Source organism: Gracilinanus agilis, chromosome 1 (assembly GCF_016433145.1).
Source record: "Gracilinanus agilis isolate LMUSP501 chromosome 1, AgileGrace, whole genome shotgun sequence".
In the NCBI taxonomy this organism is placed as follows: domain Eukaryota; kingdom Metazoa; phylum Chordata; class Mammalia; order Didelphimorphia; family Didelphidae; genus Gracilinanus; species Gracilinanus agilis.
Window position 1 is genome coordinate 735,158,355 of NC_058130.1, and position 69,213 is coordinate 735,227,567.

At 48.4% G+C, this 69,213-nt stretch overlaps 4 protein-coding genes across 4 annotated transcripts in view; 2 read left to right on the forward strand and 2 right to left on the reverse strand.

Annotated features, from left to right (window-relative positions):
* Window positions 1–851: 851 nt before the first annotated feature.
* FSTL3 (follistatin like 3) lies at window positions 852–14,800 on the forward strand. The gene is made up of 5 exons (XM_044658679.1): window positions 852–1,044; window positions 4,164–4,349; window positions 13,334–13,549; window positions 14,114–14,341; window positions 14,533–14,800. The coding sequence occupies exons 1-5, from the start codon at window positions 978–980 to the stop codon at window positions 14,583–14,585; spliced, it is 750 nt and encodes a 249-aa protein (XP_044514614.1). The 5' UTR covers window positions 852–977; the 3' UTR covers window positions 14,586–14,800.
* A 1,528-nt stretch (window positions 14,801–16,328) lies between these two features.
* LOC123232277 (serine protease 57-like) lies at window positions 16,329–21,275 on the reverse strand. The gene is made up of 5 exons (XM_044658681.1): window positions 21,236–21,275; window positions 20,280–20,487; window positions 19,281–19,425; window positions 18,189–18,449; window positions 16,329–16,503 (listed from the first exon to the last, which is right to left on the reverse strand). The coding sequence occupies exons 1-5, from the start codon at window positions 21,273–21,275 to the stop codon at window positions 16,348–16,350; spliced, it is 810 nt and encodes a 269-aa protein (XP_044514616.1). The 3' UTR covers window positions 16,329–16,347.
* A 1,103-nt stretch (window positions 21,276–22,378) lies between these two features.
* LOC123256807 (serine protease 57-like) lies at window positions 22,379–28,260 on the reverse strand. Its single transcript, XM_044685367.1, has 5 exons — window positions 28,194–28,260; window positions 24,922–25,075; window positions 24,307–24,451; window positions 23,582–23,845; window positions 22,379–22,748 (listed from the first exon to the last, which is right to left on the reverse strand). The coding sequence occupies exons 1-5, from the start codon at window positions 28,258–28,260 to the stop codon at window positions 22,596–22,598; spliced, it is 783 nt and encodes a 260-aa protein (XP_044541302.1). The 3' UTR covers window positions 22,379–22,595.
* A 19,989-nt stretch (window positions 28,261–48,249) lies between these two features.
* PALM (paralemmin) overlaps window positions 48,250–69,213 on the forward strand; it is a 24,436-nt gene continuing 3,472 nt past the window's right edge. The window contains exons 1-7 of the mRNA XM_044658682.1: window positions 48,250–48,324; window positions 61,570–61,618; window positions 62,942–63,022; window positions 63,738–63,868; window positions 66,012–66,153; window positions 67,028–67,049; window positions 67,633–67,692. Of these exons, the coding sequence (XP_044514617.1) occupies window positions 48,320–48,324; window positions 61,570–61,618; window positions 62,942–63,022; window positions 63,738–63,868; window positions 66,012–66,153; window positions 67,028–67,049; window positions 67,633–67,692 (490 nt within the window). The 5' untranslated portion in view covers window positions 48,250–48,319. The remainder of the gene's footprint in view (window positions 48,325–61,569; window positions 61,619–62,941; window positions 63,023–63,737; window positions 63,869–66,011; window positions 66,154–67,027; window positions 67,050–67,632; window positions 67,693–69,213) is intronic.

Below are 69,213 nucleotides of genomic sequence, written 5' to 3' on the forward strand. Positions count from 1 at the left end.
GTTCAAATCTGGCCTCAGCCACTTCCCAGCTGGGTGACCCTGGGCAGGTCACTTCCCCCCCATCATCCAGCCCTTACCGCTCTTCTGCCTTGGAACCAATACCTAGTACTGATTCTAAGACGGAAGGGAAGGGCTGAAAAGAAAAGAAAGAGACACACTTGGAGGGACAGAGACAGAAGGAGCAGAGATAGAAAAGAGACGTCGAGACGGAGCAGGCGCTCCGGGACACACACGTAGAGCCAGACCAACGCTGTTCCCCTCCACACAGTATCACAATACCAAGTGCACGCCTTCATTCACGGGACCGCAGGACCCCGATCCCAGCTACACCCGGACACACTCTGGCACCGACGCGCACGCACCCTCTTTCAGGCACACACACACACACACACACACACACACACACACACACACACACAATTTCAGTCACACTTTTACACATACCCGGATACACACGCACTGATACTCTCACACTCACACTCCCCCCCAATACGCAGAAACACACACATAGTGACCTCGATGAACGGAAATATACACACACTAATACACACGAACACACACTCACCTTATGCACAGAAACACACGCCTGATACACACACTCATACACACATATTGAGACACAAGCACACACCAGCACACACCCTAACACACACACACACACACACACACACACACACACACACACACACAGGCCCATCCCAGAACCCCCGGGCACACACTCCGTTCCAATCTCACACACTCACCCTCCCCCTGGCCCGGGCTCAGGCCCCGCCCACCCCTTACTCCTCCGCTGGAGCAGGAGGGAAAAGTCTTTATATAGAGAAAGGCAGAAACTGGGACTTTAACTCAGCTCCGCGGTCCTGGGGAGGCGGCTGCACCCGGAGCCCCCCAAAAGGCCCCGCTCTTTGCGGGTGCCACCCCGCCGTCCACCTGCTTCCCTGCCCCTTCAGGGTCCCGCTGTCTCTCCTCCTTCAGCCATGCCGCTGTGGTTCCTGCTTTTGGGGGTGTTCTCCTGGCCCACAGCCCCAGCCGAATCTGGCCAGGGTAAGTGACCTCCCCCCTGCCCCGAGTCCCCGATCCCTCCCCCTCTCCCCCTCTCGGATCCTGAGCTGGAAGCCCTTGGGTCCCTGGGTCTATTCAGCACAGTGATCATCCCATCTCTCTGGCTTCCTTCCCGAATGGCCAGACCGTTTACTCCCAAACCCCTCAGCTTCTGGACACCAGAACCCTCAAGGCCTCGGCCTCCATACTCCCAAATTTTTGGTCCCTGACTCCCCAGACCCAGATCCCCCAATACCCGGGGTCCCTGGCCTCCTGGCCGCCTTTGCCCAGATCTCTGCTCATTCCACCCCCTTGGTCCTCAGCCCTTCAATAACATGGCTTCCAGAAGCCTTGGAGGCCTCCAGAACTATCCAATCTGGAAACTCCAACATCTTGGCCTTAGAACCCCTAACACTACAACCCTGCCAGATCCTTGACTCACTCGGATCTGAACCCATGACCTTTCCATTATCTGGTCTCTGAACACCTGAATTTCAGGGTACTAGATTCTTTGAACCCCCGGCCTCTAGACCCCCAAACTTTGGGCCATTGATGCTCTGGAACCTTAATTTCTCAACCCTGTGAACTCCCAAATACCCTTGGATCCAGATCCTTGATCATCATATTCCCCCATACCTACATACCTAATCCTTTGTAATTTAATGCCCTGGCCCCCAGGTTTTGGAATTGTATTTTTGTAACTGTCATTTAATGCCTCAGATCCCCAATATCCTAGTCTCAAGAACCATCAGATCTTGGGGACCCCCATCCCCAGATCCCTGGGTCCCCAGATGCCTGAGCCCCTCATAACCAGACTTCTGATGGTCACCATCCCCAGGGACCCTCCAGCCTCAATCCTTATCCTCCCCAAACCTTGACCCCCTAAATTCTAAGCAACTGGATCCCTGATACTTTGCCACCCCAAACTCCTGACACCTTCACCCCCTGGTCATCCTGTCTGCAGGGACCCCAAATCTCTAATCATTGGGCCCTCTTGACCTTGGTCCCCAGATCCTTACTTCCTCTGTTCGTGGCCTCAAACTTATACTCTGTAACCCGAGTTCATTCCTCAGATTTGGAGGGAGGAAGGAAGCAATCTGGCTATCTCAGAGACAGGCTTATGGCGAGGTGGGAGACGAGCAGCTGGGGCAGCCCAGGATCCTCTGCGGGACCCTCTGGCTTCCCCATTAGGGATGTGGACTTGGCCTGGCTCCCTGTAGACAGAGCTCACCCCACAGGCCCAGAAGGTGAGAAAGTGCCTACAATATGGTGGCTAACGGCCGAGGGATGGAGGGAAAAGAGAGGGCACAAGCTTGGCAAGCCTTCTGCCCTGTCGCTAAGCCTGAGAGACTGGGCAGCACTTTAAAAGTCGGGGAACCTCAGCCTGGGAGGCCCAATTCTCCAATCCTTTCCGTGGCCCACATCTCTTTAGCCCCTCGTTTTCTTAGATCTCTCCTTCAATGTCCCGTCTCTCAGCTGGGAGCTGGCCAGCTTCTTCCCCCGTAGAATTAGGGGCTAGACAGCAAGCAGGACCTGCTCCCCCAGGAGATCCCACCCTCTGAAGATAGCTCCTGCAAAGCCTAGAAAAACGGGTGCCCCGTTCCCTTGCATCTGCTGTGACCAGGATGGGTGCTGGAGGACCCTCCGGGATGTGGCATCTATCTCCTCCCAGCCCCTCTCCATGGCTAGCTGAGAGAACAGACTCAGCTACGGTCACCTGGTGACCCTCTAGGACTTCCTGACTCAGGGCTCATTCTGGGCCCTTCCAGGAGGTGGAGGACCCTCCAGGTACCCCAAAAGGCCAGAAGTGAGCTGCTTCTTCCCAAGCTGGAGAGTGGGACGGGTGGGGTGTGTTCTGCTGGAATCTTCAGCCAAGAACGCACCCTATCCCCCAGTGACTGAAAGCTGCCCCCCCCCCAGTCAGGGTTCCCAGTCTGGTGACTGTACTGGGGAGACTGGTGAGCTCATGCTAGGGGAATGTTCCCGGAAGGCTTGGGTGACTAAGAGGATGGGGGGTGGTGGGGGCAGGAGCCTAGGCTGGCTGAGGAGCTGGGTGAGGAGCTGGCCTTCATCCTGTCCCCTAGACCCCGAGGTTCTAGCTCCAGGCTCTCCCCCTCACCTTTCTTAGGGGGCTACGGCACCCATCAAGGCTCCAGGCCTGCCTCCAGCCTCAGGAAGATCCCTCCTGATTCAGGAGTGCTTCCATGATTTCTGAGTCATCCCTCAGCTCCAGGGGTGCAAGCCTCTGCTCCCTCTTCTCCCTGCCTCAACACGAGGTCTGAGGGAAGGGAGAGGCCCCCCAAGGTACCTCCAGACCCCTGTAAAAGGGTCCAGAAGAAGAGATTCCGAGCACACCCGGGGCCCGCTCTCCCCTCTCATGGTGGGCTCTGGGAGGGCAGAGACCCTCTGATGGTATCCCCAGCGCTTGGCACGGTGCCTGGCACATTGTAGGCACTTGATGAATGTCCTGGATATTTCTTATCCCTTCCATGTTCCAAAGACTCTTGCTGACCCCCAAATCCTGGCTGGGCTGGGGTCTAATGCCCAGGCATTGCATTTGGAGTCAAGAGCACTGGGTTCAGATCTCTGCTTTGCCACTGTCTGTGTGACTGTGGGCAAGTCTATTCCCTTTTCTTCTTCTTTTTCTTTTTTTAAACATTTTTTTAACCCTTAACTTCTGTGTATTGGCTCCTTGGTGGAAGAGTGGTAAGGGTGGGCAATGGGGGTCAAGTGACTTGCCCAGGGTCACACAGCTAGGCAGTGTCTGAGGCTAGCTTTGAACCCAGGACCTCCTGTCTCTAGGCCTGACTCTCACTCCACTGAGCTACCCAGCTGCTCTCTATTCCCTTTTCGAATCCTCAGTTTTCCCATCTGTAAACTAAAAAAGATTGGACTAGATAGTCCTGGAAGTCATTTCACAGTTCTAATTTTTTTTTTTTTTAACCCTTACCTTTTGGTAAGGGCTGGGCAATGGGGGTTAAGTGACTTGCCCAGGGTCACCCAGCTAGCCTGAGGCACCCGTGTCCGGTTCTGGAGCTCCATCCCTTGTGCTCCCTAGCTGGCTGCCCCAGCCCCCAGTTCTCGATCTTCTGATCCCGCGTCTCCCTTCTCCCCGGCTCCAGGCGGCATCTGCTGGCTTCGCCAGGGCAGAGAGGCTCAGTGCAGCCTGATCCTGAGGACCGGCGTGAGCTGGGAGGAGTGCTGCTCTGCGGGCAGTGTAGACACCGCCTGGTCCAATTACACGCATCAGGGCAACAAGATCAGCCTGCTGGGCTTCCTGGGCTTGGTGCCGTGCCACCCCTGCAAAGGTAGGCGCCCCGGCTCCCCGGCTCCCCGGAGAGGGGTCTGGAGGCGGGTCCCCCGGCCCCCGGGGGAGGCAGCACTGGGGGGAAGGGGCGGGCTCCTGCTCGCCAGATGTTGGGAGGCTCGGTGGTTGGGGCTGGTGATTAATCCCAGCCCCGGCCGGCTGGGTGGTCTCCGGGAAAATCCTCTCCCTCTCTGGGCCCCCGCGCTTCCCTCCCTCCCGCTCACTTCCTATCTGGGGGTGGCTTTTGGGAATGGGGATGGAGGCGGGCGGGAGGGAGAACGAACGCAGGTGGCTTTGGCTCCAGCTGGAGGCTTGAGGAGGGATCCTCCGGGGTCCTCGGTGGGGCGGGGCGGGGCTGTGGGCGGCAGCGCTCCTCTCGGGGCTCTCTTTTCCCTCTCTGGGAGCGGCTCCAGCTGTGTGTGGCCAGGCTCTGCCAGATGTGTGGGAGCTGGCGGCCAGGTGCTAGCCACATGCGAGGACCCTCTCCGGCCGGGGCAGGAGCCCTCGGGGAACCCGGGAGGGAGAGGGGGCTCAACGGAAGCCGCCAAATCCCCAAGGGCTGCTGGGGAAGGGGCACCGAGGGAGAGGCAGGAGACCTGAGTTCGAGTCCTGCCTGTGGCTCTTTGATCGTCCCTTCCTAGCTTTTCTGTCTCTCAAATGAGGGAATCTCAGCATCAGGGCTTTAGAACTGGCAGCCTGGCCAGTGCCGCTCCTTCAGTCTGCAAAAGCCGAGAATGCAGACTCAGAACTCATCTAGCCTTGGGCTGCTCAAGGTTACACAGTAAGAGCCAGGGTTACCGTGGCCAGAGCCCTGGGAGTCAGAAGACCCGAGTTCGAGTCCCAGCTCCACTAACTGTGGGAATTCTGGTGTCTCAGTTTCTCCATCTGTAAAATAGTGGGCCTAATGGGCACCACAGAAATGTGCGCTGCCGCTGCCGCTACTATTGAGTTCTACCTCCTAGGTTATTGCACCTAACACAGTCATTGTTTACTCATGTCTGACTCTTCACAGCCCCATTTGAGGTTTTCTTGGCAGAGATCCTGGAGTGATTTGCCATTTCTTTCTTCAGTCCATTTTATGGATGAGGAAGCTGAGGCAGACAAGGTGAAGTGACTTGCCCAGGGTCACATAGCTAGTTTGCCATTTCCTTCTCCAACTCATTTTACAGCTGAGGAAACAGAGGCAAAAAAGGTGAAGTGACTTGTCCAGGATCACAAAGCTAGGAAGTGTCTGAGGCCAGATTTAAACCCATCTCTAGTCCTGACTCTCTGTTGTAAGCTTAAAAATTAATACACAATAACTCCAAGTATTATATTTAATATGTTTTATTAATAATAACTTGAAGTAAAGGTAAATAAGAAGCTAAAGTAAAAACGTCTCCAAAGGAGAGAGCAAGAGGGTGGGATTACAGCAAATTTATAAACCTTACGTTAGGATGCTACGTGGGCAAAGGGAAAAGGATTCTGGGAGATGAAGTCCAAGGGTTCAAGATTTTCTAATTACACACCATCCACTAAGCCACCCAGCTGTCCCCAGTCAACAAAATTTAAGGGTCTACTCTGTGCCCAGTGGAGAGAGCACCAGGCCTGGAGTCAGGGAGACTCAAATCTGGCCTCAGATATTAAGTTGTGTGACCCTGGACAAGTCCCTTAGCCCTGTTTGCCTCAGTTTCCTCATCTGTGAACTGCACTGGAAAAGGAAATGGCAAACCAGTCCAGTATCTTTGCTAAGAACCCCCCCCCCCCAAATGGAGTCAGAAGAGTCAGACACAACTGGAATAACTGAATGACAACATCCGTGTGTCGGGCTCTGGCTATGAGCTGGGGGACAAAGAGAGTCCAAAAATGGTCCTTGCCCTCCTGTTTTTTGGCCCCGACCTATATCATTTCATCCATCAGGGTAAACTTCCAGTGTGGAAACTCCATCCCCTGAGGTTGATCTCGACTCGCTCTCCTCCTGCTGACAGATGAATCTCATCTGTCCTCTATCGTTTCAGGGAGTCACTGGTTTAAGGCAGTCAAGGGACTGGTCCACAGTGATGCAGCCTTGTGTTGAAGGATTTGAACACAGTCTTCTTGACTCTTGTCTTCTGACTCCCAGATGCCTCACCTCTGTATCTGACCGAGGCAGCTGGTGACCCACGGATAAGAGCGAGAGTCAGGAGGACCTGAGTTCAAATCCAGCCTCAGATACTCACTCGCTGTGTTACCCTGATCAAGTCACTTAACTTCTATCTGCCTCAGTTCCTTAATTTGCAAAATGAGAATAACAATTGCACCTCTAGGGGCAGCCAGGTGGCTCAGTAGATAGGGAGCCAAGCCTAGAGACGGGAGGTCCTGGGTTCAGATCTGACTTCAGACACTTCCCAGCTGTGTAAACCCTGGACAAGTCACTCAACTCTGATTGACTAGCCTTTGTGGCTCTTCTGACTTAGAACTGATACTAAGAGAGAAGGAAGTGGGCAGCTGGGTGGCTCAGTGGTTTGAGAGCCAGGCCTGGAGGTGGGTCTGGGTTCAAAGCTTCCTACCCGTTGTGACCCTAGTCAAGTCACTTACCCCCCATTGCCCAGTCCTTACTGCTCTTCTGCCTTAGAATCAATACATAGGCAAGATGGAAGGCAAGGGTTTAAAAAAAACCTCAACAACCTTGTGGGTGAATTATCTGTGCTGCTCCCCTTACATTAGGGGGGGAGAGGTGATAATGTCATTAAGCTAATATATTAAGATAATTAATTATTATATTACATCACATAGTATTATAATTACTTATTAAGCCATGGGTGAGGGCATTATGCTAAGTGCTTTATAAATATGATCTCATTTGATCTCCATAACAACCCTGGGAGGTAGGTGCTATTATCACCCCCATTTTTACAGATGAGGAAACGGAGGCAAATGGAGGTGATGTGACTTGCCCTGGGTCACACAACTAGGAAATATGTGAGGCCAGATTTGAACCCAGGACCTCCCATCTCTAGGCCTGACTCCCGATCTACTGAGCCATCCAGCTGCTCCCTCTACATCCTTTCTAACAGCAGTCAGGTCTACTATAGATTTATGTTCCCCAATTTCCACCAAACCCTCCCTGCAGTAAAGCAAAAATCTGATTCCTTAACTGAGCCGAAGCTGTTATTCTCGTCTTTCTCCAAGCTTCCCACGGCACCTCCTCTACCCACCCTCTCTCCTGAGTATCACCTCCTACTTTTCCCCAGAAAAAAACTGAAACCAAAAGGGAGGGCTCCCTCTTGCCCCCTGTTCCTCAGGTCAAATCATTCACTATCTCCCTCACTATCTCCGTCATCAGTCCGGTCTTGGAGGAAGTAGTGGCCCTTCTCCTTGGCAATGCCAGGCCCTCTTCTCCTGCCTTTGATGCCACCCTCTCCCAGCATTTCCAATGCCTGTCTTCCTCTCCAGTCTTTTCCTATCTCCTGCTTTCTCCTCTGCTGCCTATAAACATGCCCAAGTCTCCTCAATCCTTAAAAAATCCTTATTTAATTGGACCCTCCTTATTGTCCTAAGTTTCTTATATCCTTCATGGCTAATCTCCTTATGAGAGCTATCTTTGGGGAAGCTAGTGGTTTGAGACCAGGCCTAGAGGTGAGAGGACCTGAGATGGAAGGAAAGGATTTATTTTTTTATTTTTTTATTTTTTTAAACCCTTAACTTCTGTGTATTGACTTATAGGTGGAAGAGTGGTAAGGGTAGGCAATGGGGGTCAAGTGACTTGCCCAGGGTCACACAGCTAGGAAGTGTCTGAGGCCAGATTTGGACTAGGACCTCCCATCTCTAGGCCTGGCTCTCACTCCACTGAGCTACCCAGCTGCCCCATGGGAAGGATTTTTTAAGAGACAGAGACAGAGAAAAGAGAGAGAGATATAGATAGATAGATAAATATATATAGATATATATATAGAGAGAGAGAGAGGGAGAGAGGGAGAGAGAGAGAGAAGAGGAGAGGAGAGGAGAGGAGACAAAGAGACAGAGAGAGAGGAGGGAGAGAGAGAAGAGAAGAGAAAGGAGAGGAGAGGAGAGAAGAGGAGAGGAGAAGAGAGGAGAGGAGAGGAGAGGAGAGGAGAGGAGAGGAGAGGAGAGGAGAGGAGAGGAGGGGAGGGGAGNTAAAATTAAAAAAATAAAAATAAAAATAAAAAGATATATGGAGCAATTGAAATGTTCACTGAGTCCTGTCAGTCTAATTTAGATTCCCGCTTTCTAGAGGAAGAGAATGTAATCTCCATGAGAGCAAGCCCAGTCTTGATTTTGTATTTGTATCTCCAAACCCGTAGCACAGAGCTTGGCATATAGGAATGCTTTTATATTCAAACAAACAGGATTGTATGTGAAAATGTGAGCTCTTATTACATAGTTTAGGGGAGTTTGGTTCATTTAATGCTCACTTATTTTATAAGCAGTAGCAGAATGGCTCTTTGGGATCCCAAAATATGTGGATAGGTGTGTTCATTCATCTAACAAACAAGGAAATTAAGGAAATTGACTCCTCTCAGACATGAAGTCCAGCATTTTGTAGGGAAATGGAAGGGAAACCTCCTCTATAAGGTCACCCGGCTAAACATTTATTTATTTATTTATTTTTGGGTTTATTTGTTTATTTATTTGTGTTTTTATTTATTTTTAGTATTAATACTTTAATTAATGCTTTAATAATTAATTAATATAATTAGTATTCGTGTTTTATTTATTCATTTATTAGTATTGCTTCACCACTGTTTGCCTCAGTTTTCCCATCCATGAAATGAGGATGATTATAGTCCCTCCTTTGCAAGGTTGCTGTGAGGACCAAAGGAGATAATTCAGTAAATGCTATATAATCATTAGCTATCTTTATTATATACACCAGGCACTGTGCTAAGTGGGTAGAGATAAAAATAAAACAGTCCCTGCCCTCGGGTACTTACATTCTGCTGAGGGGAAGTGACATGAATGCATTAAATAAATGTAATATTAATGGATAAATGCATGTAAATATAAATAATAAATATAAATGCATTTAAATAAATGAATATAAATAGAGATGACATCATTTCCAAGGGAGCAATACTAGCCACTCAGAGTCTTGAATAGGAAATTGGCACTTGAGGAGATATTGAAGGAAACTAGGGATTCTCCAAGGCAGCAATGAAAAGAGAATGCTTTTTAGGCATGGTGCAAAAACTTGGAGGTGGGAAATGGAATGTCATAGATAAGGAATAGTTAATAGACTATTAATTATTAATTATTATTATTATATTAACTAATAATATTACATTTGTTTGACTGTAAAATAATAGAGAATTCTGGGTAGAGGATACCTCAAGCTCAGATCCTATCCTCTCTCCCATCCTTTTGGATGATCTTTAAAGGAAAGTAAAATTGTCTGAAGCAGATGTCAAGATGACCTCTACCAGAAATGGTTCTAGTGGGAAACAGGTGATGGCTAAAATTAAACATTTTCTATTCACAGTGGGAGGCTGTGTTGGGCAGAGAGTGGCCCCAAAGCCAAGAAGATCTGAGTTCAAGTCTCACCTCTGGCATATCTTGACTGTGTGACCCTGGGCATATTACTCAATCATTGCCTAGGGCAGCTCTCTTTGAGACTGCCAAGTAATTGAATTGGGGTCTACCTTGATAGGATTCCCCTCACTGTGAGTTAATTCTCTATGCCAATGAAATCTTTTTATTTTATTTTTATTTTGAATATTTCCCCATAGTTACATGATTCATGTTCTTTCCCTCTCCCCCAAACTCCCCTAACCCCCCTTAGCCGACGCACAATTCCACGGGGTTTTACATGTATCCTTGATTAAAACCTAATTCCATATGATTGATAATTGGACTAGAGTTATCATTTAGTGTCTACATCCCCAATAGTATCCCCATCAGCTCATGTGTTCAAGCAGTTGTTTTTCTTCTGTGTTTCTCCTCCCTCAGTTCTTCCTCTGAATATAATGCCAATGAAATCTTATCACACACTTACCCCAGTCAATATGGGAGAGAAGAGTATGGCCACTTCAAATTGGCCAAAGATCGGATTAACTCCAGATATCTTGTCCCTTGTTTTTAGGTCCATAAAAAAGCTAGAACCAAGCTATTAGTATTGTCTAAAGGACCTGCTTTAATGAATAGATAAAAATTAAGGATTTCATGGTATTTTAAAAAGTGCTTGCAAATGGTGTTGTGTTTCCCCCGCCCCCCATTCCTTCCCTCCACCAGATCGAAATAATCCCTCTCACCAGACTCTCTCTGGAGCCCAAATTACGTGAGCCTGGCTCCTTTTCTTCAGCATTATTAAGATTTCAAATTAATGAGATTTGACTTCACTATACATATACTGCACGGGTTTTCCTTTTCACAAATAAGTAGCCCTTAACCCAAGAATTCCCAAAGAGTTTTCTATTTGGGGAAGGTTCTCCAGAAATCATTTCATAGAATTATAATATCTTGGAGTTGGAAGATATTACAGGCCATCTCACCCTAACTCAACTGTAATCAATCAGTCTCCAAGCATGTATTAAGTACTGACTAATGGCAGGAGCCACGCTAACCACCACACTCCAAGAACATCCTTGGCTGGTGGCCATCCCTCACTGGAAAATGGCGGCCATGTCCAACATTCTCTTCACTGTCTTCAATGGGCACTGAGAAGAGGAGGGACAGAGCCAGTAGATTTGATGCAGGACGTGAAGCGAGGTCTTCCTGAAGCTAGATCTCTATCCACAACCACCCAGATACACAGGAAAGAGAGTCGGAGCTCACCTTCTAGGATTTTCCTGTCCATTTGGAGATGTGACCAAAGCCAGTGTGGAAAAGGAGCTAATAATTCAGGAGGTTCTTTGCCAGGGACCAGTGGAAGGAGCCACAGTTAGTTATGGCTATGGGGCCTCAAAGGAAAGAAACTGGACAATCCCAGGTAGTAGAAGGTGGTACTTTTATTGGGCCTTAAAAGGGTGGGTAAGATTTGGAAGGGAGGGAATAGAGAGGCAGAAAGTGGGGAGGAGGAGGGAGGGAGAGAGAGAGAGAGAAGAGAAGAGAAGAGAAGAGAAGAGAAGAGAAGAGAAGAGAAGAGAAGAGAAGAGAAGAGAAGAAAGGAAAAGAAAAGAAAAGAAAAGAGAGGAGAGGAGACAAAGAGACAGAGAGAGGAGGGAGAGAGACAGAGAGGGAGAGGAGAGAGAAGGAGAGGCAGGGAAGGGAGGGAGGGAGACAGAGAAGAGGAGACAGAGAGAGAAGAGGGAGAGGGAGGGAGGGGGAGAGAGAGAGAGAGAGAGAGAGAGAGAGAGAGAGAGAGAGAGAGAGAGAGAGAGAGAGNGAGAGAGAGAGAGAGAGAGAGAGAGAGAGAGAGAGAGAGAGAGAGAGCAGGATACAGACAGACAGAGAGACAGAGACAGAGAGCTGTCTACACTCAATGCCACCCTTTCTTCTCTTCTTCCTCTGTTCTCAGCCTTTAGTAATCTGATTTCCATTCTGCTCATTCAGCTGCAATTGTGATTGCAAATGATCTCTTAATTGCCAAATTCAGACCTTTTCTTAATCTTCATCTTTATTTTTTTTAAACCCTTACCTTCCATCTTAGAATCAATACTGGGAATTGGTTCCAAGGCAGAAGAGCAGTAAGAGCTAGGCAATGGAGGTGAAGTGACTTGCCCAGGGTCCCACAGCTAGGAAGTGTCTGAGACCAGATTTGAACCCAGGACCTCCCTTTCCTGGGCTTGACTCTCCATCCACTGAACGACCCAACAGCTCCCAAATATACGTATATTTTCAAAAGAATGTAAGCTCCTTGAGGGCAAAAATCGTTTTTGTTTTTCTTTGCATCCCAAGTACTTAGCACAGTAAATACTTAATGCTTGTCTGTTGCGACAAGTAGGAGGTAGAGATGAACCTAGAGCCAAAAGAGGAGCTGGAAGGGCAGCTAAGTGGCTCAAGGGATAGAGAACCAGGTCTGGAGACTTGTGGTCCTGGATTCAAATATGGACTCCATAACTTTCTTGCTTGACTGTGGGCAAATCAATTAACCCTAATTGCTTAGCTCTTACTGCTCTTCTGCCTTGGAACCAATATTAATTCTAAGACAGAAGGTAAAGTTAAAAAAAAAAAAAAAGGAGCTGGGTTTGAATCCCTCCTCCAAAATACTATCTGTTAGCCCCAGACAACAAACTCTCTGAAAAAGAGCCTTCGTTCTCTTATTAGTAAAATTGTAATAATAACATTTCTGGGGGTCACTACCTCTCAGTTGATATGAAGATCAACTGAGTTAAAATAAAAAAATTTAAATTAAAAATTTTTATTAAAAAAATTAAAAATAAATAAGTAAATGAGTTAAAATCTATAAAGGCTTTGCATATCTCGAAGTGCCATAGAAATGGAGCTTTTACAACGGTTCTTTAATTTTGAGAAGGAAACGGGGAAAGAGGAAGTCCACCTTTATCATCAGTTATTATTAGCTTGACTGTTTTTATCTCTATTTTTATAAAAGTGTCTATTCTGGGGGCAGCTGGGTAGCTCAGTGGATTGAGAGCCAGGCCTAGAGACGGGAGGTCCTGGGTTCAAATGTGGCCTCAGACACTTCCCAGCTGTGTGACCCTGGGCAAGTCACTTGACCCCCATTGCCTACCCTTACTACTCTTCTGCCTTGGAGCCAATACACAGTATTTATTTTAAGACGGAAGGTGAGGTTAAAAAAAAAAAAGTATCTATTCACAATTCGCTCTGAGTTTTTGTCCAGCAGTGCTTGCAGAGGGAATGTGGGCAGCGGTTAGAAAGCTGCCCCTCTGGGGGGGTTGGGGGGGAGGGTCGTCTAGCGAACGGGCTTGCCGAGAAGGCGCAGAGCTGCTTTTCCAGAAGGTGCTCCCTCCTACATCGCCGATGTCTCACAGATCTCTGTTTGATTTGATCTCTGTGTTTTTAGGGTTTGGGGTTCGGGTTTTGGTTGGGCACCCCAGGAGGGACCCTCGTAATGCCCCCCAGGCTCATTCCGCCCCCCTCTGTCCCCAGAAACCTGCGAAGGAGTAGACTGTGGTCCCGGCAAGGTGTGTAAGATGCACGGCGGCCGGCCCCACTGCGCCTGCGCCCCTGACTGCTCCGGACTTTCCATGCAGCTGCAAGTCTGTGGCTCGGACGGAGTCACCTACAGGGACGAGTGTGAGCTGCGGACCATCAAGTGTCAGGGCCACCCAGACCTGGGCGTCATGTACCAAGGGCACTGTAAAAGTGAGCTCCCGGCGGCGGCCCAGGCTCCTCCTCCCTCCCTTCCTCCACTCTCCCCCTCTGTCAAGGCACCTAGATAAAGGACTGGACTTGGAGGCAGGAAGATCTGAGTTCGGATCCCGCCTCACACAATTCCCTGTGTCTCCCCGGGCAGGTCCCTTCCCTTCTGCCTCTCCATTTTGTCATCTGCAAAATGGGGAGAAGAGCGCCGACTCAGAGCGTCCTTTTGAGGATCAAAGGAGATAAAATTTGGAAAGCACTTTGCAGACCTTAAAGTGATACGCAAACGTTAGCTATCATTATGGCTGCCGTACTCCTCGGTGAACCTTTCCCTGCCCCTCACTGAGCCCCCATCCGCCTTCCTTGGTCTGCCTTCTCCCCGCCGACCTCCATCTCTCTCCCTTGGCTGCCATTGCCCTCCCAGAGTTCCCATCCCTCTTGCTTAGCCCCTCCATCTCCCTCGCTGAGCCCCAGCGGCTCCTTACTTAGCTCTCCATCCCGCCACTGGCCTCCCGTCACCCCGAGGGACCCTCCTCGTGCCTCACTGACCCCCCTCTTCCCCCTCAGAGAGCTGCTCCCTTGTGGTGTGTCCAGGGACTCACACGTGTGTGGTGGACCAGACTGGCAGTGCCCACTGTGTCATCTGCCGCTCTGCCCCCTGCCCTGTGCCCTCCAGCCCCAACCAGCAGCTGTGCGGCAACAACAACGTCACCTATGCCTCTTCCTGCCACCTTCGGCAGGCCACTTGCTTCCTGGGCAGATCCATTGGTGTGCGGCACTCTGGCAGCTGCACAGGTAGGTGCCCTGGCAGGGGCTGGGGAGCAGGGAGGGCATTCATGAATGAATGAATACACGTGTATGGGGCGGCAGTCATTGGCCTCTGAGGGGGAGATTCAGCCCTGGTGGGGAAACATGGCCTTCCCCTTGGGGAGACCCTGCGCCCCCCCCTCCCTGAGGCTCCTTTCTCTTCCTGTCTCCCCTTGCAGTCAGCACCACATTTCCTGGGCTTTTGGCAGAGGTGGAAGATAATTCCGTGTGAAGCTTGCCGCGGGTCCTACCCAGAGCCAAGGCAACCCTATTTATTATGAAGAGGGAGGCATATTTATGGCCCCCCAGACTCCAGCTGTGTTCTCTCTTCTAGACAACTCCCAGAGACCCTTGTTGAGGAGGGGAGAGATTGGGAGGATTATTACGGCCTGACCGGGGCTGCCACGAGCGGATGGTGTGGTTGGTGGGAGAAGGATGGACATGACGGCTCCCTTGGAGGCTCCCAAAGAAGGAGGGCCAATCTCAGGGAGGGGGGGTGGTGGTTTGTAGCTCTTGGAGGAGCCGGGTGGGGCGGATATTTCAACATACCGTGGGGCCATCGAGGGAGCCTGGCAGAGAGGGACAGAGGCAGATCTCCCAGCTGGGCTTTCACAATCCCTTCTGTTTAATGACCTTCCTGATGCAATTCTGGGCCCTAAGGGCTCTGCGGAGGGTGGGATTCCTGTGTAGATGTTCCCCTTCTCCTCTACCTCTCGAATGAGGGGCAGAGAGCTACCCAGGTCCCGAGCTTGAAGGATTTGGGGGATCCCAATCCCCGAAGGTGGAATGATGATGCTCTCCGCTTTGGAGATAAAGAAGTCTATGTGTGGGAGGCAGGGATGGGAGAAGACAGGTCCGATAGAGTGCCCTCCTTGCCACTGACTTTTCTTGGGGGAGGGATCCCCAGCTTCAGCCTTGGACCCATCCTAGCCTGAGACTGAAAGTTCTCAAGCCAAGTCCTTTCAGCGAAGTCAGACTGTCTCTAGAAAGGCCCCTCTGTTGGAGGGAACTCGAGGGAAGTGCCATCCCTATTCCCCACCCAAGCGCCAATGATCTGTTCCCCTTGTTCCTTCTTTGGGGGTAGGGGATAGGAGCCCTCCAAGTTCACCGTGTGACTTTGGGCTAATCCTTTCTCTTCTCTGATCCTATTTCTCCCTCTTTCCAATTGGGACCCGAACACCTCTCTGCCTGAGGATCATGGGAATGGTGGTGATTTCCTTTGGAAAGTGAAAAAAATAACCTGTATAAATGCAGTTCTCTGGTTCTCATTCTGAGCGTGGGGCGGTGGGTGGAGTCCTGGACTCGGGGTTCTAGGACTTCCCCTGTATCAGGTCCCCCCTGGTTCAGGTTCCCTGTGTGGGAAATGCTGGGGTTTGAGTTGATGGTCTCTAACCATCTTCCAGGGTGTGAGCCGGCCCACTCCTGAGCTGGGTTCCTGGAGGAGGGTCCCGGGAAGGGGGCACTAACAAAGACCCAGATGCAGGGGAGCGGGGTGATCCCGCCGAGGGCTGCCACCTGCTGGGCAGTCTGGGGAATATGGAGAAATGGGAATGAGGATGAATGGAGCAGAGAAAGGGGAGAGGCAATGAGTTAAGAGAGGCAGAGACAGGAAAGGAAGGAGCATGAAAGAAGCAGAGAAGGGAGAGGCGGAGAGACAGGGAATGGAAAGAAAGCGGGCGAGGGAGAGGGCAAGGGAGGGAAGGCAGACACGTGGGGAGACGAGACCCCACAATCCAGGAGTTTCCAGATGTCAAAGCCAAAGGGGATTGGGTAAGGACAGGGGAGGAAAGGTCCTGGATAACAATAGCCTGGAGTGATCCCCAAAGGAGGAGAGATTTGGGCAAGTCAGATGCCAGGCTGTTAGCTCCATGCATGATCTCACGGGCACGGAGGAGGGGTGTACCACATAGAATACGCACACAATTAACATACATTTATCTTTAGTATCAGGAACCATCTCAGAGTCTAGGAGGGGAAGGGAGTAAGAGTGGGACCTATCCAGATTTCTGAGTCACACTCTGGATCCAAGTGATGAAGGCAGAGACAAGTGTGTAGACATCTGGAGTTCTGGGGTCTCCACACCAGGTGCCCGAGAAGGAGACGATGCCCAGGACTTGCTTTCCACAGATCAGGGGCCCTCCAGAGTCCGCCTGGCAGGGGAAAGGGTCCTGCTGGTTAGAGTGCTGATCCTGAGGGGTCCCACCTTGGCACCCAGCACTGCTCTGGGTAAGCTCCCCACCATGCCCAGGGCTGTGGGGGAACCTGCTAAATGCTAGTCTCAGCCCTGTCCCTTATCAATGTCATTCCCTCTCTTTGGGGCTCAGTATCCTCCTTGATAAAATAAGTATGTTGGATTCAGTGATCTCTAAGTTCTATAACTCTCTGATGCTCTCTCTGATCTATAAGATGGGAGTAATACCTGCCCTGCGCCCTCACGGTATCATAGACCAAGAACTGGGAGCAATCTTAAGAGACAATCTAGTCTAGTGATTCTTAACCTGGGGCCCAAGGATCTAGTCCAGAGGTTCTTAACCTGGGATTCTCTCCAACAGTCAGTCCTGTGGATAGATTTCAAAGGAATCTGTGAACTTATATGGGGGAAAATGACTTCTTTATTTTCACTAACCTTTAAAATCTGGTCATTTCCTTCCAATATGATTTTTTTTAAAAATGGAAACTCCAAGTCCAATTTTAAATTTAAACCTTTACCCTCCGTCTTGGAATCAATACTGGGTATTAGTCCCAAAGCAGAAGAGTGGTAAGGGTAGGCAACGGGGGTCAAGTGACTTGCCCAGGGTCACACAGCTGGGAAGTGTCTGAGGCCAGATTTGAACCTAGGACCTTCCGTCTCTAGGCCTGGCTCTCAATCCACTGAGCCACACAGCTGCCCCCCTAATATGATTTTTTAAAAAATTATTACCTTGGGGGGCAGCTGGGTAGCTCAGTGGATTGAGAGTCAGGCCTAGGTTCAAATCTGGCCACAGACACTTCCTAGCTGTGTGACCCTGGGCAAGTCACTTGACCCCCATTGCCTAGCCCTTACCACTCTTCTGCTTTGGGACTAATACCCAGTATTGATTCCAAGACTGAGGGTAAGGGTTTAAATTTAAAATATATATATATATATGTATGTATACATGTATATATAAAATAAAATAAAAATAAAAATTATTACCCTGAGAGAGATCCATAGACTTCACCAGATTGCCAAAGTGCTTTAGCTTTAACACTAAAAAGGTTACTTCTATCAAGTCCAATTGCCTTATTTTATAGAGGAGGAAAATGAGAGTCAACTAGGCTAGGCATGTGGCATTCTCCTGTTTTGGGGTTCCACACACACTCTCTCTTCTGTTTCTATCTCTTCCACCTTTTACTTTGTCTCTGCCTGTTTTTTCCACATCAGGACCAAAGCCTGAGTGATTAGCTTTAGAGAGTCCTGAGCAAATAAGAAAGGGGAGAGATCGGAAGTCCAGGTAGCAAATGAATCTTCAGGCAGGGCCATCTATATGGAAGTGGAAAGGTCCCAGGAGGTGGGAAGCCCAGGATGGGTCCCTTTCTGAGCCCTAGCTTGCCCGGGTAGAATCAAAGAATCAAATCCTGCCTAGGATGCTAATGTCAGTAAATCACTTTACCTCCCCCGACCTCAGTTTCCTCCTATGTAAAAATGAAGACATTTGGGTTAGTTCATCTGAGAGCTTCCACCAGGCTGTAGCTCTCTGATTCTATGGTTCATAAGGGATGATCGAGCAAAAACTCCCTGGACTAAGCCTTCTTTTCCATGGCCTGCAGGGATAGTTGGACCTAGGGACCATTAGAGACACGGCGTGTCACTCACCGTGCAGAAGCCTATGCGCTTCCATTTCTCACCAATGGCACAAAGCATCTTGCTGCTGATTTGGCCTTTCCAGGAGCTGTTACAGGTCATCCGATCCAGCACACTCACGTCCGCCTCCATTAAGCCTGGTGATGGGTGTCCGAAGTCAGACAGAGAGCCCCAGCCTGACACCAGGCACCGTGTGCCATGCTTGGGGTCCACACCTTCCCCGGGCAGCTTCACTAGTCCCACTGAGGAGCTGAGGGTAGCCTCGCGATCTAGCTGGGGAGCAGAGAACGGTAGCTGTGGATCAGGAAGCATCCTTCGGCCATCATAGTGCCTGCCACTGACCAACAGGAAAAGTCTCCTGAATTCTCATCTAAATATGTCCTCTTGCAACAATAGCTGGCATTTATTCAGGGCTGTCATATTTGAAAAGAGCTTCAGTTGAGGACATTATCCCAAGTGACCCCCTACGACAGACTCTAAGGGTATCATTATCCCTATTTGATTCAAGCATCGTGGATAGACCCCTTGTTGAGATCCTAGGGGAGGGCACGAAGAAGAATTGCTGAAGCAGGCAAGGAGGTGTTATGAGAAGCATTTTTGGAGGGAATATCCACATTGACGAGATCACAGATAGGAAATCAAGGAGGCAAAAGATTAACTTGACTGATCTCCCTGCGGGGGTGCCGATGAGAGAGGTAGGGGTTGGAAGGTGTGTAGAATCTGAGTCCAAATCTTTGCTTACACTAGGTTCATTCTTCTTCTGCTTAGAACAAGCTTCATCCCCTTACAGATCCTGCCTCTGCTGAGAGGTATTACTTAAGAAGCCTCTCTGTGCTAAGCAACCCCTGTTCCTCTAGCCGTGTGCTTTGGGACCCTAAGAAAGTCTCTTCCCTTCTCTGGGGTTCACCTTCCCTGTAGTCAAACCAAAGGGAATTGGACTCTAATCTCTAATGCCTGTCCGTCTTAGGTTTGATGGTGTTCTGGGTCCCTTCTGGCCCCGACAGTGTGTGTGTGTGTGTGTGTGTGTGTGTCTGACAACAACTCTGGACACCAGGAAGGAGAAGGGGAAAGGACACTGAGAAGATCTCCAGCACTTTAGCTTACCTTCAGCAGACAAAGATCATTTTGATGCGTCTGAGGATCATAGTCTGGGTGCAGGATAGATTGCTGGATGGTGAAAGTTTGTTGAGTGGGCTCAGTGTTGTTGGTGGAGTGGGCACCCAGCACTATCAGGCTAAGGCTGGTGTTTCTGTGTTGGGAAAGAAATGTGACCTTCCAACCTGCTCTCCTCGGAGAAGGCCACTGGAGGACCAAGAGCAGGGAGGTTCGAATCTTTCATCTACCTATAAAACACTTGGGAGATAGGTCAGATTTGAACCTTGGCTTGAGCAAGTCCCTTCCTCTCTCTGGACTTCCGTTATTCCTTCTGTAAAATGAAAGGTTGGACTGCCCTCTAGCTTTGGATCTTATGAATATATAGAGATGAAGGAGAAGTTGAGGGAGAAAAGATGGTGGAATAAACCCTGGGCTAAAGACTCAGGATTTTGAGTCCTAGTACTGCCATTGATGCAAATATTTCCCCTCTCTGGGGCTCAATTTTTCCGTCTTTAAAATGGGAACTTAATTCAGTGGTCTCTAGAATCTCTTTTAATTCTGACAATATATGAGTCTAAAAGGCAGTTAGGTATAGCAAGGGACAAATCTCTGAACCCCAGAAGACAGAACAGGTTCAAGATCAGGAGATTCTGATGGCCTTTGGTTCAGGAAAAATTAGAAAGGGGTGAAATGGGGGCAGGTAGGTGGTTCAGTAGATAAATAACCAGGCCTGGGGACCAGAAGTCCTGGGTTCAAGTCTGACCTTTGACCCTTCCCAAATGGATGACCCTGGACAAGTCACTCAGTCACCCTTTGGCTAGCTCTTTCTGTTCTGCCTTGGATCCAATACATAGTATTGATTCTAAGATGAAAGGTAAAGGTTTTTAAATTAAAAAAATTTTTTTTTAAATAGAAAAAAGAAAGGGATATAGGTGAAAGCCCTGGGGAGATAGCTGGATCCCTCTTGGTTGGGGTCTGGGAGCTAGAGCAAGGAGGGTTCCCTCTTACTTGTTGAAGAAGCAGTGGGCTGCCGTCATCACCCACTGGGCCATGAAAAGCACTCCTCCACAGTGATGTTGGCCCATAAAGCGCACGGAAGCCATATAGGGCCTGGAGTGTGGCTTTACCTCTCGGCCACCAATAATTCGACCACTCTTGCAGCCTGGGAGCCCACAACAGCCAAGGAAAAAGGTAAGGATACCTGTCAGAAGCCAGCCTGGGGGACACAGAGGGTTGCAGAATCAGGATTCTTTGTAAAGGACCAAGGAAGGTAACAGAGAGAGAAAGAGAAACTTGACCTTTTGTTTCCCAGCCTTTGGTGAAGGAAGAGAGAGCAGGAGGGTAAAAGGTGACAGGAGAGAATTAGGAGCAGACACTTATTAGGTGACTAAGGCAGAGATGGGTATGGAGAGGGAAACAGGGTTGGAGAAAGAGATGAGGGGATGAGAATGGAGATTGGGGTCAGGGAGAATGGTGGAAATGAGGTCAGATACAAGGATGAGGGAAAGAGGAAAGGATGGGGATGGAGATGGAGATTGGGGTCAGGAAGCATGATGGGAATGAGGCCAGAAACAAGGATGAGGGAAAGAGGAAAGGAGGGGATGGAGATGGAGATTGGGGTCAGGGAGCATGATGGGAATGAGGCCAGATACAAGGATGAGGGAAAGAGAGAGGAAAGGATGGGGATGGGGATGGGGATTGGGGTCAGGGAGCATGACGGAAATGGGGATAAGGAGAGATGAGCATGGTTACAAGGAAAGTGATGAGGATGGGAAAGAAGCAGGAATAGAGATAGGATCAGAGTTGACAGAAAGTCAGTCATAAGGAAGAGCTTGGAGCTATGGAGAGGGGAAAAGAAATAAGGAAGTAGAGATAAAGGGAAGGGAGTCAGAGAGGGGTGAAGGGAAGGACAGAAGGGTGCTCCTGTCCCCAGGTTCCCAAACTCCTGGGAGCCTCTTGCTTACGCTGGGCGTCCATGGGAACCAGTAGACTCAGTGGCAGCATTCTTGAGCTCCAGCCTGGCCCCATCTCTCCTCCTCAGTTCCTACTACCTGCAGCTCTGGACCTCCCACTGGCTTGATGGAGGAAGGGACACAGGAACAGGGCTCAGGGCGGAAAGGAGGATCTAGTCCTGTGGTTGAGGCACCCCCACCCTAGCCAGTGTCTCCTGCCCTCTGAAGAAATCTAACTGGCTGTGTGACCCAAGGGGAAGCCTCTCCCCACTCTTGGTTCCTTACTTTCCCCATCTATAAAGGAAGGGGGGTCTAGCAGTGGATCAACTGGTCTCTAAGGTCCCTTTAGGCCCTAACATTCTAGAATTCCATAGTAAGCCATAGAATTGTGAGTGGTCCATCTCTTTAAGAATTCTGGTAGTGGTCAAGGCGTAGAAAGGAGAGTTAGTCCATAAAACACTCAGGGCCCAGTGAAAGACCAACCTTGGGTTCCAAGTTGCTACCAGAGCCCAGGGGTCCTGGTTAAGGCCATCTAGAAACCAGAATGGACTTTAATATTCATGCCATCGGGGTAGCATGGGGTCTCAACCACAATCTCCCACCCCTTTTATGATTTCAAAGCACCTTTTAGATATGTACTAGATGCCCCTCCTTTCCTTCCAAATGCTCACTAGGAATATCCCCTGAGCATGTTCCAAGTTGAGAGGTAGGGAGAGGAGGGAGAGTTTGTTAATAGGTGGAAAGCCTGAGTTGCCAGATGAAAAAGGACTCGATTAGAGAGTATCAGATCATAAATAATGCCTGAGAAGATCTGTTTTCTAGGCCCAGCTTCATCACTGACTCGCTAAGTAACGTTGGGCAGGTCCTTTCCCCTCTCTAGGTCTCAGTTTCTTTGTCTGTGAAATGGGTAGAATAACCTTGTCTGGCCTCCCTCCAAAGACCATACCATTAGGGTCTCCAATGGGGAACCAGAAGATCCACTTTCCAGGCTTAGCTTTGCCTCAGACTCACTTATATGCCCTTTTTGTGCCTCAGCTTCCTCATCTGTGAAATGGGAAGGGTAATACTTGCTGTGCCTCCCTCCTCAGATTTGAGTAAGGAGAGGGTATCCTTTTGAGCTATATTGATGGAAGGAAGACAGATGAGGTGGAGAAAGAGTCTTTATTCAAAATCAAATTCCTCAATTAAACCAGGAAGGCCCAGTCAATTCTCCCCTACTGGGCCAGCCCCTCTGAGAACCTTGAAAAGGTGTTTTCCTCTCTCTTGGACTAGGGTTTCCCCCATGTGAGATTGCAGGGAGAGGAAGCCAGATCAGGTGGGCCATCTGAGCTCCAAAGTCTTGATTTTTGTGTGCTGGGCATCACCAGTAGGATCAATAATGTTGCAGGACGTCATAGATCCAGGGTATGAAGGTGGAGACACGAGCATAGACATCAGGGAAGCGGGGGTGCCCACAGAGGGGCGTTGAGAAGGACACCACACCTTGAAGCCTCCCTTGGCAGATGAGTGGTCCCCCGGAGTCTCCCTGCCAAGCAAGAAGGGACAGTATGAGGGCAGAAGAAGACTAAGTAAATATTAAAAGGCCACTGGGGAGAGATGGACACACAGAGAGAGGAGGGGGGGGAGAGAGAGAGGGAGGAAGACAAGGAGAGGGAGAGAGAGAAAGAAAGAAAAAGGAGAGAGAGAGAGAAGGGGGGAGAGAGAGACAGACAGGCAGAGACATAGAGAGAGAAGGAGAGGGAGAGACAGAGAGATAGACATAGAGAGAGAGGGAGAAAGAGACAAAGAGAGGGAGAGGAAGAGATGGAGGGGGAGGAAGACAGGAAGAGAGAGAGAGAAAGAAAAAGAGGGAGAGAAAGGGAAAGAGAGGTGGGGAGGGAGAGAGAGGGAGAGGAAGACAGGAAGAGGGAGAGAAAGAAAGAGAAAGAGGGAGAGAGAGAGAGGGAGGGAGAGACAGAGAGATAGATATAGAGAGAGGGAGAGAGAGACAAAGAGAGGGAGAAGAAGAGACAGAGAGATAGACATAGAGAGAGAGGGAGAGACAGAGAGTCAGAGACAGGGAGAGGAGGGGGGAGAGAGAGAGGCAGAGAGACAGAGAGAAAAACCTAAGGAAAGAGATGGACACCCTACCTATTGGGGACTACTAGGCCTACCAGTGTGTCCCTCAAGGATCTTCTAGGCTAACAGCTGACTTCTAAGAAGGTGGGAGACAAGGACAGAGAAAGACACAGGGAAGGTGGAGAAACTGGGAGCCAGATGAGGGAAGGGCCTTGCCCCAGATTATTCTCTGATGAGGGAGGGGGCAGAATTGGGGCTAGAATGCAATTCTCCCAGCTCCCTTTTCCTCACAATCCTCACCCCACAGACGCCCCGGAACTGGCCTCTCACAGAGCCCAAAGCGCAGACCATGTCCTGGTTGATGACTCCATTCCAGGAGCTGTTGCAGGCCTGCTTGGTTACCACCACAACAGACGCCTCCATGAGTACCTTTGCGGGATTATTCAGGCCTGTGGTGTCCCCCCAGCCACACACGTGGCACTGAGTCCCTGGGAAGACTGCTGTGTTCCATCTGGGAAGGCTGACCAGCCTCACTGACCTCGTGAGCAAAGCGGTGCCATTGAGCTGCAGGGAACAGAAGAGGCAGGAAGAGTTAAACATGGGGACAGAGATGGTGACACCTGAGAGATAGAGAGAGGGGAGGGAGAGGGGGATAGAGGGAGACAGAGAGAAAGGAGGAAGAAAGGGAGAGAAGGGAGGTAGAAGGAGGAGAGAAAGAGAAACAGGGAAGGGAGAGAGAGAGAGAGAGAGAGAGAGAGAGAGAGAGAGAGAAAGAGAGAGAGAGAGAGAGAGATGATAGACAAGGGATAGAGAAAGGCTTAGAGAGTAACAGAGAAAAGAGAAATGATAAGAGACAAAAACAAAGACAAGGAAAGAGGCAGAGATGTGTTCTGAAATTCTTGGGGTTCACCCTTTCCCAATAGCCCTGGGAGTGGGGGCCACTTCCTCCTTCTCTCCTGTATCCCAAGCCTCAGACTGCCTCACTGGTCCCAGAGAACTGGGTAGCCTTGGGTTTAGGGGCTCACCTTGAGCAGCTGTAGGTCACTGGTATCGGCCTGGGAATTATAGAGCGGATAAGGGACAGCCTGAAGGATCCCAAACACCTGCTGGGTTGACTCTGGGGTCAGCAGGGAGTGAGCACCCAGAACTATTTTGAAGTCAGTTAGGTTCCTGCAGCCCCAGGGAGGGAAGAAGAGACGTTAGCTTCTAGAGGATGGGGGATCCCTCCTCGATTCCCTCTCCAGTGATCTCAGCATTCTGTCCCCACCCTGGGCAAAAAACATTTCTGGGACCTCTCCTGCCATACACCCTAGTAGAAGTGCCAATAAGCAGTGGAGAAAATGGAAACTCCCCAAAGCAAGACATCTACCCAGGGTCACACAGTGAGTCTGAAGGATGAGAGCCTTGGTCTCCTGGCTCCTTTCCATCCTGCATTTCCTTCCTTCCCCATTTTATACTTGACAGAAAGGGAAGTTGAGGCTCGGGGACTTGCCCAAGGTCATGAAATAAATCTATAGGACTGGAACTCTGTCCCAAACTAGGGTGAGTTGCCAAGTGACTTCTGGGAGAGCTGATGTGACTGGGACTTTGGGACAGGGCACGGAAGTCAGGGAAGGGATGGGTCCCAGGGCTGGACTCACTTGGAGACCTCACAGTGGGCAGCTGTGAGCACCCACTGAGGCCGGATGAGGGCCCCCCCGCAGAAGTGCTCACCCTCGTACTGGATGGAGACTGCATATGGGTAGGAGTGGGGTCTGGCTTCTTGACCCCCCACGATTTGGCCTTGGTGGGCTCCTGGGGACAGAAACGAGTGTCTAAGCCTTCTTCATGGAGTTCCACATCCCAGATCTGGGGGATATGCTGTCTCCAGAAGGCACTTTCATTCTCAGGGCACTCCTGAGTAGAGTCAGTGTTATCAAAGGATCTTGGCGAGAGTCCACTAGGATCTGTCAGGGTACTCTGGGTGGGGAGGAAGGAAGGAAGGCTCGAATTGTCAAGATGACCATCTTCCAGAGTAATCTAGCCTTCAAGGTCTCAGGAAAAATACCCTGAGGTCTCAAATCAGACTCCACTGTCTTCTCAGACACAGGAGCAAGAAAAGAGTGACAGAGACAGAAGACACTGTACTGCTCAAGAAAATTCTATGATTCCCTATTGCGTCTAAGATAAAAGACCAACTCATCTCTAGAATTGAGATTCGGACTCTTTAAAAAAAAATCCTTTCCTTCCTTTCTATCTTAGTAAGAAAACAAATTTTTTTTAAACCCTTACCTTTTGTCTTAGAATCAATCCTCTGACCTCAGACACTTCCTAGCTGGGTGACCCTGGACAAGTCACTTGACCTCCATTGCCTAGCCCTGACCACTCTTCTGCCTTAGAACCTCTTACCTTCTTTCTGTCTTAGAACCAATACTAAGTATTAGTTCCAAGACAGAAGAGTGGTCAGGACTAGGCAATGGGGGTCAAGTGACTTGCCCAGGGTCAACCAGCTAGGCAGTGTCTGAGGCCAGCTTTGAACCCAGGACCTCCCGTCTCTGGGCCTGGCTCTCCATCCACCGAGGCACTTAACTGCCCCCTTTCTTTCTATCTTAGTAACAATTTTAAGACAGAAGGATGAGGGCTAGGCAAACAGGGGTAAGTTATTTGTTCAGGGTCACATAACTAGGAAGTATCTGAGACCAAATTTGAATCCGGGTCCTCCCAACTCCAAGCCTGGCTCTCTGTCCATTGTGCCACCTAGCTATTAGCTGCCCTGACAATCTGACTCGAACCCGTCTTCCTAGAGGGATCCCACGTTATTTCCCATTCACATGCTCCGTGTTGTATCTCTGCCCCTGGGGAGGTCTCCATCTTCCCCTGTGCTTTTTTGACCCTTCTTGCTTGGCAGGATTCTGTCTGGGAGATTCTCCCTCTTCGCCCCCGTCCAGTAGGACTCCTTCCGTGTTCTTAATGATCTCTCGGACCCCAGAAACTATTTTGTATTCACTCTTTATGTTTGTCTATGTAGGTGGTGTTCCTTGAGGGCAGAGAGGGTTTGGGTTTTGTCTTGGCATCTCTAGTAGCCCCGGCACATAGTAGGCCCTCCAAAATGTTTGTGGAATAGCAGTGAATTTTATTTGCTGTTACAACTAACTCCCCATCTCGCCTTATGTCCCTTGCACTAGATGCACACACACACCCTACGTGCATGTGGTTGCTTTGGCCGGATGACACATTTTCAGGATGACTCCGGAGGAGAACAAATATAGAACAAAAATAAGAGGCACTCCAGAGACAGAGACTGAAACAGAGTAGAGGCAAAGATGGCCAAGGACTGGGTTTGCCACTCATTCAGCCATTCAGGAAGTACCTACTATGTGCCAGGCACTTGGTTAACCAGCAGGGATACCGAGAAAGGCAAAAGACAGCCCCTGCCCTCATGGAGCTCACAGTCCAATGAAGGAGGCCACATGCAAACAGCTATGGACAAATACACTATGTAGGAGGTAGCTGGGTGGCCCAGTGGATAGAGAGTCAGGCCTGGAGTTGGGAGGACCTGAGTTCAAATCTGGCCTCAGATACTTCCTAGCTATGTGCCCCTGGGTAAGTCACTTAACCCCCATTGCCTAGCTGTTACTCTTCTGCCTTGGAACTAATACTTAGTATTGATTCTAAGGCAGAAGGTAAAGGGGTTTAAAAAAAAAAAAGCAATTTATAGGGTAGATTGGAGATACTCATCAGAGGGAAGGCATTAGCATTAAGGAGGACCGCCAAAAATTTGCTGTAGAAGGTGGGACTTGAAGGAAGCCAGAGATGCCAAAAGGCAGAGACAAGGAGAGAATGTTTCTGGCAGGAGGGATAGTCAATGAAAATGTCTGGACAGGCAGAGAGGCAGGGACAGAGATACTTTAACCCCAGAAAAGGGAGACCAGGAGATGGATTCCTGAGAAGAAGTTTGTCCTAGGATAGTGTTTGGTGCTGAGGAGAGAGAGAGACAGACAGACAGACAGAGACAAACAGACACAGAGAGAGAGAGACAGGCAGACAGAGAGAGAAGAGAGACAGAGACAAACACAGAGAGAGGAGACAGAGAGACAGAGAGAGACATAGACAGACAAACACAGACAGACAGAGGAGAGAGACAGACAGACAGACAGAGACAAAGAGACAGACAGAGGAGGTACAGACAGACAGACAGAGGAGAGAGATAGACAGAGACAAATGGACACACAGAGGAGAGAGAGAGACAGAGACAAACACAGACAGAGAGACAGAGACAAAGAGAGACACAGACAGACAGAGACAAACACAGACAACAGAGAGAGGAGAGACAGAGGAGAGGGAGAGACAGAGAGAGGAGGGAGAGAAAAGGAGGGAGAGGGAAAGAGAGAAGGAGAGAGAGAGGTGGGGGAAAGTATAGTAAGGATTTGTGCCTCAGAGCCTGAGAGGTGTTTCCTAGCCCAGTGACCCTGGGCAAGTCACTTAATCCCATTGCCTAGCCCTTACCACTCTTTGGCCTTAGAATTAATATTGATTCTAAGAGGGAAGGTAAGGGTTCGAGATGGGGGAGCCTGAGGGCTGGCTGGTCCCCACAAGCATCAAACACACTCCAATTCCAGCTCACTAAAGGCCTGAGGAGCAAAGAGAGACCTCTTTGGGGAGAACTTCCCCAATTTTAGGATTGCAATAAGGCAATAGGAACTCCTCTTTCTGTTTTGAAAGCTGCTTGGTTTCCCCTATCTGCTAAGCCTCCTAGTTGCTCTCTAACTTCTCAGATAGGGAAACTGAGGCGCAGAGAGAAGGCCCCTGTTCAGGGTCACCTGACGATTCAAAGTCCAAGCTGAGGCCAGTGCCCCCATCTCCTGGCTTCTCCCCTGGTACATGGTCCTAGGAGAGGGGCTGAGGCACACTTGGGGCAGGGGCAGACCATTACCTGAGGAGGTCAGCTGGCCCAGGGTCGCCACCCAGGACAGGAGCGTAGAGATCCCGGGGGCCCTCATGGTGCTTGCCAGAGTCTTTGTTCACACCTTGGAACAGGACTGGGCCTGGGATGGTTCCAATTAAATAGTGTATGTGGGGGACAGGAAGCAGGAGTTGGGGGACGGTTATTGGGGGGGGAAATGTCTATTCATCCCATCCATCTGGGCTGGGCTCCTTCCCTTCTTCCCTTGTGAAATTTGGGATGTCATCACCTCCCAACGGCCCGCGGGGGTTGCCAAAGCGGTCTGGAGCCAGACTCAGCATCCCCAGCCCCTGGGACTTGTTTCACAGCCCTCAAAGCATCTTGAGACTTTTACTTCGATGTCCTAAGCACCCTGGAATCTGCCTCAGAGGCCAGGGACTCCCAAGGACCACGTCAGGCCTCTAGAGTTCTGTGGGACCTACTAAGGTATCCACAATCCCCTGGGGTCCTTCCTAGCACCCCCCTCTTCCCCCAAGGATCCCCCTCAGGTCTGGAAGTCCTCCTATTACCCAGAGTCCCTTAGTATATATCTGTTCTAGAGGCATCCCAGAATCTAGCCTCGACCCTGGGCTCTGCCCCAGTTCTCAGAATCCCCCAGGACCCTCCCCAGGGCCCGGAATTCTTTAGTATCCGCCTCAGTTGTGGTGACATCCCATAACCTATTACTGCCTTCTCTTTCCCTTCAGGATTTATCTCAATGGAGGCAGAGAGCTCCCTGGGAGCCAGCTGTGTCAGTCCCTGCTCTGGGAATGGCACAGGAGGCTGCTGCTCCTGGGAGCCAGCATCCCCCTGTGTTTCATCTCCCCGAGGTTTTCCAGCAGAGTGTTTCAGGGAGGAGAGGAGGGAGTTTAGGGGTCAGGGGGGGTTACCCCAAATCAAGTCTTGAGGATGGAATCCTGGGGAATCAAATGCATGGTCCTTGTTTCCTCTACCTTTCAGCATTCTAGAAACACCAGTTGTGGCTATGGCCCCAACATCCTTAGGATAAACTATAGGCTCTTCCTTTCATAAGCTCTGCCTGTCCAAAGCACGAAAGAACTCTATTCTAGAAGTCAGGAAACCAAAGCTCTTTTTTGTTGTTGTTCTTAATTCTTATCTTCTGTCTTAGGTAAGTATCAGTATCAAGGCAGAAGAGTGGAAAGGACTAGGCAAACAGTGTTAAGTGACTTGCCCAGGGTCACACAGCTAGGTAGCCTCTGAGGATCACATTTGAACCTTCCTCAGGTCTGGCTCTCTATCCACTGAGCCACCTGGCTGTCCCTAGGAAACCCAAGTTCTAGTCACAGCACTCCCCCACTGTTCGACCATGGACAAATCACTTTCCCTTTCTGATTCTCAGTTTTTTCTTTCTTTTTATTTATTTATTTATATTTAAATATTTTATTTTTTTTAGAAAAATTTTCTATGGTTACATGATTTCTGTTTTTACTTTTCCCTTCACCCCCTCTTCAGCCCCCCCCCATATACAACTCGCATTTCCACTGGTTTTAACATGTATGATCAGTCAAGACTTAATTACATATTATTGATAGTGTGGTCATTTAGTATATATCCCCAACCATGTCTGCATCAACCCATGTGTTCAAGCAGTTGTTTTTCTTCTGTTTCCACTCCTGTAGTTCTTCCTCTGAATGTGGGTAGCATTCTTTTCCATAAATCCCTCAGAGCTGTCCTGGGTCATTGCATTACTGCCAGTATAGAAGTCCATTACATTCGATTTTACCACAGTGTATCAGTCTCTGTGTACAATGTTCTTCTGGCTCTGCTCCTTTCACTCTGCATCAGTTCCTGGAGGTCTTTCCAGTTCACATGGAATTCCTCCAGTTTATTATTCCCTTGAGCACAATAGTATTCCATCACCCGCATATACCACAATTTGTTCAGCCATTCCCCAATTGAAGGGCATACCCTTGTTTTCCAGTTTTTAGCCACCGCAAAAAGCGCAGCTATAAATATTTTTGTGCAAGTCTGTTTATCTCTGATCAGTTTTTTTCATCTGTATCATCTTCATCTATATTATCAAAATGGTGGCAGTGGGAGGTGGAGGGGTAGATGAGATGAGATCTGTGGTCCTTTCCAAAAAGGGTAAAAGGCGGGGAGGAGAGGTCAGCCTTTGGCTGGACTCAGAAGTTTCTAAGAAGGTGATTTGTGTAATCTTCCTCCTTTCCTTCCCCTTCAGAAGGCCTCTAGGATTTCCTGGATTGGTTGGTTAGAGGAAACAGCTGGCTGCCTGGCAGTTGGGAGGAATGGGGAAATCTGGGATTTGGAGCTAGATGAACTGGGAGAGATCATAGAAGAAGCAGAAACAATGGGGCACACCTGAGAGACTGCCTGTGTGGGGCAGAGGGGATAGACTACCGGGTTTGGGATCAGAAAGATCTGGATTCTTACGCCAGCCTATTCAGCTCGGGATTTATTTTTTTCTGAGATTGTTTCCTCATTTTCAGATTTGGAAGAATAATCTTTGTCATCCCTATTTCATGAGATAATGCATATAAAGTGTTTTGGAAAATTCAAAGAGGCATAGAAACATCCCTGATTACTATTTTTGGTTTGTTTTAAGGCAGAGTTTAAGTGATTTATCCAGGGTCACACGGCTAGTGAATTTAAGAGGCCAGATTTGATACCAGAATTCTATCTACTGAGCCATCTAGCTGCCTCCCACCCTTTATTATTTATTATTAACGGATCTTAGATTTCAAGTCAGGAGAAATCAGACTTGGAGATCACAAGGTCAGAGATTCAGGGACTAAAGAAATATAGACTAAGAGAGGGAAGACATTGTAGAGAACATTAGATCATATATTTAAAAAGTGTTAAATAATTGAATAATAGATTTAGAGATGGAAGTGATATTAGGGGTCATCTAATCCCTCTTATTTTTTCCAGAAGAGGATAACCAAGATCCCTAGAACCTAAATGACTTGCTCAAGCTCACCCAGGCATAGCAGTCAAGATTTGAATTCAGGTCCTCAGACTGCTTAGGTAGCTAGGTGGTACAGTGGGTAGAATGCCAGGTCTGGAGTCTTCCTGAGTTCAGATTTGATCTGATACTTACTAGCTGTGTGATCCTGGGCAAGTCATTTAACTCTGTTGGCCTCAGTTTCCTCATCTGTAAAATGAACTGGAGAAGAAAAAAGCAAACCACTCAGGTATCCCTGCCAAGAAAATCCCAAATGGAGTCACAAAGAATAGAACACAGCTGAAAAAGAAGAGACATGAGACTCTAACTATAACCTTCTTTCTGAAACTAGGGGCTAGAGATGATAAGGGACATGCCCTGAATCTTCTCCATAGCCTCCCAGAGATATCATTTCTCTTATCTCTGCAGTTCCAAAGTCAATTTTCCTTCTGAGGGCTCTTGGGGAGGAAGGATGGTTTGAAAGTTCTTGAAGGAGGAAGAGGACATCCCTAGATGTCATTCTAGTCTCATTAAGCCTAGTGCAAGATGAGGAGGAAGGAACTGGTCTGTATCCAAACTCATCTCTCCTCTGTCTCCTTTCAGAGCTTTAGGGAAGGAATTAGATCTAGGCTAGTCCCTGCCTGTCACTAACTTTCAAGTCACTTCACCCTGTTGGCCTCAGTTTCCTCATCTGTCAAATGAGCTGGAGAAGGAAAAGGCAAACCTAGCTGGGTAATCCTAGCCAAGTTACTTCACCCTCTTGGCCTCAGTTTCCTCATTTGTAAAATGACCTGGAGAAGAAAATGGGAAACCTAGCTGGATGACCCTAAGCAAGTCACTTCACCCTGTTGGCCTCAGTTTCCTCTTTTTGTGAAATGAGCTGGAAAAGGAAATGATGAACCATTCCAGTTTCCAACGCTTGTGAAATGGTCTAGTGTGGTAGAGACAAAGCTCAATTCTTGAATTTCTAAATTCTCCTCCAGTTTGCTGTTTGGAGGTTAAGGGTGCTTCTGAAACAATACCCTACCCCAAAGGAGGCCGTCTCCCCCCCTCCCCTGCACTCTAGGGGAGACAGAGGAGGAAACAAACCTGCTTCCTGTTCCTAGAGGAAGACAGATGGTTAAGGCTGTTTGGAGTCTGGAGGAGGCAGAGCTCCCTGGAGCCTGGAGCAGTCAGAAAAGGCTTCCCAGAAGGAGATTAAGCCTTGAGCAAGAACTTGAAAGATGGAAGAAGATGAAGGAAAGATCTAGGGCTGGAAGGGGAGACCAACCCCACCTGGGGTTTTTGTAAAAATAATAACAACAGCCTGGCACACATTTCTTTGGTCCTTGAAAGCCTACATCAGTATTGAAATGCTCCCCATTTCCTGGAGGAAGAGATGGAAGACAGGGAAGGTTTGAGTTAGGATTCAGAAAAGCACAACAGACCGCAGACCTAGATCTGAATCCTACCTCTGCTACTTTCCATTTGAGTCATCTGAGCTAACCTCAGTTTCCCTGTTTGTAAAATGGGGGCCAGACTTCACTCTCTCTACCTAGAAATAGATGGTGTATTTCTAAGGTTCCTCCCAGTTCAGTAAGAATTGATTAAACAGCTATTGAGTTCCAGGCACAGTGCTAGGCGCTGTGGGGGACAGAGACAAAGGAGGAATCCGTTCCTGCCCTCAAGAAGCTGATGTTGGGGGTCACATATTGCCACTGAGTGTGACACATCTGAGGCAAGCAAATGAATCAACAGAATGGAGGGAGGGCGCTAGGGGAATGGGGAGCACCGACAACTGGATGAGAAGCAGCAGCCTGGTGTTAGAGGTAGCCCTTGAGCTGGGATGGACATGAAAGGAGCTAGCCAGAACTGAGGAGGGACAGTCAGCCTGTACCAAGACACAGAACCAGAAGATAAAAATCTCCCTGGTGGAGGAGAGCAAGCCGACCAATGTGGCCCAAATGGAGAGTCCCCGAGCAATGATGATCATGGCAGGGCTTCCACTTCCAGCAGCCAAGATGGCAGAGTGAAGAGCTCTCCGGGATTGCCTAAACCTATCTCCAAATAACCAAGAAGGGGGGAAAAAAGCCTCAAAACAAATTTTGGAGTGGTAGAACCACCAAAAGATAGGGAAGCAGGATTTTGGCCAGAGATAATAACATTTCTAGAGCACCTACTATGGGCCAGGCTCTTGGTAGATATTTGATCCCCATGACAATCTGGGAAAGAGGTACCATTATTATTCCCATTTTACAGTTGAGGAAACCTAGGCAAAAGTGAAGAGAGTTGCCCAGGGTCTCAGATACAGTAAGTACCTGAGGTCAAATCTGAACTCAGGTCTTCCCAACTCTAGACCCCGTGCTCTATCCACTGGGCCACCTCGCTGAAGGGAAGCAATATGAAATCAGAGTGAAAAGATGGGCTGGAGCCAAACGACAAAGGGCTTTAAATGCCAAACAGAGGGGTTTTGTGTCTTATCCTAGAAGTCATATGGACCCTCTGGAAGTGGCTTAATTGATAGGATAGCCGAAGAGCTCTCCATCTACAAAGTAGCAATAATGGCTAGCATTTATTATTCATTATTATGTTATTAGCTATAATTAATGATTGATAACAGGATATTATTAAATAATTTTATTAGAATTTTCTAGTTTAAAGATTTTGTATAATGGATTTTCTCTGGCTCAAAGCAAGCCTCAGCCCGTATCCTCGAAGGCCACCACTCACAGACATTGGTACATGCCAGAGGAGAGAAACCAAGAGCCTCGGCCACACTGGTCATCGCTCTGCCCTTGATTCATCATGCCACCCCAGGCAAGTTCCTTGTCTGGGCCTTGGTGGTTATTATTTTTTAATTGTTATTACTAAAAAACTCCCAAGGCCATTCCCTTTGGAATCCTCGTCCTGGAAGTTTCTCTTCATTTTCCAAATGGGAAAACTGAGAGTTGGAGAGAGAAAGGGACAAGGAAACATACTGGTGACATCCAGACCAGGCCTCTTGCCTCTCCTTCCTGATAGGTTCTTCTCCTTTTTTTTTTAACCTTCTGTCTTAGAATTGATAATGAGTACTGATTCTAAGACAGAAGAGCAACAAGGGCTAGGCAATGAGGGGTAAGTGACTTGCCCAGGGTCACACAGCTAGGAAGTATCCGATGTCAGATTTGAACCTAAGACCTCACGTCCCTGGGCCTGGCTCTCAATCCACTGAGCCACTCAGCTGCCCCCCACTAGCTTATTTTTTAACCATATTTTTTATATTCTTTTAACAAGATACAGTGGTACCTTGACACACAAGTTTAATTCGTTCCACAGCCAAGCTTGTAACTCAATTTGCTCACCTATCAAATCGAATTTCCCCATTTAAATGAATGGAAATGTAATTAATCCGTTCCAGCCCCTCAAAAAAACATACACAAATTTTTTGTTTTATATGCTTTTAGATACGAAAATGTACTTAATAAATAACAAATATGTTTGTAGATAATGATAAAGAGTGTAAAGAAATAAACTTGCTTATGAAACATTGTTTACCTTTTAGTCAGGCAAAGATGCTGGAGGAGAAGGTTTTTTTCATACACTGTCACTTAACATAACTTACTCTCTGTACACGGAATACTACATTTCAATGCAAAACTGACCTTACACATTACTTATGATGTGGAACTTTACTGCTATTTTTTTACTTTACTTCATTATCATCACTTTCTTCACTGGATGTTGGCTGTTTTGCCACTCTTTCCTTGATTTCACTTGGAGGCTGTTTCAACAAAAACCTTTCCATGAAAGTTTGTTCTTCCTCCCTTTCAGAATGTTTCCATAATGTGCGAAACAAGCCTTATCACTCTGCTCCAACCCATGAGATTCAAATATCCACTTGTGACTTAAAGCAAAAAATCCTGATTGTGACTGCTCCTGTCTCAAACTGCTCATGTATGGAGGGGCCACTGTATACACAATTTGAACCTAAGCAAAACCGATTTGACTGATTTAAGAACATATTGTTGTACATGAGCACCCTTATATTCTATTTTAATTTTTTTTGGAGTAAATTAGGATGCAGTTTACAATAATTAAGCAACTGGGCAAGGTTCTGTCTAGTAATACTGCGCAAGTCACTGTGATAATTAGATTAAGTCTACCCTGCCCATCTTTAGATTTAATCACCAAAGGTGACAACATCTCCACTTAATTCACAAGTTGGGAGGTCTGTGACCCACCTGTGCTAGAGTGAGTGACAGATCAAAATTTACTGACTGCCTCCGGGGCAGTCCTAAGAAAAGATTCTGTTGTGATTGGACACAAAAACTAAGAGGAAGGCATAGGAAGTGATGCATAAGAAGCCCCTTTAAAAGAGAGCTCAGTGAGTTCAGCTGGGTTCTTCTTGTTCTTGGCTTGGACTTGGAGAAGCTCTGGAGATGGGACCTTGAGATCTTGGTGAGACTGTTCTTAAATCTTTCTTTTGGAACTACACATGGTGAGTGAAGAAAGCTGACTACCTTAGCCTCTGGAGGGGCCCTTGACTGGGAGAAGCCCTAGTGGCTAAAACCCTTGCTAATTGACTTTTAGGCTCTCTGGCTGGGCCTCTGGAGTCCTGCTAGAGTAAAGCCCAGATTTGAACACAAATCTAGTTCATTACGTTAGATCTCTTACTCTACCCTTTTCTCATCTCTCTATTTCCACTCTCTCCTATATTTTGCAAATAAATTACTAAAATCATTTTAGGAATTGCTATTTATTCAGTTCCTTGGTGACCACACCTTTAAATATTAATATATCCAACCAAAAAACCCCTTTTCCCTCTTATATCACTTCACCCTTTCTACCTCAGTTTCATTCTCTGTCAAATGAGCTGGAGAAGGAAATGGCAAACTTAGCTGTGTGATCCTGGACAAGTCACTCACTTCATTGCTGTCTGCCTCAGTTTCTTCCTCTGTCAAGTGAACTGGAGAAGGAAATGGCAAACCACTCTAGCAACTTTGCCAAGAAAATCCCAGATGGGGTCAGGAAGAGTGGGACTGGACAGAAAGGGAACCAAATAGCAACTTCCCTATTCCAGGCACCCCCCACCCCTCCCCAGCTGCCTCTGCCTCAGGGCAGCTGGAAGTCACAGAAGGTTTAAAAACAAAATGGTTTTATGTCACCCTTCCAGGAGAGAAGGAGAACTCCTCCCTCCTTTCTTGGACCTCTAGGCTAAAAAGGGGCTCCTCCCTGTAGATAGCCTGATCCCTTCTGTGCAAGAAGCAGAGCAGAAGAGAGGGCCCTCCTCAGTGGAAAGGGAGGCTAGACAAGACTACTTTTGTCCAGAATTAGACTTCCACCCTTAATCTAGTTTCCTGAAGAAAGGACTTTTGTTCTTGACCTGACCCACCTTTCTAAGGGGACCCATCTGGATTTGGACCCTAGAGAATATCCTTCTATTTCCAGAGGCTGGAGAAACTGAAAGGAAGGTTTTTCCATAGGCTTCCACACATCCTGGCTGGTTTTTGTTGTTCAGTCATTTCAGTCCCGATTCTTCCACTGGAGCAGTTTGCCATTTCCTTCTCCAGCTCATTGGACAGATGAGGACACGGAGGAAGACAGGGTGAAGTGACTTGGCCAGGGTCACACAGCTAGTTTGCCATTTCCTTCTCCAGCTCATTGGACAGATGAGGAAACTAAGGCAGACGGGGTGAAGTGACTTGTCCAGGATCACACAGTGAGGAAGCATCTAAATTCAGATTTGAACAGGAGATAAATCTTCCTGACTTCAGGCCTAGTGCTTTATCTACTGTAACACTTAGCTGCTCCCTCCTTTATGGTACTTCTCTCTTTTTTTCCTTTGGTAACTGCTAGGGCCAATTTCCAAATACTTTGGGCTTCTCTGTGGCCTCTGAGTGCCCCAGAACTTTTATTCTTTATTGATTCTGGGGTTATATGACTAACAAGAATAATAAAACATTATTTTAATAATAACATTATTAAAATGATTATAAAATAAAGTCTTAAATTAAATTTTAATTTTAAAATAAACAAAATAATTTTAAAAATTATAAGAATAATAGTAAGCAGGGCAACTAGGTAGCACAGTGGATAGAGCACCAGGCATGGAGTCAGGAGGATCAGGGTTCAAATCTGACCTCAGATACTTACTGGTTGCGTGACTCTGGGTAACTCACTTACCCCCAGTTGCCTAGTCCTTACTGCTTTTCTGTTTTAGAATGGATACTAAAACAGAAGGTAGATATATAAAAGAATAGCGAGCTAACTTCTATATAGCTATTTGAGGTTTGTAAAGCGCTTCTTAATGATCTCATTTTATCTTCATAACAGTTCTGGGCGGCAGAACAGTGCTGCTATAATTCTCTTCATTTCACAGATGAGGAAATGGGGAGACAGAGGTTATGTGACTTGTTCAGTAAATAAGTGTCAGAGCCTGATTTGAACTCGGGTCTTTCTGATGCCAGGTCCAGAGCTCAAGCCACTGCGTGGCATCACCTGAGGAATATAAACGTGAAGAAGGCACAGAACCATTTCACATAGAAGTAACTAGCTTAGGGGACATAGTAGCTCTTGTAATGGCTGGCATTTTATTTATTATTTAGCAACAATGATAATTATAATGATTACTTTAATTATTATTAATTATGTAGTTAACTATAATGAACAATTAATACCAGGTTATAATTAAGGAACATAAGACACTGTCCCTGATTCTCTTCTTACCTGGCTGTTCCTTCTTCATCTCTTTTGCCTGGATTTTCACCCGGGTCCCGCCTATGGATATTCTCCTGGATTCAGTCCTGGGCTCCCTTCTCTATCTACACTAGTGATGTCAAAGTCAGATAGAAACATCTTGCATTATTGACTTAGAAAATCACAAATTAACATTATCTATATTGGATGAAAGCTTTTTTTGTTAAACATTTGCTAATTATTATTATTATTATTATTTTTTAAGCCTTATCCTCTTAGTACTGATTCTAAGGCAAAAGAGCAGTAAGGGTTAAGTGACATGCCTAGGGTCACACAACTAGGAAGTATATGAAGTCACATTTGAACCCAGGACCTCCTGATTCCAGGCTTGGCTCTCTATCCACCAAGCCACCTAGCTGCCCCTTGTAGAAAGCACTTTACAAATATTATCTTATTTGTTCCTCATAACAATCCTTCGAGGTAGGTGCTGTTGCCATCCCCATTTTACAGGTAAGGAAATTGAGGTACATAGAGGTAAAGTGACTTGCCCAAGGTCACACAGCTAGGAAATGTCTTGGATCAGATCTGAATTCAAGTCTTCCTGACTCTAGAACTGGTGTTCTATCTACCTCGCCACCTAGCTGCCTGATACTTTGAAACATTGCACAATTTCTTAAAAGCAAATCAGCCCATTTTCTTTTTCCTTTTTAATTCAAAAGGCAGTCAGGTGGCTGTAAAATGGGTACAATAAAATAAAACAGGTATAAAAATAAGCCCAATGCCTCAAATTGTCATGATGCCAGGCAGGTGCTCAGTAAACATTTATTCTTAGGGGCAGCGAGTTACTACTTATTCTTGGGGGCAACAAGGTGGCTCGGTAGATAGGATGGAGGTATTGGATTAAAATCTGACCTCGGACACTTCTTAGCTATGTGATCCTGGGCAAGTCACTTAACCCCCATTGCCTAGTCCTTACTGCTCTTCTTCCTTGGGACCAATACACAGTATTGATTCTAAGATGTAAGGTAATAGTTGTTTTTTGTTTTTAATTTTTATTATTCATTTTATTTATTTTCTATTATTTATGTATAAAATATGAATATTATTTATAATAAAATTTAAAACTTTTAAATTTTTAAATAATTTTTTAAAAACCACCTTATTCTTTCCCCCCCTTAAAGCTATATGACTTCTGCATGAATCTTCTCTATATGAATCAGCTGTTCTTCCCTTTGTCCCATCCCCCCCAGCCCCTGCATCATTCCTGCTTTCTCCAGTAGCACGTAAGGGTCCAAATGTCCCGTCGTAGATGGAAGAAAGAGTTACCAAATTTTTCAGATGATCTTTTCCACTTTTCCTCCATTCGTTGTCCAGTTTCACCCTTCAAGACCCTCAGGATGCTAATCGTAAGAGCTGGGGTGGATATCTTTATGGATAGCTCATTTGAGCCTCGCCATGAGGTAGGTTCTATCATTAACCTCATTTTATAAATGAGGAAACTGAGTCTGGCACAGTAAAGTGACTGACCCAGGGTCACAAAGCTGGCAGCAATCTGAGGCCACAATTGAAGCCAGGATTTCCTGACTCTGGGCTTAGCACTCTGCTTGGCAAAGAGAGAAAAATATTTCCTGGTTGAAACAGTCTTGCCTCTCTTTTGGTCCATTTATTAGGACAGTTGATTTACTTGTAAAACTTCCTTAGGAAATGGTGGTGTATTGTGATGATGTTTGTCTTTGGGCTTCCTATTTTTAAGCATGAAAAGGCTTATTTCAATATGTTAACTGGGTGAGATTCTTTCTCATATGGGATGGGGAAGAAGAGGATAAAGGGCTAAATTTAGACTATGTAAAAACAAAAGGGCAGCAGGGGGACACAATGGATAGAGTGCCAACTTTAGAGCCTGAAGTCAGGAAGACATCCTGAGTTCAGACACTTACTAGCTGTGTGACCTTAGGCAAGTCACTTAACTCTGTCTCAGTTTCCCAGTTTGTAAAAATGAGTTGAAAGGGGCTCAGTGGATTGAGAGCCAGAGGTCCTGGGTTCAAATCTGGCCTCATACATTTCCAAGCTGTGAGACCCTAGGCAAGTCACTTAACCCCCATTGCCTAGCCCTTCCTGCTCTTCTACTTTGGAACCAATACATAAATTGACTACAGGATGGAAGGTAAGGGTTTAAAAAAAAGTGAGTTGAAGAAGGAAATGACAAACCACACCGGTATCTTTGCCAAGAAAACCCCCAATGGGGTCACAAAGAGTCAGACATGGCTAAAAAATGGCTGAACAACAACAAAAACCCTAAATAAAATTGTATTAAAACCAGAAAGGCAGATCAGAGTTGTCTCAATTACTCACCATAGTTCCTCATTTTCATTTCTTCTTCTAATTTGCTATTGATTTTTATCTTGACTTTTTAAAAGGCTCTAGAATGCTCAGCCCACAAACAGCCAATTCGGAAATGGTGACGCCATACTTGTTTCCTGTCTGTTAAAAAAATAATCGGTTTCACTTTTTATTATGTTATTTAGTGTTGGCCACATTGAGTGCCTCTTGGCCCAAACCAACAAGTATTTAGGAGCCTGCAATACGCCAGGAACCGTGCTAGGCACTGGGGAGACAAAGGCAACAAATGAACCCATCTCTGGGGGGAAACGGCATGTCCAGAGAGATATCTTTGTGGGATGTGGGCACGAGGCTTCTGGGCCAGCTACAAGCCTTTGGCCTCTTCCATTTCTTGCTCCCAAACAATATCTCTCAATATTTTTTAAGTCCATTCTGAAAAAATGCCTATTTTTTAAAAAACCCTCACCATCCGTCTTAGAATCAATATTGTATATTGGTTCCAAGGCAGAAGAGTGGTAAGGGCTAGGCAATGAGGGTCAAGTGACTTGCCCAGGGTCACACAGCTGGGAGGTGTCTGAGGCCAGATTGGAACCCAAGACCTCCTGTGTCTCTAGGCCTGGCTCTTCATTCACTGAGCCACCCAGCTGTCCCTCAAAATGCCCATCTTTGCATTCAAGTCATATATGTATATAATATATATGTGCACATGTAATATTATAAATATTATAGTAGTGCCTCTTGATTAAATGATTTTTATTGCCTTGTTAACATTACAAACGTTTCCAGTCTACCCCACCCAGTTGTGAGAGATCCCTGGCATCCAAGTAAAACAATTAAGCAAAACCAACAACAGTCCAAAAGTGAATGGACACTCCACACCCATAAACCCCATCCTCTTAAGGGTTCTTTTTATTAAGTGAACTAAAACTATTTTCTCTTTCTACAGGCACCTCCCATTGAATAAAGATGGTGCCCCCCCCCAAGAAGCAGGAACACAATAAGAGATAATAAGCACAATAGAGAGATGATCTCATTTGATCCTCCCAACAACCTGAGATATGGGTGCTACGATTATCCCCATTTTATAATTGAAGAAATGGAGGCAAAAAGAAGCAATTGGCTCAAGGTCACACCGCTAGTGAATGTCTGAAGCTGGATTGGAACACAGGGCTTCCTGATGCTGGGCCCAGAACTGTCCCCCTAGACCAGTGATGGGCAACCTTTTGAGCTTGGTGTGTCAAAATTTGCCAAAAAAAAACCGAGCATAACTCGGGTGGTTTGTCACTTAGGGGAAAAAAACCCCATAATTTCGTGATATTTGTGGTTTAAATAACATACTTCTCTGCATGTGGCTGCGGGTCATCAAAAATGGCTACACATGTCAGTGCTGATACGCGTGCCATAGGTTTGCCATCAGGGCCCTAGATGGAACAAATATGTATCGTCAAACAAAATCATTGTCCTCCATGGTTGCCTGTGTGTGCCCGCACATCCTCGTGTTTGTATCTCATGGAATTCACACGCAGGTGATATTGGCATAAGTGTAATATACACGAGCGCGTAATAGACATTTGTATGTAAGATATGTATTTAATATACATATGTGGAATATAGGAGAGGCAGATAGGAAACACACGTGACATATAGAGACATACATAATAGGAATCATGTGCATATAATATACATGTGGAACACATTAATAAATTCACGTGCAATGCATGAGCAAGCATGCACAACACACGTGTAATATGCACACACTTGCAACACACAAGTGTGATAGTTCTATAAATGTGCATATGTGTAAGTATGACTTAGTGTGTAATGTCTTCATACACACCCACTGTACACTCATGTGTACCTATATCATGCATGTGTGGAACATGTGATACATGTATAATATATACACAACATGTACCTTTATAGCTAATATATTGGCATGTATATATAACTCAAGTGTAATATACATACATATGTGATGTACACACGCAATATTTCCCTACACCATATACATGCGTGCTGTCTAGGTGTATACATAACACACTGTGTAATATTAACACACGTGTAGAGTACCTGTGTGGAAGATATGTTATATGTGTAAACTATGCACAGAAGTTGTAAAGTTATATACATGCGTATACAACAATGTGATGTGTGTAATGTGCACATGTGCACTCTCAACATAAGAGGTGGAGTACACATGTATGCATGTAATGCACACATGTGGAATATATGCACACGGTGTGTTTGTGTGTGCACGGTACATAGACAACCCCGTGTACATGCATGGGTGCACGGGACATACATGTATGATATCCATGTACAGCACAGGCATAACCTACAGACCTGTAAGTGCTGCGTGTGGGTATATGATCTACGCATGTGTGTGTGTGTGTGTGTGTGTGTGTGAGCACTGTACGCACAACACAACATCGAGGAAACGTGTCTTGTTTGACGCCGCGTACTTGCCGCCGCTGACCAGCGAGGAGCCGTCACCCACGGTGTGCCCGAGAGGGAATAAAGGGGAGGTGCGGCCCCCCCGGCCATCACGCCTGTCAGCTGCGGGGACACGTGTGACCTCAGCACTCTGGAATAATGGGCGGTCATTGCGCGGGTCATAGTTTTTACTGCAAAGACAAACAACCTTGAAAGATGTCCATTTACTTATGAGGAAATTATTAAGTTCCTGATATGATTTTTCTGCCTTTTCATCCACTCCGATAGATGTTGGCACATAAAATGCAATTATTTTCGTGGGGATCTTTTTCTAAGTGTTTACTATGAGCATCCCAACAGGAGCTAATTATGTCAGCGTGTTCTTATTATATCTAATTATATTAGATGATAGGAACTGGTTATATTATAGATTACATATATAATATGTGGAACTGATTTTGCCCGGCGGCTTTGGACTCATGATCAAATCAGCTTTTTCAGTTCCCTCATTTATCATTTCAGAAGGAACCTGAAAGCCATCTTTTTTCCTGGGTCTGTTTTTATTTTTATTCTTTAATTGTATATATAGTATAGTATATAAATATATCTATGTTGCATATTATATAAATAAATGTATTTCTAGAAATAATATTTTATTATTATGTTTTTAAACCCTTACCTTTTGTCTTAGTATCAATTCTAAGACAGGCTACACAATTGGGGTAATTGACTTGCTCAGGGTCACATAGCTAAGAAATGTCTGAGGTCAGATTTGAACTCATCTCCTCCCAATTCCAGACCTGGTACTTCACCCTCTTCTAGATCAGTTTATAAGAGAGCTTTTTAATGTGTTTTATCATCAAGGATTTTTTTGGCCGTCTGGTGAAGTGGAGAAATCAACTGACTTCTCCTTAGAAGAAGGTTTTAATTTATTTTTATTAAAAAAAATTTTTTTAAACCCTTACCTTCCTTCTTGGAGTCAGTACTGTGTATTGGCTCCAAGGCAGAAGAGTGGTAAGGGTAGGCAATGGGGGTCAAGTGACTTGCCCAGGGTCTCACACAGTTGGGAAGTGTCTGAGGCCAGATTTGAACCCAGGACCTCCAGTCTCTAGGCCTGGTTCTCAATCCACTGAGATACCCAGCTGCCCCCAGAAGAACATTTTTAAATATTTGAAGGAAAGGCTAAATTCCAGCTGCAGATTTGTGATAATAAAGATGTCATTTTTTCTCATCCAAATTTATGAGCCCCTAAAACCCTTCCATGGATCCCACAACAAGAACCCCTTGATTTATAGCAAGAGTGTTAGGATTGGTACAGGAGGGTATCCTGTCAATCACAATAATAATCAGAGAGATAGTAATAACTAGCATTTTTATAGTGCAAAGTGAATTTTATCGATATTATCTCACTGCAGTAGAGGCCATTATCTTCATTTTATAGATGAGGAAACGGAGGCAGAAAGAAGTGAAAGAGAAGTGACTTGACCAGGGTCATGCAAACTCTGGCAAGGCTCTGAAGTCAGGTTTTCCCAATTCCAAATACCTCACTTTTAGAGTACCAATGACTGATTAAAGTGTTTACAGATGGCCCCATCTGACTCCATCACCGCAGAAGGGTCCTCGCTGGACTCAGAGCAACTTTGCATTCATCCTCATTTCCTGACTCTCAGGGGCCAAAGAATTCATCACCAGGTTTCTGGTCTACAGATAGAGAGCTTCTCTCCTCTTGGCCAGCTCGGTCCTCGGCAAGCTGCCTGTTGCTGGATGGGCGGGCTCCTTTCCAGAAGGTAGACCTTGCCAGGATTGATTCTCTGCTTCACATGGCCTCCAAAAACTCAAGGTCACCTCTGCACCCCAAAGAGGCATTCTGGGAGGACTTTCCTGCTGTATCTTAGTTTATGTTTTTCTTAGCTTAGCTCGTAGGTACTCCTTCCTCTAAGAAGGCTTTTGTGATCTCCCCAATTATGCGTGAGCTCTTTCCTTTTTTATTTTTTATTTTAACCCTTAACATCTGGCTTAGAATCAATAGTAAATATTGGTTCCAAAGCAGAAGAGCAGGTAAGGGCTAGGCAGTGGGGGTTAAGTGACTTGCCCAGGGTCACACAGCTAGGAAGTGTCTGAGGCCACATTTGAACCCAGGACTTCCCATCTCTAGGCCCGGTTCTCTATCCACTGAGCCACTAGGCTGCCTGGTTCTTTCTCCCTTTTAAAATGTTTGTGTATTACTTTGTATTTATTTTGCATTAATTTACCTGCAGAGCAGAAGTCCCCAGTAGAAAGGAAGCCTCTTGTGGGTCTCATTTTTGTCTCCATTTTCCCCAACGTCTAACAAATTGTGTGACACTCTGTAGGTGCCTAATGAATTGTGATGGGTGATTGGGTGGCCACCCCTCTCTCCCAGGAGCCTCCAGGAGTGTTAGTTGAGTTTTCTGGGGTAGTTTGAGTTCTGGATGTTTTAATAAAGGGATCTGTCACTAATTCAACCCATGAAAGACTTTCTGATGTCTAATCAGGCCCCCAGCGCAGGGCCAGCTCATTGATTCCTAGTGTTATTATGATTATTATTGTTATCACTATTACACAATCTCTCTTTCCTACACACAGGACTTGAGTGGGGCACAATAGCTGTCCCCAATTATTTGAAGGGCCTCATGTAGAACAGGGAATAGCCTTGTTCTATCTGGCCCTAAGGGTTAGGGGAGTTTCAGAGAGGCAGATTAAATGTGTGGCTGGAAAGAACTTTACAATATTCAGAGCTGTCCAAGAAAGAAATGGGTTGAGTATGGGGATACTTAAACAGAGGCTGGAGTTAGAAATGTGGATCAACAAAACATTTATTAATATGCCTACTGGGAGGGCAGCAAGGTTGCTCAGTGGTTAGAGCCAGGCCTGGAGCTGGGAGGTTCTGGGTTCAAATTTGGACTCAGAAACTCCTAGCTGTGTGACCCTGGGCAAGTCACTTAATTATCACTGCCTAGCATTTACCTTCCTTCTGCCTTGGAACCACTTCATAGTATTGATTTTTAAAAAAACCTTTACCTTCAGTTTTAGACTCAATACAGTGTATTGGATCCAAGGCAGAAGAGTAGTAAGGGTTAGGCAGTGTTAAGTGACTTGCTCAGGGTCACACAGCTGGGAAGTGTCTGAGGCCAGATTTGACTCCAGGATCTCCCAACTCTAGGTCTGGCTCTCTGTGCACTGAGTCACCAAGCTGCCCCCAGAGGATTGATCCTAAGACAGAAAGTAAGGGTTTAAGAAAACAAAAGTCTAGGGCAGCTGGGTAGCTCAGTGGATTGAGAGCCAGGCCTAGAGACCGGAGGTCCTGGGTTCAAATCTGGCCTCAGGCACTTCCCAGCTGGGCAAGTCACTTGACCCCCATTGCCCATCCTTACCACTCTTCCACCTATGAGCCAATACACAGAAGTTAAGGGTTTAAAAAAAAAAAAGAAAACAAAAGAAAACAAAAGTCTACTGCACATCGGGTCTGTGCTAAAGTGAAAAAAGTCATTGCCCTCAAGTAGCTCATAGTCTACAGCATGTGAACAACCACTTGCAGACAAGATAAATTCAGGATAAGTTGGAGAAAATCTACAGGGAGGAGGCACTGGGAAAGGCTTCTTCCCAAGGGGAGATTTTAGGCAGGCTGGGAAGGGCGCCTGGGCAGGAAGCCAGGAGGCAGATGAGGAGTGAGAGAATTCCAGCCATGGGGCAAGGGGGCTGTCAGTGAACATGTTCCATCTTGGAGGGAGCCACTGGAGTTTATTCAAGGAGTGGAGGGTGGCATGGTCAGACCTAGGTTTAGGCATATCAATTTGGTGGCTGTGGAGTGCAGGAAAATCAACCAGTACTGAAGTGGTCCAGGAATAGGTGATGACAGCTTGCACCTAGATAGCAGCAATATCAGAGAGAAGAGCACATAGCAGAAGGATTTCTAATGGAATCTGGCAGTTAGGTGTTGCAGTGGTAGAATGTGGGGGGCCTGGAGTCAGGAGGACTCTTCTTCCTGAGTTTGGATAGGGCCTCAGACATTTCCTAGCTGTGTGGCCCTGGGCAAGTCACTTACCCTTCTGTCTTAGTTTCCTCACTTGTACAAAGAGATGGAGAAGGAAATGGCAGTGTCTTTGCTATAAAAACCCCAAATGGGATCAGAGTCAAAGTGACTGAACAGCAAAACTAATGGAAGTTCCTTAAAGACCCACCATCTTTTTTATTATTATTTATTATTTTTAATATTTTTGTTTTTATTTTGAATATTTTCCCATAGTTACATGTTTCATGTTCTTTCCCTCTCCCCAAACCCCCTCCATCTCCACAAGCTGACGCACAATTCCATTGAAAGACCCACCATCTTTTATTCCAGTTAAGTTTTAAATTACCCTAACCTCCTATTCTGAACATAACCCCATAACCTTACCTTGCATTTAGAGTTGGGAAGACTCCAGTCCGAGTCTCTCTGTGTGCCTGGACAAATCTTTTAATTTCTGTCCGCCTCAGCTTCCTTATCTCTAAAATAGCTTTAAAACAGCACCCAGGGTTGTTTCAGGATCAGACCAGTTAATATTTGTAAAGTAAAAAATTGCTTCTTTCTAAAAAAAAAAAAAGATGCCTCAATTACCCTCTTTTCTGATCTTTACCCCAATCCCCATTTTCCACTTGCCCTAACCTTCCATCCACCTTGCAAACAAGAAAAACAAAGACTTTGCCACAAATATGAGTAAACAAGTAAGAAAAATTCCTACCTAGGCTGGTGACCTCTCCATCTCTCTTTTTAAAACATTAAAAACAAACAAACAAACAAACAAAAAACAACCTTCACCTTCTGTTTTAAAATTTGATACTAAGTATAGGTTCCAAAGCGGAAGAGGGGTAAGGGCTAGGCAACTGGGGTAAAATGACTTGTCCAAGATCATGCAGCTGAAAACTGTCATATTTGAACTCAGGCACTCCCGTTTCCAGTTTTGGATCTCAATCCACCAAGCTGCCTTTTACTGCTGAGGATACTGAGGCAGCAGAGGTGACAGGACAGTCAGATTGGTTGGACCCTCCGAAGTCTCAGAGTTTCAGGGTTTTTACAATTCCTTGCCCCGCTTTGACTAAGTTCCTTTCCCACTGTGGGCCTCAGTTTCTCCCCCCTGTAAAATACTGCATTGGAGAAATGAGCACATCCCCAGGCTCACTCCCACTGTGCCAGGTGTCTGGAGATACGGGCTGGGGTGGGGAATGGGCAGGCTGTAGTGATGGCTGGTGGCCGGCAGGAGGCGGCGTCGCACCGCTCCCGGGCCCCTGCCCAGCCCCAGCCCAGCCCAGCCCAGCCCAGCGCAGCTCAGCCCTCCCCCGCGCGCGCTCGCTAGCTCCCTCGTTCCGAGCCTCCGCCCGCCCCGGACAATAACAGCGCTCCGTCTCGTCCCCTCCCTCCCTCCGCTCCTCTCCCGGCTGCGATGCCTCGTAGCCTCCGCCCGCCCCCGCCCCCGCGCCCCGCAGCCCGGACTAGTCCCGCGCCCCTGCGCTAGCCGGCCCGCGGGGAGTGAGGGCGCAGCGGGTGCGGGGGGCACCGCGGGCGCTTGGAGATCCCGACTCCGGCTCTGGCTCCTCCCCGCCGCTCTCCACCTGGGCCCGGCCGCTGCCGCCGCCCCCGCCCCGGGGGCCTAGCCCTGAGCCCCCGAGGCTGCTCTCCCCTCGCCCCACCCTCCTCCAGCCCCTCCCTGGCCGCCGCTGCCTCCTCCTCCTCCTCCTCCTGCTAGCCTCAGACGCCCGGACTGCGGGAACCATGGAGTGAGTAGTCAGGGGCTGGGGGTGTTGGGGATCCGGAGGTCTAATGGCTGGAAGAGCCGGCCTTTAGGGGTCCAGGGCCTGAAACGGGGAGGGGGGGAATGTCTGAGGATCCGGTAGCTCAAGGTCTGGAACCAGGAGACCGGGCGCTGTGAGGCGGGAGGGTCCTGGAACCAGGGGTCGGTCTGTAGATGGGGAGTCCGAGGCTCCAGGGGTGGGGGTATGGGGACTCCTTTGGCGCTTTCTCCCGTAGTGGCTGGGGCGGGGGGAGGGGGGCTCACGGATTAACCCGCCTCTGCTTCTTGGGCCAGGGCTGTCAGTGGTTGACCCCACCCCTTGTCGGCGGCCCCCCTGCACCCCTGCTGGGGGCTCGGGCCTCGGAGAGCTTGGACTGGAAGGCTTCCCGCAGGTGGTGGTGGGTCTGGCCTCCAGGTTACAGCCCTAGCTCTTGTTTGGGCTCCTGGAAGATGCTGCCTAAAGACGGGGAAAGGGATGGAGGGAGCCAGACTCTACTCTGGGCCACATCCTCCTTCATACTCAAGGGCAGGGCCTGTGGCCGGCCCCCCTTTTCCCCCCTCGGTTCCCCCACCGGGCACAGGTGCCATGAAAGGCAGACAGGCTGGACAGACAGGCTGGGCCTTAGGGACTCCTGGGGAAGAGGAGACTCGCAGCTTCTGCAGTCTTAGGCCTTTGACGCCAAGATTCCCGCCACCCTACCCTCACCTTCAAACCCATCCCCATCCTCATCCTCATCCCCATCCCCATCCCCATCCCTATTCCTATCCCCATCCCCATCTCCATCCTTACCCTTCCCACTAAGCCATGGTCTTAACTCCTCCCCATCCTTCCTCCTAGAGACTCTGGTGCTAGCTCCCTTCCTGAAAGCTCGCCTTAGAACGGACGTCAAGAGCTCCTCTCCCCTCTTCCTGCCTCCCCAAAGTGCCGAAGAGTACCCTCCCCCCAATCTCATGACCCTTCCCCCAGCCAGGGTTCCTCCCAGGAGTAATTGCTTGTAAATCAAGGGGCAGCCTCTTCCCCATCCCTCCCTATGGAGTGATGGCCAGCGCCTCCTCGCAGCTCTAATAGAACCATTGGCTAACTCCCTCCCTCCCTCCTTCCCTCCCTCCCTCCCTCGTGCTTTCACAGAAAGCCATGGGCTCAGTCTGAATCCTTCCCACTCTCTCTGCCCCATTCCGTCAGTCAGCAGCCTAAAGTGCCTACTGTGTGCCAGGGACGGGGCTAAGCTTTGGGAGTCCGGGGCAGAAACAATGAGCTCTTCTCCCAAAGAGCCCCCACTGGAATGGGGAAGGGGCATGACTCTAGCGGTCCATACGAGATAGATGTGGTAGGGATTCGTGGGCTCTCAGTTCTTCCCAGAAGAAGGCACTCAGGGGTGGGGGAGAAGGTGGGCTTTGAACTGAGGCTTCTAGATTTAAGAGCTGGGAGGGACCCTCAGAGACTGGTGAGTACATCTCACATTTTACAGAGAAAGAAACTGAGGCCAATAGAAGTGCTGGTCTTTTCCCCACCATAGGTTCTCTTTCCTTGTCTCTCCACCCAGTAACTCTCTTTGGGGGTGTGGGGGGAATGGGTACCCCAGTTCCCTACAGAGCCCATGGACTGGGGAATTCCTCTACCCAACTGCCACTGGATTTCTCCAGGAACTTTTTTAGCCTGAGGTATGTGGTGCCTTGAGCTTCAAGGATTTATTTAGAAAGGTGCTTTGAGATCTCTGGTTAAATCATAGTCCTGTCCCAGGAAATCTGAATCTCAGAGCCATGCTGTAATTGGGATGGCCAGAAATGTGGGTTCCACCTTGCCCTGCCCCTTCCAATCAGGGCCTCAGTTTCCCTCTCCTTAAAAGGTTTTGGTATAACTCTTTGAGTTCCTTTCAAGATCTGAGTTGGGGATTCTAGGAGCCATCTCCAGTCCTCTCACCTCATGACTGAGGAGGCCCCACCCTTGGCTTGGCCTGAAACTTGGCCCCTTTTGCTTTAGAAACTCCTGACAAGCAGACAAAGCCCTATCCCAGAGGGAACCCAGCCCTGAGCCTTGGGGCCCTGGAGGGAGAGAGCAGCCCAGCCCAGCCTCATCTCTTCCTCCCTTGTTTACCTCAGGGCTTGCTGCAAAAGTCAGCCAGAGGTCCCTATGTACAGACCTACAGAGAATTTTGGTATAGAGCCCCCTACCTTAGCCCGGGCCCTAGTGCTGAGCCCTTGGCTGGGACGCACATTTCTTTGCATTCTCTGTTTTCTAAGTGTCTGTATTTCCATGCCAGCTGATGAGACACAGATTCCGCCCCAACCCAGTCCTGTGGGAGCTTCTAGTCCAATAAGGGGGGGTGCCAAATGCACGTACCCTAAAATTGTAGTAGAGACAGGAGAGACCCGTTCAAAGGGCTCAAGGCAGGGAATTTAACAGACTTGAAGAGGAGAGAATGCTCTCAGATGGAGGGTAGGCTTCAAGGAGGAGGTGGCATCTGAACTGAGCACTGGAAGAAGAGAAAGGTTTCAACAGGGGAAAGGGGAGGGAGTACATTCCAGCAAGGGGTCTGCTCTACCTGATCGAGCAGAGACTTTAGGAAGGTAGAATGAAATCCGGGAGGCATCCGGTTTGGCCAGAACTTCCTGTGTGAAGGAGAGTGCTATTTCAGAACTAAAAAGAGCAGACAGGTACGTTGGAGCCAGAGTCTGAAGGGCATCGAAGGTTCAGCTAAGCGTTTGGATTTGGTTCTGGAGGCACTAGGGAGTCCTGGAAGGTTTTTGAGTAAGATAACTGTGACAAGCTCCGAGGCACGATTTGAGAAGGGTATTTTGGTAATCAGTGAGGTCGGACTGGAGAGGGGAGGGACCAGCCAAGATCATATATTAACCTGGTTCCTGTGCCCACCTGTCCAGAGATGATAGAGACCATTTCAGGAAGGAGGGATCACTCCTGGCTGGGATGCAAGGAACATACATGGTGGCTGATAATCCTGGAAGGTTTCTTGGGCTTCTTGGTGGGCATGATATTTGAGCAGGGGCTGGAAGGTTAAAGATTTCAACAGGCACAGGTAGGAGGAATATTGGGGGTCTATTTTAGGCAAGGGAGATAGAAGCATATACCATGGGATCAATGAGACAGAAAGAGAGAGAGAGAGAGAGAGAGAGAGAGAGAGAGAGAGGCTGGAGCTTTTAATTTATTCATTAAAATTCAGCTCTGAGTATATCCCATGACCGTGGAATATCATAAGGGAATCAGAGGATCATGGAACCCAAACTAGAAGGCATTCCGGGACCCCACCTAGAAGCTAGTTCCAGAGTGCCAGGGGCACATGAAAGATTTATTATAATTTGGGAAATTAGCGTTGTTTGGAGGTGAATTTGGGAGAGCTATTCCTCCATCTTGGCTATCAATAATATCCAAAATCCTGTGTAAAAGCATTTTTTCACCCTAAAGTGAAATATGAAATATGTGAAAATAGATTCATAAGTATATGGATATGAAAGTGTGGCAGAGTGGTTTTTGAGCTGATCTTGGAGCAAAGAAGACGTGGGATCAAATTCTTGCCAATGATTTATATATTCTGACTGGGTTTGTGACCGGGGCAAGGCTCTAAGTGCTTTAGACTGCTCTCTGTACAAGGTACAAGGTAGTGGGAGTTTCCTCATCTGGGAGTTTACTTTGCCAATGAAATCTCAGGTCTGGTACCTGCCTTATTTATTTATTTATTTATTTGTTTGTTCATTTATCTATTTCCCATTTTTATCCATTTTTAATTTTTTCCTTGCAAAACCCTTACCTTCTATCTTAAAATTGCTACTAAATATTAGTTCCAAAGCAGAAGAGTGATAAGGGCAAGGCAATTGGGGGTTAAATGACTTTCCCAGCTAGGAAGTCTCTGAGGCCACATTTGAACCCAGGACCTCCTGACTCCAAGTGTGGTTCTCTATCCCACTGAGTCACCTAGGTGCCCCACCCCATCCTGTATTCCTATAGTTAGCCCTTTTGGCATTGAACGTTTTATATATCAATAGCTATGCTTGATATGTGCTATGTGCCAGGCTAGAAAAAGTGAAACAGATCCTGCCCTCAAGGGGCTTACATTGTAAAGGGGGAGACAACCATTAGACATAGAGGTGAAAGACAACCAGGGCTGGGGACCGGTAATGGACTGGGAATCTGAAAACTTGGGTTTTAAAGTCTGGCCCTGACTTGCTTTGTAACTCTGGGCCAAGCCACCTGGCTTTTCTGGTCTCAGTTTTCTCATCTATAAAACAGGAATGTTTGGTTTTTAGATAGATTGCTCCCCATCTCCCTTAATGTGTGTAATGTTCACCTTTCCACCTTTGTATTTCTTTGTATCATAATAACTTAACTCGGGTCTTAGCGCATAGTAAACCCTTAATAAATGCTTGTTTTTCTTTCCTTTTAAAAAAAAAATCCTTACTTTTCCTGTCTTAGTAATAATTAGGGTTTAAGAGGCTTGCCCAGGATCACAAAACTAGGAAGTGTCTGAGGCCAAATTTGGACCCAGGTCCTCTCCAATAAATGCTTGTTGACTTGCTTGGCCCCAGGAACCCCTAGCTCCCTCCAAGGCTTAATGCCTACCTCCTCCTGTTACAAGAAGCCCTTTTCAACAATTTATTAATGCCTCTGCCCCGCACTCCATGGCTATGGATTTATTTTGGGTATCTGTCTGAATTTGCTTATCCCTGACTGATCCTCCTTATAGGTTGTAAACTTCTTGAGGGCTGGTAGGATTTCATTCTTGTCTTTGTATCTTCAGGTCCTTAGCTTAGAACTTGGCAAACTGCAGATGCTGACTAACTGATTGGGAATCTGTGAAAGAGTAGAGTTGGTCTTGCATCTTTGTATATTCAAGAATTATCTGTGTTGCCTTATCTCTACTAGATAAACTCTTGGAGCATTTCTCTATAATCTCATCCTGAATCTTAACATTTATCGCACTGCACAGAATCAAGGGAAATTAGAGCCAAAAGGGAGAGGTTAGAAATCATCAATCTAGTGTGTGTGGCCTCTGGGCCAGGAAACCCCTGGAGTGCAGGGACTGTTCCACCTTTTGCCTTTGCCTTTTCCTTTTCATTGATAGTATTTCTCTAGGTTGCAGGGTTTTATAGGTATTATTTCCTTTGTTCCTCACCACAACTCTGTGAGGAAAGTGCTATTATTTCTTCCATTTTGTGAATGAGGAAAGGGAGGCTGAGAGATAAGTTACTTGTCCAGGATCACCCAGCAGCAGGTGTGCCTGAGTTAGCATTGGAACTTAGGGCCTTTTTGATTTCAAGTCCTACCCAATCTCTTGCCCATTTGGAATATACTATCAATAGAAGGTGGGATGGCTGGGTGGTGCAGTGGATAGAGCAAGGTCTGGAAGCAGGACAACTTGAGGTCAAATGTGACATCAGAGACTTATTAGCTGTGTGACCCTGGGCAAGTCATTGAACTCTGCCTTGATTTCCTCAATCTGTAAAATGAGCTGGAGAAAGGAATGGCAAACCTAGCTGGGTGACCCTGAGCAAGTCATTGAACCCTGTTTGCCTCAGTTTCCTCATCTGTAAAATGAGCTAGAGAAGAGAATGGCAAACCTCTCCAGAATCTCTGCCAGGAAAACCCCAAGTGGGGTCACGAAGAGTCAGACATGACTAAAACTAATGAACAATAATAAAAATCATCAGTAGGTGTTTAATACATATTTGTACAATAGATAAAGGTCCCTGGGGAAGATGGTAGCTCAGGCAGGTGGCTGGGCACATGGGCAGCAGAGGAGCTGGTCACCTTGGGTGTGAGGGAGCTCCCTAGCACAGAAACTGGTGACCCCCTGTCAGAAAGGCTGCTCTAACCAATCCAAGTTACTAATCAGATGTCAACATTTGCTAATTGGAGGCAGCCAAGTGGCCCAGTGGGTAGAGAGCCAGGTCTAGAGAGGGGAGGTCCTGGGTTCAAATGTGGCCTCAGACACTTCCTAGCCTCTTAACCCAAATGTCTACCCTTCCTGCCCTTCTGCCTTAAAACCAATACACAGTATTGATTCCCAGATAGAAGGTAAAGGTTTTTTTTTTAACACAAACATTTGCTAATTAATTAGATGCCATGTTGGAGAGCGAGTATGTACACATATCAGCAAGAACAGATTTTACAAAGTAAAAATACAAGGTAATTTGGAAGGGATAGAAAAGGCTCCAGCATCTGAGGGCATCTGAGGACAAGCTTGCCGTAGGATGAGGCGCTTGAATCGAGGTTTTTATTTGGTTACTTTTTTTTTTAATTTTTTATTAATCATTTTCATTTTGATTCTCTCTATATAATTTTTATTAAGTATTTTAAAAACGTTTTCGATTCCACGGAATAACGATTTTTGACAATTGTTTTCTGACATTTTGGATTCCCATTCTTGCCCTTCCTCCCTGCGCAGGGCGGTAAATGGTAGGTTATCCCAGAGCTTGCATGCATTATGTATTTTCATATTCCCCACGTGGTGACTGAAGACACATATCCCGTGTACAGTTATAAACAACCCTCATGAAGGAAATCAAGTGAGGTTTGATGTGCTTTGATCTGCACACAGACTCCCCAAAACTGAACTGGGTTTTAGAGTGAGCTCAGGAGGGAGGGGAGATGGAGCCCTGGGGTATAAAAAGAGCACAAGCCCCAGTCTGGTGAAGGTGAGTTAATGGGTAACAGTCCAGGAAGGTCAGCCGGAGCCAGGACGAGGGGGCTTGAAATGCCGAGCAGGGGAGTTTCTGTTTGACCCAAGAGGCAATCGCCGGAGCTGTGGACCTTTCCGATGGGGGGCGTGACGGGGCAGGGACTTTGCTTTAGGGGCATCACTTGGGTGGCACTGCAGGGGAAGGATTGGAGAATCAGGGCAGAGAGGCTGCTGCAGTCATCCCGCTACAAGGGCTTCAACCAGGGGTGATGCCTGGAGAGAAGAGCTAAGCCAGTCTGCCAGGACACCATAGTGGGTACAGTCAGGAACACTCATCTTCCTGAGTTCAAATCTGCCTCAGACACATATTAGCTGTGTGACTCTGGGCAAGTGGCTGACCTCTGCCTCAGTTGACTCATCTGTCAAATGAGCTGGAGAAGGAAATGGCAAACCACTCCAGTATCTTTGCTAAGAAAATCCCAACGGGGTTCACCAAGAGTCTTGGACACAATTGAACAACAATATATTGTGCCAGGCATAGAAAGCCCAAAGTGAAACAGTTCTTGTCTTTCAAGGAGCGATGTGGTAGAGGACAGAGTGCTTGCCTTGGTGGCAGGAAGTTCAGGATTGAAATCTCAACTCTCACACTCACTAGTTGGTCCTGGAGCCAAGAAGACCAGAGTTCAAATCCAGTCTTAGACACTTACTACCCTTCGTGACTCTGGGCAAGTCACCCACACTTCTATTTACCTCAGCTTCCTCATCTGTAAAATAGGGATAATATTGGCATCTGCCTCCCATTCCCAGGGTTGTTGTGAAAATCAAAATCATGATAACTGTATAGTGCTTAGCACATAGTAAGCACTTTGTAAATGTTAATTATTATTATTTTGTTTGTTTACTTGTTTAAAAACCTTCACCTGTGTATTTCCTTTTAAAATTTATTTTTAATCCCCCCCCAATAAAATTCTTACCTTCTGACTTACAGATAATAATAAGTATTGGTTCCAAGGTAGAAGAGTGGTAAGGGCTAAGCAATGAGGGTTAAGTGACTCGCCCAGGGTCACACAGTTAGGAAGTGTTAGATTTGAACTCAGGATTTTCTTGTCTCCTATCCTAGCTCTCTCCACTGAGCCACCTAGCTGCCCCCTACTGCTACTCTTATTAGTTGCATGGCTCTGGGGCTGGAGATTTCCCCTCTCTGAACCTCAGAGATTCCTCATCTGTCAAATGAGGGGGTTGGATTAGTTGGCTGCTTAATTTCTCTCTCATCCCCTCCAGCATTAACTTCCTGTGATTTTGTGTTGTTCCATCAACATTAAGACTCCTGAGGACTAATTTCTCTATCAGTCCTCCTGGTTATCACAAGGCTAGTAGAGAGATGACAAGATAATCGTCATGTAGAACATTATTTAATGCATCCGGAATTTCAAAATGCTATGCAAGGACCTAGGGGAAGGTTATTCAGGATCCTAGGAAAAGGGTATTGCCCTAAGAGGCAATCAGGGAAGTCTCCCTGGTAGAGATGGCGTGAGCCCTCCATTTGAAAGGCTAGGTAGTGAGAAGGGGGAGAGAAAAGGCATTTTGGTAAAAGACAGTGGACTGGGGGGGGGGGGGGGCTCTGAGAGTCCCCTTGTTTTGCCAAAATGGAAAAGGTAATGGAGAAAAATTTAAGCGAAATCCCCATTTTACAGGGGAAATAAACATAGGGTGATAATCCTGACAGCTGCCATGGACAATGCTTCTCATTTTCTCATTAAGCAACAGGTCTAGAATAGGTTGGATAGTTCACCAACTGTCTTATTTTACAGATGAGAAAACTGAGGTGTAGGAAAGTAACTTGACCAAAGTCAGTGCTGGGTGGCTCAGTGGGGAGAGAGCCAAGCCTGGAGCCAAGAAGATTGGAGTTCGAATATGGCCTCAGATACTTGTGTGGCCCTGGACAAGTCACTTCACACACACACACACACCCCTTACCCTTGCCTCAGTTAACTCATCTGTCAAATGAGCCAAAAAGAAAATGGCAAACTGCTCCAGTGTCCAAGAGAACACCCCAAGGGCACAACTGAAAACCACCGAACAAATTCTCTAGTTAAAGGCTTTGGGCTTCAGGGAGGCTCAGTGGGATGAAGGGTCCTAATGAACTTAAAAAATTCTTGCCCTTTTCTGAGCTTTAAAATAAGTTTCAAGGCTCAATTCCTCCAGGAAGTCTTCCTAGAGTTAATCCCAGAGCCCTTGGCCAGAGGGACAGGGATGGCTTTTAAATCCTCCAGGCTCTTGCTCTTGGGCCTGAAGGCTGATAAATTGGTGTTGAATGAATGAATGAATGAATGAAATACAGGCTCCAGCTCAGTCCCAAGTTAAGAATGCCCCCATCTGAACCAGGATTCAGATCCTGGCCTTAATGTGTTCTTTTATTGCCACTCTTCGGGCCTCGATTTCCCCATCTGTAAAGTGAGCGCTCTGGCCCTCCATGCTTGTGTCTTGGACCCCTTGAAAGCCTCTGGACCTCTTCTCCGAATCATGTTTTTAAATGCAAGAAATAAAACGCCTGAGATCGACAAAAGAAGCTCATTAGACTGAAAAACAGTTCTCAAACTACTGAGCCCCCACCCCAGGTGGCCCTGCGGGCCCTCACAGCTGTGATTGGCCTCGCTTGGTTTACGGCACAGGGAAATCCCGGTTGGGGAGCCGGTGGAGAGGGGCTGCGCTCCGGGCTCCGGGCCCTGGGGTTCCTGGGCTTCCCTGGCAGGGCTCCCTTCCCCGGCCTACTTCGGCAGGTCAAGGCAGCCGTTTCCTCTCAATAATTAACCCAGGAATGTGTCCAGATTCTCCCGGTGTGGGGGAGCTCAGGCCGGCCGCCTGGATCCCTCCTGTGCTCTGGGCTGGTCTGAACCAGACTCCTTCCCGGCGCAGTCTGCTCCGGGAGCCAGAAGAGCCCCTGCCAGCCCCTCCCCCACTTCCAGCGGGCTGAGTGACCTCGGGCAGATTACACAACCTTTCTGGGCCCGCTACAGTCTGGACTCCGTCCCTCCTCAGCTCTGGCTCTCCCCGCGCTCCGGGGACTTTCACTGGGGTAAAAATAATAGGATCCGAGACTTAAAAGCCGGAAGGGGCCTTAAAAGCCCACAAAGCATTGATTATCCCCTTCTGTGTGTAAGTGCTGGGGATGCCCAGTCTGAGCGTGGCAGCGTACAAGCTCATGTCCAAACGGGCCCCCGGGCATGATCCGCTCCCTCGCCCTCATTTTACAGAAGGGGTAATTCTTCACAAAAGACCAAGTTGGGGGGCAGCCGGGTGAGAAGCAGGAGGCCTGGAGTTCAAATGTGGCCTCAGACGCTTCCCGGCAGTGTGACCCTGGTCTAGTCCCTTCACCCCCATTGCCCAGCCCTTAGCGCTCTCCCGCCTGGGATCTGATTCTCGATTCTATGAAGGAAGATGGGGGTTTAAAAGAAAAGGACTAAGTTGGCTCTCAGCCGTTGGGGTAGCTTTGGAGCTCTGCCCCTTCCTTCATTCAACAAACATTTATCAGGCGCCTCCCTCTGGCTGGGACCTTGGGGAGCAGCCCACGGGGTACGGAGTACGGGCCGGCCTAGCCCTGGCAGGCTGCTTGGAGGAAGATGAGACTCGGGTCGGGATTGGCCGAGACTAGGAACCCCCAGTCCGGGCCAGGTGGCTGCTGCCGTGGCCCTCCTCAAGCCGGGGTTCTACTTCTCTGTCTCCGCTTCTCTCTCGCCCGGGGGAGGGGGTGGGTGGGGCTGGGAGGAGGCTGGGGGAGCAGCTGTGGGGCGGGTCCCGAGGCTAGCCCATCCCCCCACCTCTCCGTGGGCCGCTCCCTCTCCCCCGCGCCTGGGTAATCGCCGTTGTCATAGCAATGGTGGTGTTGCCAGGGCACCCGCCTCCCCGAGGGGGCCCCGGGATAAATCACTGATCAGCAGCTTCCCCGGGGATGGGCAGGCTCCGAGGCTGGGGGTTGGACGGTTGGGAGCTGACCTAATCAGGATGGACTATACGCCTGGCTGACCTGGAGGTGGGGCCGGGCCGGCTAGACCCTCCGGCTCCCGGGGCCCCTTGTCCCCGGCCCCAGGGCCCTACCTGCCCTCGAGGCCTGCCCTGCTCGGGGTCAGAGCTCAGCCTTTGGGCTTCCTCAGCTTCCCGCTTGCTCCTGCCGGGCCCCTAACTGGAGAAACGGCTCATCCCTCCAAAGGAGGGGCCGCTTGCCAGTCTGGTGAAGCCAGAACTGGTTGCTCCAGATCAGAGCAGCTCTTCCCCAAAGAGCATCTTGGGAGCCCTGTACCTACTACACTCCTAAACTGGAGGAGTAACAGTAGACAATAATAATGATCAATAAATACTATTAACGAGTTATAGTAAATAACGTTTAATGATAAATTATAATAGATAGATATTAAACAGTCACAAATAAACTCTCTGTAAGGTGATTAGCACAGCACCTGGCACATGATGGATGCCAGAAAAATGTTTCTTTTTTCCCCCTTCTCCATTAGAACATCATTTCCACCCATTCCTAGATAGGTAGGAGCCCTTGGGTAGATAATTGCTGCTCCAGGGTATCAGGGCTTATTCCCATTCTGACTCCTAACTTTTGGATTCCTACCATGAGGTCTCTGTTTTCCTTTCTGGGTAAGGGGCAGAAAATTTGGTTGATGCTTGAACTGGGGAAGCCAGTCATCAGCCTCTAACGATGTCTGTCTCGGCCTTGTTGGGAGTATATGGGGAGATCTTTTTGTGTTCACTTAAGTTCATCAGGGATGGACTTCTGATGTTTAAATAGGGAATTTTTTCCCAAGCTATTAATATTTTATTTTTTCTCCAGTTACTGAATAGAGACTTTTATTTGGAAATTGGAAGATGTCAAGATGCAGGAGATTAGAAGAGGGCAAGATTTATAGATTTCTGATGAGCAAGGCCTCAGATCTGGGGTTCATGGGATTTTAGGCTCATAGATTTCAAGCAGGAAAAGAGACTTTAGGAAGTCACCAAACCTCCTCAAAGGCCCTAGCTTTGCTTCTGATTTGATACATGACTGGGCAAACCCCTTTTCCTCTGTACCTCAGTTTCTCAATTGCATTCCTTTGGTCTTTTGACAGCTTTGCCATCATATTTTAGGATTTCAAGAATGCTAACACCATGGTATCTGGACAGAAGGAAACCCAGGCTTAGCTTCTAAAGGCTTTGCCTCTTCTTAGCTCTGTACCTTTTCCTTTTCTGAGTCTGTCAGATGGAATGACAATCCTTGCAATATTCCCTATCCCACAGGACTGCTTGTTTGAGGGACAACTGGAAAGCAGGACAGCAATGGCAAAACTGGGGTCTTTGGTCTTCTAGCCTGGACCTTTCCAGATTTAGGGACTGCAGTGGAGCTAAAAGAAGGGCAGATGGCAAGGGCCAGGGCATCAGGGCCAAACCACTCATTTTACAGTGGAGGAAACTGAGACTCACAGAGAAGAGACTTATCCAAGGTCATCCCACCTCATCCCATCCCATTTAGAGCAGGGCCCAAAACTGTAAAATGAGGAGATTGGGTCAAATAACATCTAAGGTTCCTCTCTTCTAATTCCAAATAGATTATCCTGTGAAACCTAGGCTTTCTGATAGCCAGGCTTTTTGTTTTTGACCCCATGGCTTCTGACCTTAAATGCAACATTAAAAAAGTGTGTGTGTGTGTGTGTGTGTGTGTGCACACACACACACACACACACCCATGCTGAATAGAGAGTTCTCTTGTTCTAACCAAAGAAATGCTCCAATGCTTCAATTTCTCACCTCTGTCCACACCTGAGTCCTGGGAGGTACAGGTTTGGGGACAAATCTTCCCTGGAAGAGAAGCATTTGATAACCTCAGGGCCGGGTGTAATTTCAGCCTCAAGGGCACTGGGGCAGGGAGAGGTAGGGCGAGAGGGGGTGATCAGTTTTTCTGGGGGGTTGGAGGGGGCAGGAATCAGGTGGTGGGACAGTACTGGCTGGTTCTCTGCTGATCTGGGCCCTAGGATGGTCCATCTGCCCAGGATGGCCAGGGACTAGACACAACAAGAGGGGATTAGGGTCCCTGGCTCCTGACCAGAATCTTCTATCTCAACCACTCAGCATTTCCCCAGCTCATCAGAAAGTTGTTTCTGGGTGTGTGTTGCTGTTCTAAGCAGTCCTGGGCTTATTGGGGATTTCTGTTTGAGGATCTCAAAGCAGGGGTGACTTGGTTCTATCTTATTATGGAAAACAGAAGTCAGACTTGGCTTAAACCACTGGGAGTCCATATTTCTATCCTAGGGGCAAGAAGGCCCTTTTTTTGGAGGGGTGGGCTAGAAACTCCTGCCACAGCAATCTGGGACAGCTTCCTGGAGAAGGTAACATTTTAAGAGCCCAATTAAAGGGAGAGAGGAAGCAAGATGAAGGAGCTGAGAAGTTGGGTGACCTCAGGGGACCCTGGGAACATCTTGGCCTTGTTCAGACACCCTGGTCTGAAGGGAGGAGAGAAGACTCTTGCCCTTGGGGAGCCACCTCTTTGGGAAAGGGGCACAGGAGCCCACTCAAGCCTGTGTAGGTCTTCATGCTTTTTTTTGTTTGTTTCTTTTTGGCAGAGTTTCTGTGGAGACCACCTTCCAACAGGAAAGGCTTCAGGCCATTGCAGTGAGTACCTCCACTTCATTCCCCCTAAATCCTGCAGGAGTTTTAGTGACACTGTAGTTTGAGGAAAGGGAGTTGTGTGTGTAGAAACAGAAAAAAAAAAAATTCTACTTGTGTGATTTTTAGTCTTTTAATTACCCTGGGCCTCACTTTCCTCATTTGTAAAATGGGTTTTGACTTTATGACCTCTGATGTCCCTTTAAGGTCTACATTTATGATCCCTTCCTCCTTTGACCTCTCTGGGCCTCAGTTTCCTCATCTGTAAAATGTTAGATCCTATGATCTCCTCGAGGCCAGCTTTGAGATGTGGTGATGAGTTTCTCTCCAGGTTTAGTCTTTAAGCTGATTCTTGGACAGCAGTTGCCATGGTCTGTTGTTCCTGGGCCCCTTCTCAAAGCTTTTCCAGCCTGGGACAACCTGGCAGAGCTCTGCAGTGGCAGAGACTTACGGAACCCAGGGTCACCTCTGCCTCATCATGACACATTGGCAGAGAACCCCAGGGGTGCAATGATACAGATAATTTGATATTTGTTATTAGAATATCTGTGGTTAAAGCTCATTAATAATAATGAATATTGTACTTATATACCTCTTTGCATTTGAGAAAATTTTCCCATTTAGTCCTCAAGACAGCAGGAAGCAGTATGCCATGGTGGATAGATGGCTAGCTTTGGGTTCAGGTTCTGTCTGTGGCATAATACAGACTGTGTGAGCCTGGTTCTCTTTCGGTTGTGTCTGCCTCTTTGTGACCCTCATTTGGGATTTTCTTGGCAAAGAGACTGGCCATTTCCTTCTCCGGCTCATTTTACAGACGAGGAAACAGAGGCAGACAGGATGAAGCGACTTCCCTAGACAAAATAAGAGGGTTGGATGCTATGCAGCTCCTTACAGGAAGCTGGTTGCCTGGGGGGTAGATCGAGGATGTAGTTTTTGGACTTGGCCAGTGGAGGAATTAGTTTTGTTTGACTCTGCCTATTTGTAATAAAGGTTTCACTTTTCTTTTTTTCTTTTCAATGGGAGTAGGAGTGGGAGGGAGAGAAAATAGATTTTTCTGCAAGAAAAAAAAATTGAAAATTTAAATGGAAAAAAGAAAGGGTGGCAATAGATGGTCTCTAAGGATTCTGAGTGGGATTGAACCTGAAGCTAAGTTTCAAGCTGAAGATGCGCTGCTGGGTGGCGACACCTGCTGGTCGCGAGTGGTATCGCAACCCAGCTCTGTTAGCTGTTGTTCTAGCCCAGAGGCCCCCAAGGGAGGAGTCCCGGGATCTGAGGTGTGGGAGAAACCAGCCTACTCCTGGGACTGACTCCTTTCACATCTCTCCCCAGGAGAAGAGAAAGAGGCAAACTGAAATCGAGAATAAACGGCGGCAGCTGGAAGATGACCGGCGGCAGCTGCAGCATTTAAAGGTTCCCTGCCCCAGTAGCCTCCCCTTTCCTTTATTTGTATTTACTTGGTTTTTTTAAACCCTCACCTTCTGTCTTAGAATCAATACTGTGTATTGGTTCCAAGGCAGAAGAGCAGTAAGGGCTAGGCACTGGGGTTAAGTGACTTGCCCAGGGTCACACAGCTAGGAAGTGTCTGAGGCCAGATTTGAACCCAGAGCATCCTCTTTCTAGGCCTGGCTTTCCATCCACTAAACCACCCAGCTTCCCCTTCCCCTTTCCTTTAATTCGGTCAATAGGTCTCTGAATTGGGAGCCTGAGTAAGCTCTGGAACTTAGTTCTGCTTTGCGTCCAAACCCCAACTCCACCATTTACCACCTGTGCCATCTTGGATCACGGCTCCTCTCTGCCTCAGTTTCCTCCTTTGTCAAAGGTGGGAATTGGATTGGATCTCTTAACGTCCCTTCAGCCTATAAATCTGAGATCCAGTTTCCCACCTTTGGGACATACTGTGTGATCCTGGGCAAGTCACCGACCCTTAATTTCTTTGCATGCTGAGACAGTTACATTGCCCAGAAGGTGCCAGCCTGCATCCCCAGGGAGGGAGAGAGCACCTCATGGGGAGCACCCTCCCACACCAGGAAGTCACGGCTCAGACCCCTCTCCCTGGGACTCTCTGACGTGAGTCCTGGTTCTGAGGAGGGAGAGATCCCCACCCAGCCCTCTCTGCCCTCCACAGTCCAAGGCGCTTCGGGAACGATGGCTGCTGGAGGGGGCCCCCTCTACCGACTCCCAGGAGGATGAGGTGATGAAGAAGCAAATGCAAGAGGATGAGCAGAAGGTCAAACAGCTGGAGGATTCTATCCTGAGGTGGGGAGGCGGCACCTCCGTCCAGGCCTGCGTTAGAGCTGGGGGGTCAGTTGGAAGGGTGGGCTGGTCTGATGGGGATGCAGCTCTAATGTCAGCATTCAGCTGGTAAGCATTGATTAAGCCCCTGCTACATATAGGTACTGTGCTAGAGAGAGAGAGAGAGACAACATAGAGAATAGAATATACATGTAAATGCAAATATGATGTGTTAGTATAAAATAGAATGTAAATATATGATTAAAGACATAAATATAATCTAAGTAAATAAGAAAGACATAGTATAAAGAATATAATATAAGAATATAAGGAAAGAAACGAATTGTCCCTGACCTCTGGGAGCTCATACTGGAAGAGAGAACACACACACACACACACACACACACACACACACACACATGTATGCATATGCACATGCTTTCTCTTTCTCTCTCCCGCCTTCCCCTTCTCTCCCTCTCCCTCTCCTCCTCTCTCCCTCTCTGTCTTTCTCTCTCCCTCTCCATCTCTCTCTCCACCTCTCCATTTCTCTCTCTCTTTCCCTCTCTTTCCTTCTCTCTCTCTCTCTCTCTCCATCTCTCCCTCTCCCTCTCTTTGTCTCTCTCTCTTTTCCTCTCTCCCTTCCTCTCTCTCTCCCTTCTCTTCCTCTCTCTCTTTCTCTTTCCCTCTCTTTCCTTCTCCCCCCCCCCCCCCAAATGGCAGTTATTTAGTTGGGAGGAAGAACTGGTCTGAGGAGAGAGATAAGCGTCTTCCTTGTCCAAGATGAAGCTGAGTAGAGCAAGTGAGGGCTGTGAGGACAGGACAAAGGGAGGGACATCCGTGGTCCGGTTGAGAGGTGCTGGGAGTGCAATCCTGAGGGATCTCCTGGCTCCTGGCCCAACCCAGCATTAGCCAGTGGCCTCACTCCTTCTCTCCTCCAAGGAAGCCAGAGGCTGAAGCCAAGCCGGAAACGTAGAGAAGACTTTTTCAGTCCTGGCTAAGACAAAACCTTTGCAGTCGTCGTCTGGGGGGACATCCGGGCTGGGGCCTTCGACCCTGCTGGGAGGGGAGCTGCCAGATGTGCAGAGCAGGAGATAGCCTCGAGTAGTTATTCTCTCCAGACTGAGGGATTATGACTTGGGGAAGGCCATAGAGTGGATCAGGGTGAGGCCAAGTCTTGAACCCAGGTCCCTGCGTATGAAGTTTGGAGATGCTAACTTCCCAGAGACTGGGATATTTGTAGAGTACTCAGTATAGAGGAGGAGATCCTCAGACACCCCATAACCCCAGACTCCTCCACCAAGGTCTTTGGCCTTTCCCTAGGCAGGAATGCCTCTCCTGGGTCCTTCTCCTAGCTCGGTGACAGCTGAAGTTGGCTGTCATAGGGCTAGAGTGCTTTGAGATCCTCAGCACTTCCTGGGCTGGCTGTGGGAAGGATGTGGGAAGGCAGGGGGCTGAGTGACCGCTGGCCCAGCCCGGTAGGAAGCTCACCGCCCCACCCAAGCCAGCTGTGTTTGGGCAAGGGGAGGGGCACTGGACAGTGGGGAAAACCTGGGTCCTGTGAGTTATTCTTTCCAGAGATTTATTGTGCTTGGGAAGTGAGTGTCCCTGGTCTGGCTCCCTTATCTCTACCAGAGAGAAAAGGTGTCGTCACTGGCAGGTCTCAAAGCTCTGGAATTTGTCTCATTTCTGGCTCTGCCTAATTTCCTTCCCCCTCCCCAACTCTGACCCTTCTGTCTCTAATCCCCCATACTGCTCGCCCCTTAGGCAGCTTCTCTCTGGAAAGAGAACTCGTCCAGCCTCCATCCGTGTGAGTGATCCTGGGGCAGGTGCCAGTCCCTGTCTGTGACTTTGTTTCCCCAGCTGTTAAGTGAGGGCCAGATGATCTCTAAGCATCCTCCCAGATCGTCAGTAACTGGTTAGCTAAAAGGCAATTAATTACTGGAATTCTGCCAAAGAGCTAAAAAACAGACTCCACTTATCTAGATGGTCACAACCAGAGGAGTCCTTAGAGATCACCAAATCCAGTGCTTTCATTTTACACAGGGGGAAACGGAGAGGAGAAGGGACTTGCCTGAGGGAGCCTGGTGACCACTTGTCAGCCCTGGGATCTGTCCGTGGGTCGTCTCTGATAACCTGGGCCTCAGCCAGGGTTCTGTCCTCCCTCTAGGTTGGAGACTGAGCTAGAGATGCTGGAGACAGGCGACTCCGTCCCAGCTACCAGGGAGAACGTGGTGGTCCCAGCCCCGGCCCCAGCCCCCAGCCCCGTGAAGGAGGAGAGGAAGGAAGAGAAGATTCTTAATTCCCAAAAGGTGAGGTCCCTGCAGGGCTTAGAGACATTGCCCACCTCCCAGAACCCCCCCCCCCATTCCAAGGGGGAATCTTGAAGTTGTCGGAGGTCTGGAGGAATTGAAGAGGATGGTTCTGGGCATTTGAGGGGGGCTTCCTGGAGGGAGTGAACAGAACCAAGCTTTAGCACCCCCCGCCAGAGGCTCTTTACTCTCCCAGCAGCCCTTTCCTCCTCCCTCCCAGGAGCTGCCGGATGCCGTCCACCCCAGGCAGTTTCCTCCCTAGGATGACTCCACTGACCCCCGTCAGCCAAGCCAGGACACACCTGGGCTTCCTGGACCCTCTGCTCCTCTCTCTCCTCCCCTCTCTCCCCCTGGGGGAAGCCTGGCCCACACCTAGCCTCACTCTTCGGCCCGCTCCGGTGGGATCCGGAACATGGGAGCCCAGAGGGGCTTTGGAGATGGTCCGGGGGGACCCCTTTGAGAGATGGAGAAAGACTGATTTGGGGATACGTGCTCGTCCTCGGTTATGCCTCCTCCCTCCCTCCCCGCCAAGGGTATGCTGGTAAATGAGGACGGCTACCTCACCGGAGTAAAACGGCGTCTCTGTAGAACTCACTTTCAAGTTTCCCCATGACTGTACGTCCAGACAGCCGACCTAAGCATCAGGGAAGCCCTGATTTGTAGCATCCGCCCATTTCTGAGATGTAAATGCTCACTGTTGGCTCCCTCTCCTTTTGTACTTTTCCTGGCTAAATACTGGGGACCTGGGAGAGGAGGGGCCTGGAAAGTGAGGAAGGACCCCAAGACCCAGCCTGCCCTGGGGTGGGGCCGGGGGGAGGCGGGGGACCAGGCCATGGGAACCTCGAAGTGACCTTTCCTCTGTTTTTGCTTGCAGACCCCAGTGGCCTCACCCAGAGGTAAGTTTCTGGGGTCTCCAAGCTGGGAGGGGTGCCTTCAGGTGGGGTGATCGGGGTGCCCTCTGGCGGTCAGAGACAGGAATGCAGGGGCCCCTCTGGCGGCCTGGAGAAGCTGACTAGAGAAGGGATGCTTCGATCTTCTGCATCTAGAGGCGCAGGGAAGGAATGGGATTGGCCGAAAGTCACCCCGAGCCTTTGTGGCTCTTCTCTCCCTCAGTTTCCCTCCTGCCCCCACCCACATGGCTGCTCTCCCTCAGAGTCAGCCTAGAGGGGGAAGAGCCCCGGGGGTGGGACAGGGAGGCCTCATCCAAGTCTGGTCTGTAGGAACTCAGACAGCTTCCTTCCCTTCTCTGGGCCCCATCTGAAAAGGGAGAATGTCGAATTCCATGATTCTGACGGCCTCTTCCAGCCCTAACCCCGAGGACAATAGTTTTTGAGCGAGTTCCCCGTGTCTGGGTCTCCATTTCTGTCTGTGATGTGGGATTTTTCCTCCGGGGCACGTATCTGGCCCTGAGGTTCTTGGGGGGCCCGGCTAGGTTCTGGCTCTCAGTCGTGTCCCCTGATTCTGCCTCTTCCTGAGCAGAGAAGAAAATCACCAGCAGCCCCATGAAGGTGGTGGAAGGCACTGAGATGATGAAGGCAGGTGGGTGCTGACCCTCTTTCCTTCTTCTGCACACCCAGGAGGGCTTTGGGCCAGCCCCTGCTGCCGGGGAAGGGTCCGCTGCCCTCCAGAGCCGCCTTCCTGGCCTTGCCCTCCCTCGCTGTCCAGGACATTCAGCCAACTTTCAGTTATGTGGGCGTGAGGATTGTTTGTGCTGAAGACCATACGCAGGCCATCGGCCTGTGGCTCTAGTGAAGCCGCCCCATTGGGGGGAGCTGGGAGTCCTACGGACTAGGGCTCGGGGTTTAGATTATCGATGACTTTTCATCGTCTGGGATGAGGCAGGGTCGGGGGCTGCTGAGAGTTGGCTGTGGGCTTAGCTCAGATCCGGGCTGGAAATAAGTCCTGGGTGAGAAGGACTTGGCCCTGAAAGCTTGATCCGGAGCTCTTGGAGAACTCCTCAGGTCGTGCCGCCGCAGCAGGTCCCTTCACTCAGGGCCTCGGTCTTGGCACACCCCCATCACGGGCTGGCCTCTCTGCTTTGGCTGCCCCTCCTTGGAGGAGCAGGCTCACTCGCATGGTAGCTCGAACCCAGCTCCACCTTGCTGCTTCCAAGCCCTGAGTGCCTCCAGCTGTCCGGACCCACCATCTCCCCTCCTGCCTATGACGCCGTCATCCCCGCAGGCCCCAGCTCCGCCTGGCCTGATCTCAGCTCCTTCATCCGACAGAGGGAGCCTCCAAAATGGCAGGGTGCAGGAGGGGCCTGGGGCGGGCAGTGACGGCAGACACTTGCGGGCAAGCTGGCAGCTCTCCGTTAACCCAGCATACAAACCATCTCGGGCTACGAGGGGGAAGCCGGCGAGGGCAGGGACCCAGTCAGGAAGGGTGCGAGAGTCTGGAGGCCAGACTCCTTGGTGAGCCTTTCCCAGAGGAAACTCCCTGGGCCAGGGCAAAAGCCTCCCCAGGGCCACAGAGGGAGTATCCGCCGATGGAAGCGTAGCCGGGCAGAGAGGGGAGAAGAGCAGACCAGAGAGAATGTCTCCACTGTTGCCCTCAGGAGTGGAGGCTGTCTGAACCACTGTGCTATGACGTCTCAGGATCCAGATGGATCTCACTAGACCCAAAGAGTGGACCAGATATAAAAGGGAGACGGTAATAAGGATAACTATAAAGTCCTCCGTTTGGATTGAAAGGACAAAAATAACTGCCCAAGCGATGGGCGGAGGCATGGCTAGGCACAGTAAATTCGCTGGAGAAGTCCGGGGGTTCCGGTGAACTCTTCAGTTCATTATGTGGCAGCAGGGTGGTGCGGCCCCCACAAGGCAGTCCTCTTCCCTAGCCAGACTTCCCAGAGGCGGCCTGGGTCCGGCTCTAAGAGTGTCTGAGCCCCCTTGTGGGCAGAGACTTGAAAAGGGGACCGGGATGGAGAGGGGACAACAGAGCGGAGTGTAAGAGGACTAGGTAAAGGAATTGGGAAGGGGTGGGCGATGGAGAGAGATGATCACCATCTTTGGAGGCTCGGGAGGGCCACCCTAGGGAGAGGGGCCTGGACTCTTCTGCTTG

Excerpts from the sequence above, each read along its gene's own strand:
- FSTL3 (XM_044658679.1), top strand. The coding sequence starts at position 978 with ATGCCGCTGTGGTTCCTGCTTTTGGGGGTGTTCTCCTGGCCCACAGCC. Across the intron at positions 1,045-4,163 it reads CCCAGCCGAATCTGGCCAGG|GCGGCATCTGCTGGCTTCGC; the intron begins GTAAGTGACCTC and ends CCCCGGCTCCAG. Across the intron at positions 14,342-14,532 it reads GCACTCTGGCAGCTGCACAG|TCAGCACCACATTTCCTGGG; the intron begins GTAGGTGCCCTG and ends CTCCCCTTGCAG.
- LOC123232277 (XM_044658681.1), bottom strand. The coding sequence starts at position 21,275 with ATGCTGCCACTGAGTCTACTGGTTCCCATGGACGCCCAGC. Across the intron at positions 20,488-21,235 it reads GGTTCCCATGGACGCCCAGC|GCTGGCTTCTGACAGGTATC; the intron begins GTAAGCAAGAGG and ends TGTGTCCCCCAG. Across the intron at positions 18,450-19,280 it reads ATGATCTTTGTCTGCTGAAG|CTAGATCGCGAGGCTACCCT; the intron begins GTAAGCTAAAGT and ends TCTGCTCCCCAG.
- LOC123256807 (XM_044685367.1), bottom strand. The coding sequence starts at position 28,260 with ATGAGGGCCCCCGGGATCTCTACGCTCCTGTCCTGGGTGGCGACCCTG. Across the intron at positions 25,076-28,193 it reads GGGCCAGCTGACCTCCTCAG|GAGCCCACCAAGGCCAAATC; the intron begins GTAATGGTCTGC and ends TTCTGTCCCCAG. Across the intron at positions 24,452-24,921 it reads GCCCACTGTGAGGTCTCCAA|GAACCTAACTGACTTCAAAA; the intron begins GTGAGTCCAGCC and ends CTGGGGCTGCAG.